Raw genomic sequence first — 72,089 nt, 5'->3', positions numbered from 1 at the left:
ATGAAGCTGGTTAACCATTCTGACATTTGACCTTGCTTATTTATCTCTTTATCTTTATTGTCTTTATTGTTTTTATTGTTACAATTGTTGTTGCTGTTGCTTGTGTAGTATATGTTGATTTTTAAGAATACAGAAGAAAGGGACTTTGTTTTCCTGCACATTTATACTTAGACCAGCATGCCTGAATGCTCCTATGATGTAAATAAATGATCAGTAGGGTATAAAAAATGAACAATGATATCTAGTACACATGATAGGTAAGGCAGAGGTGATAGATGATGACTGCTAAAGTCAGCTGTTTTGGTTTATGTTGTCTTCCTGTTATCTGTTCTAAAAAATACCTTTTCTGAATTTGGAGTAGAAACAAATAGGCCTTTGAATTTATCAAAATAATCAGTGATGCATTTTAAAATGCAAGGATCAGACTTTTGTAAGAGTATTATGAATAAATTTTAAAAGTTTTATGTAGCAGCACTATCTACTTCCAAAATGATTAACACAACTGACAGTTCTAATTTTGAAGTTTTAAATGTCAAAACACTGAGACCTAGAGTGCTTGATAAAAATAAGCTTATATAGCTTCTGATAATTATATTTCACATTATTGCTTTAGCCAGTACATCGGTACTCTATCATAATGACAGAGAGAATTCTATTAAAAGTTTGAAAAAGTTATATTATTGATGTAGTTGAAGGATTGCTTTGATATAACCTCCTCTTACCCCCACCTCAAATGCAAGTTCAATAAATAGCTCTTTATAAATAATCGGTGTTTAGGTCAGTCCAGAGATAAATATGATTTATAAGATCACCATCTGAAGAATAATTGATTCTGACTTAAGCATGAGAGCTTCAGAACATTTAAAGGAAGAATTGTTTAAGCCATAACCGCATTTTATCCATACAAGTGACGTCAGATGCCCCTTTTATTTCAAAGCTTAAGAGTTCAATTAAGCATTTTAAAACTGTTTATGGATTATGCTGCATAGTGAGGAAGGAATAACAGTACATAAGTAGCTGGTTACTTAGGTTGCTGTCTCCAGCCCTTATGTGTTCTGCTTTGTTAGAACAGCATGTAAGGAAGCAGGCAGGAATAGGGAGAATTCTATCAACTCTATTACGTTAGTAGGTGGAAGGAGTTCTGTTTGTATATGGGTGTTGAGTGCAACTTTGAGACCTAAGAAGGCAAAATGAATTTCAAGATGGTCTTTCACCAGATTTTGCATGGGATGGTGCTATCTTTTCAGAGAAAATGTGCTTGACTGGCTGAAGAACGAACTGCTTTGGGCTAAGAAATGGTAAACCAGCTTATGTAGGCACTTTTCAATGATTGTAAAAGATGAGGACAATACAAATGACTTGATTCCTCCTTAACCATATGTCAGACTTTATTACCAATTAGTTATAGGGACATATGTTCATTATGTTTATTTTTATAAATCCATGTAGGATCTTGCAGTACTCAAAATATATGTGCATAATCTTATGAAAAAATAATATTTTTAAATCACTTCTGCTTTTAAAAAGTAAAAATTTCCCACTGTTTTCAATCTAGTTAACTCCCATGCTTTAGAGCCATTCTCAGATAGTGCTATATGGGACACTATCCTTTTGTATGAGAGTCTCATGGTCTCTAAATGTCCTCTGCTGCTGAAAATTCACAGCATACTACTTCTGAATTTGTGGATTTATCACCAGATTTATCTTTACTTTTACAATCAAAACAAAATGTCTAAATGAAAAGGGCTGATTAAAAAAAATTATAAATAATAATAATGCCCAAGCTGCAGTTCATATATTATGAGACATTTAACCCAATGACACTATTTTTGTAAAATATCCTACCATTCGATAGAACTACTTAAAACAGAAGATGAAACCCATTTTTCAGGAGGCAGCAGGTAGCAAAGAACCTTGCAAAACAAAAGCATGCAATTAAAATAACCACTCTACACTAGAGCACACATTTGGTGTAAAACATCTTTCTCTTTCAGACTGAAATAAGCATTTATTATCTTGGGTAATAAATAGCAGTGAAAATAAAACAGCATTCATCCATACCACAAAAATAACATATCTCACTGATTGTTAATGTGATCATTACTGTGGAAAAGGTATCAGTGGAAGCAAATACCTTTTAGTCATACCATATCAGAGGAGAAGGTTGTCTGGGCTTTGCCCTACAACAGACTGTTTCATCAGTTTGTAGCTAGGAGGTAGGACTAAAACATTATAAGGAAGTTACAGAAGATCTTAGAATTAAGAGGAAGGCTTTCAAAGTCAAATTTTTGTATTCCTTTTCTCACAGTAGAGGAATAGCGTGAAAAGAAATTGTAAAGAAAGTGAGTTGCTTGGAAACTGCAGTCCATCCACAAACTATCTCTTCTAATTGCATTTTAGGAAATCAGCTTTAGTTTTCACTCATCATTGTGTATGAATCCTAATGATATTAGCAGAAATATATTAGTCATTGTCTCTTGATACAGCCCATTAAGTTTCTTTGATGAAATGCAAGCTGTTTTTGTCCAGTGGTCACATGAATTTACCTATGAACAATGTTACCCTTCTGTGTCCCCATGCCTTTGTATGACTGGTGGCTAATCATTCACAGTGGTGCTAACAAAAAGTACAGTGACTGCAAATATTTTCACCATTACCATGACCTATATGCAAATCTCCTCAGCTGAAACAAGTAGAACTAACCAGGAACCTTGAGTGAAAGTTGGCAATCAACAATGAATTAACAATTCCATGATTTCACATTATTTTTGTCTGTGGATGATATATATATATATGAATATATTTTTTTAAGCCAGGACATATGTGACGCCATAACAAAGGGGTGGAAAAATCTTCTAATAAATAAGGTTGGGTAACTTCAAGCTTTTTTTTTCTTTTTTTTACAAAGATTTTTAAATTGGAAAACTCAACTTGCTTATTTAAATCAGCCTGACAGAAATATTGTTATGTTCAGACAGCATATTTAGTCAGAATAAACCAGTAGGCCATTAATTAGGCCATACACATTTTTATATATGAACTGCAAATTAAAGTCCTTCTGAATAATTTAAAAATTTAAATGTGGACTTTCCATAGCTAAGCCTATCACACAAAAGAGCACAGTAGGGACAAACCCAAAGCTGAAAAGTGTACTTTCAAAGCTAATATGTAGGCTGCTCAAAGCTTCAGATAAACTGAAACAAATTTATTTATTTGAAACAAACAAATATAACACCAGAAAATCCAGCCTATTCTGAGTAGACAGCAGCAGAATCTTTTTTAGAACTTCTGCTGAAACTAAAAGAAATGTTACTAACTAGTTGATCTATACTCATAAAACCAGGTAAAATAGTTCTCCAATATTTTACAGCAAGTCAGCAGGCAGAATGACTTCTGCAGATACCTGTGGATTCCAAATGTGGACTCTTCCACAGTTTAGTATTTAAGTATGATGATTAAAAACAGTATCACAGCACATACTAGGTCTTCCTTGGCAAGAAAATATACTGAAAGGAACAGGAAACCACATCTGATTGACACATGGCTCAGAGGCCAGTGCCATCGGTGGAATTTTGGGGTTTTTGATCATGGGAAGGTTTACACAGCACTGGGCCTGCTGGCAACAGATGGTGTCCAGCTGTCTCAAAGGGTTGAAAGGATTCTCATTCATCAGTTGGCGGGGCTCATAGAGGTTTGAAGGGAGAAGGGGATAAAACTAGGCTTACCAGAGATGAGCCTGGGAGCAGCATGCCAGTGTTGGGGGTGGAATTGATAGCCCAGCTCAGGTGCATCTGTGCCAACGCAGGCAACATGGGCACTAAAGAGTAGGAGCTGGAAGCCGTCGTGCAGCAGGATAGATATGAGTTAGTCACCATCACAGGAACATGGTATGATGATTCTCATGACTGGAGTGCTGCAATGGATGGCTATAAGCTCTCCAGAAGGGATAGGCAAGGAAGGAGAGGTGGTGGGGTGGGTCTCTATGTTAGGGAGTGTTTTGACTGTACAGAGCTCCACGATTGTGATGACAAGGTTGAGTGCTTATGGGTAAGGGTGAGAGGGAAAGCCAACAAGGCAGATATAGTGCTGGGAGTCTGTTACAGGCCACCCAACCAGGTCGAGGAGACAGATGAAACATTCTACAAGCAGCTAGCAGTAGCCTCACAATCGTGTGCCCTTGTTCTTGTGGGGGACTTCAACTTTCCACACGTCTGCTGGAAATACAACACAGCAGAGAGCAAGCAGTCTAGGAGGTTCCTGGAGTGTGTGGAAGATAACTTCCTCACACAGCTGGTAGGTGAGCCTACCAGGGGAGGAGCCTTGCTAGACCTACTCTTTACAAACAGGGAAGGACGGGTGGGAGATATGGTGGTCGGAGGCCGTCTCGGGCTTAGCAACCATGAAATGACAGAATTCTTGATTCTTGGTGAGGTAAGGAAGGGGGTCAGCAAAACCACCACTATGGAATTCTGGAGGGCAAACTTTGGCCTGTTCAGGACACTGGTTGAGAGAGTCCCTTAGGAGACCTTCCTGAAGAGCAAAGGGTCCAGAAAGGCTGGACATTCTTCAAGAAGGAAGTGTTAAAGGCTCGGGAGCAGGCTACTCCCATGCACTGCAAGACGAACCACTGGGGAAGATGACCGACCTGGCTGAACAGGGAGCTTTTGCTGGGACTCAGGAGAAAAAGAAGAGTTTGCCATCTTTGGAAGAAAGGGCAGGCAACTCAGGAAGAGTACAGGGATCTTGTTAGGCCATGCAGAGAGAAAATTAGAAAGGCAAAAGCTCAGCCAGAACTCAATCTGGCCACTGTTGTAAGAGACAACAAAAAATGTTTTTACAAATATGTTAACAACAAAAAGAGAACCAAGGAGAATATCTATCCTTTATTGGATGCAGAGGGGAACATTGCCACCAAAGATGAGGAAAAGGCTGAGGTACTTAATGCCTTCTTTGCCTCAGTCTTTAGTAGTGATTCCAGTTATCCTCAGGATACTCAGCTCCCTGAGCTGGAAGGCAGGGATGGAGAGCAGAATATACCCCCCATAATCCAGGAGGAAGCAGTTAATGACATGCTATGCCACCTGGACACTCACAAGTCTATGGGACCACATGGGATCCATCCAAGAGTACTAAGGGAGCTAGCGGAGGAGCTTGCGGAGCCACTCTCCATCATTTATCAGCAATCCTGGTCAACAGGGGAGGTCCCAGATGGCTGGAGGTTTGCCAGTGTGACACCCATTTACAAGAAGGGTCAGAGGGAGGATCCAGGGAACTACAGGCCTGTCAGCCTGACCTCGGTACTGGCGAAGATTATGGAGCGGTTCATCTTGAGTGCGCACACACGGCACGTGCAGGACAAGCAGGGGATCAGGCCCAAACAGCGTGGGTTCATGAAAGGCAGGTCCTGCTTGACCAGCCTGACCTCCTTCTGTGACCAGGTGACCTGCCTAGTGGATGAGGGAAAGGCTGTGAATGTTGTCTACCTGGACTTCAATAAGGCCTTTGACACTGCCTCTCATGGCGTACTCCTTGAGAAGCTGGTGGCTCATGGCTTAGACAAGTGTACTTTTCACTGGGTGAAAAACTGGCTGGATGGACGAGCCCAGAGGGTTGTGGTGAATGGAGTTAAATCCAGTTGGCAGCGGATCACAGGTGGTGTTCCCCCGGGCTCAGTATTGGGGACAGTTCTCTTTAATATCTCTATGATCTGGATGAGGGGATCGAGTTTGCAGATGACACCAAGTTGGGAGGGAAGTTTGATCTGCTCGAGGGTAGAAAGATTCTACAGAGGGATCTGGACAGGCTGGATCAATGGGCTGAGGCCAAGTGTATGAGGTTCAACAAGACCAAGTGCTGGGTCCTGCACGTGGGTCACAGCAACCCCATGCAGTGCTACAGGCTTGGGGGAGAGTGGCTGGAAAGCTGCCCGGACGAAAAAGACCTGGGAGTGCTGGTCGACAGCCAGCTGAATATGAGCCAGCAGTGTGCCCAGGTGGCCAAGAAGGCCAACAGCATCTGGGCTTGTATCAGAAATAGTGTGGCCAGCAGGAACAGGGAGGTGATCGTCCCCCCGTAATCGGCACTGGTGAGGCCGCACCTCGAGTGCTGTGTTCAGTTTTGGACCCCCCACTACAAGAAAGACATTGAGGTGCTGGAGCGTGTCCAGAGAAGGACAACCAAGTTGGTGAGGGGCCTGGAGCACAAGTCTTATGAGGAGCGGCTGAGGGAGCTGGGGCTGTTTAGCCTGGAGAAAAGGAGGCTGAGGGGAGACCTTATCGCTCTCTACAACTACCTGAAAGGAGGTTGTAGCGAGGTGGGTGCTGGTCTCTTCTGTCAGGTAACTATTGATAGGATGAGAGGAAATGGCCTCAAGTTGCAGCAAGGGAAGTTTAGGTTGGATATTAGGAAAAATTTCTTTACTGAGAGGTTTGTCAGACATTTGAACAGGCTTCCCAGGGCAGTGGTGGAGTCACCATCCCTAGAGGTGTTCAAAAAACATGTAGACAAGGGACTTCAGGACATGGTTTAATCTACATGATGTTGTTGGGTTGATGGTTAGACTTGGTGATATTAAATGTCTTTTCCAACCTAAACTATGATTGATTCTATAATTCTATGATTCCCTGATCATTAGACAGAATTCTGCAGACTATCATTTGAGAGACAATGACACCTTGAAAAACCACACTTAGACATTCAGTTCTACTAAATGAAGACGTTAAATAACCAAGAATGTAACTGTACAGTAAATTTCTAATCATAAACTACTGCACTTTTCAGAAATATGTGATTTCTCCGCCAACGTTTGAATTTTAAGAAATTTCTGAAGGGCAAAATGGTAGCTTTTGAAGGAAAATAGTTACAGTATTCATACATACTACAGGATATAACTGTACTTCACTTAGAGAAAGAAAATGAATTTGCCCATTTAAAAGGTCTAGAGAATAAAATATGTAATACAAGACTATATGTATTTTATTCAAAATAGACTTAGGTGTGTAGGTCTTTTTCAGGTCCCCAGGGGTGGGAAATGTAATTTTGTATTCAACTAAAATATTCATAACATCTTTTGTGTATGAATATTTATTGAAAGAATGGTTTTGAATGTTACGAATAAAGTTCTGTGATATAAATAGAAGGTGTATCTATACTCGTGTGACCTAATTTTCTAGTACTTTCATATGTCTAAGGACCACTTAAAGGCATTTAACAAAACTATGTAATAGTAGTTATTCCCATTTTGCAAACTGACATGTTACAGAATAGGAAAATGAAATAAATAGCCAGCAAGCCCTAGGATAAAGCAAACAAACCCACCAACATAAAGCCTCCAGCAAGGGATTCCCCCTTCTGTGTACACATTCTGGAGAGTTTTGAGCTCTCCCAATTTCCATGAAATATTTATATCGTTGTATTGTTTTGAAAAGATCTCAGACATTTAGGCTTCCTCTACCATGCCCTATTCACCATGTCAGTACTGTCCCAGATGTCAAAATTGAGTAATATAAGGCAATTACATAAAATACAACTTCTCCAATGATCTCATACCTAGAAAGGCATAAGTCAACTGCATTCATAAATTTACTCAGTGAGCAATATCTTGCTTTGAGAACCTGTTTGCAAAAAGCTTTGCTGCTTGTTTTTTTTTTCTTTTCATTGTTCAAGGCACAATTTTAGTGCTGTGCCTAATCTGATTCCTGCTATATATGTAAATGTGTCTTGTTCATATTAAATCATGTTTTAAATTCAATTCTTCTTGTGTCTCAAGTGACACAGACTAAAATTCAGTTACTATTAATTTGTTGCCTAGTAATTAGGCTAGATTAGGGTATTTGCATAGAGTGTTTAGTGTCAACCAGAAGTAACCATTCAGTTCAACTTGACATTGTGAATATTATTAAAATAAAGCCTTTAGAATTTTGGTTTATGAATGTTTTGCAACAGCATTTTCAAAAGGAGCTGGTGGATGTTTAAATTAAAAATGATGTTTTGATATCATGGTAATTATAACTAAAATAGTTTAAAAATTAACTTTTTTTTTTTGGTAGAGTGAATATATTTTAATTCAGAACTTTTTTCCAAGACAATCCATATGTCAAAAAAGGAATTTCATAAAGTATTTATTACTGATATTGTAGGAACTCAGCTATGCTGTGCAGCTAATATAATAACTCTGCTCTTCCAAAATCTGTACTACTTACATGTTTTGAAGCTTGGCTGCTTTCCCTCAAGCTTAGCTAACCTCAGAGACAAATCCAAGGGAACCTAGTTTAGAAGCCTTTAGTGAAGACAGACCTTCAGAGACTGTTATCCTGCAAATTCCTTGGAGATTTTGTTGTTCTTTTTTAATGGACAATAGATTTGATCATATATCTGTTCTCAGATTCAATATTTGCATATATGTGAAAGATGTACACATTTGCTTGTAGTCTGCAGTCTTCTGAACAGTAGAATACATAAAATACTATGGTGTTACATAAGGCCATGCTCCTCTGGCTGAGAGTTATAACCAGGGGAAGGTGATATACCTTCCCTGAGCAATTTGAGCATCTGTTACTCCCAGGAAACTTAAACCTAGAGCAGCTAGAAAAATATCTTTATGGCTTCTATTTATACTTGACAAGGAAAAATCAACTGTGATTATATGGAGTTTTCACTCTAAAAGTTCCAATAAGTAATTATTTTGCAGGGAAGTATTTTGATTTTAATAAAGGATTTGTGGGTAATAAATGATTACACTTAATCATTTTCTGCTAATGTATTATAATAAGAAAAGGAGCTCTATGCTAAAAATAAGAAAACAATAGCAATTTGGGGGAATCATGAGAGTATTAAAAGTAGCAATTTTCTACAAGATAGAGTAGCTAAGGATGAACTTGAACAGGTAACTTGAGATCTCACTGCCTGCAGGCCACTGAATGCAATTTAATCACCAGTTTTATTTTGTCTAGCATGTAAATATCACCTCAACATTATTTGTGCGGTAATCACCTTTTACATTTTGCTTTACTTAGTCTTTGTATAGAGCCTTTGGGGATTGCTTTTTACTTATGATCAAAATTTAGCATTCCACTAGCAAATCAGTATAAAAGCAGAATGTTCTTGTTTTACTGGTCTTTATCTTTGGATGAAAACTGAAAACTAGCTGGTAATCACTGCAAACAATACTGAATGTTCATGGTGAAGAAAATCTAAAACCTTTGTGGTACCTTTGTGAAGAATACACAATTCTATGTCCTGTAGGATCTGTGGTTTGATGAATCATACCTCTACACTGAACTAGGCCATTTTCCCTGGACTGTATTTAGTATGTGGTTTTGTTATGGTTTATCACAATGTTAGCCTGCCTCGAAAAGCATCTTTGGAAAGGTAGGTTAATTCATAGTGAAGAACAGGTATCTGATCCACAAGTCCCCTCAAAATGCTATGACAGCTCAAGAAGAAAAGATTTGCATTAACAGAGCCAAAATAATAATAAAAAGCAAACCTTGAGATGCGCATCTGTCATCATCAGTTGGAATTAGATTGATGCAGAAGAAATATTCCTAGTAATTCTTTGAGAAGACTTAATTTTCGATCTACTTTATAAGACACTGGAGAAGTCACGTGTTTCAAAATATTTCTAGATAAAGGGATGGCTTGCTGTCTAAAATAGACAGGGGACAAAAGAGAAATTATAAATGTTTACATTTCAAGGAGTTTTAACTAGGCAAGTTATCTTTAGTTTAACTAAGCCAGTTTATGCAGCTATAATTACAGACATTCAAAGATATTTTTCAATTAGAATTGGGCTGCGACAAGACTAAGACCTAGGAAAACTAATTTGGTACACAGTCAGATTTTCATTATTCCCTTAAGGCATATGTTCTGAAGCAAAAAGGTGTTTCAGGTCTGATTTTTGGGGTCCTGTCTTAATGTAATGCTTGAAATATAAACATGAGAGTTATAATGCAAGTAAAAGACTTAAAACCTAAAATTTCCATTGTGATTTTTTTCAGCCAGGAAAATGCAAACAACCAATCCTCATTTTAAAATTATCTGTACTTTGTTTATATTGCTTTTGCAGATACTTTTGCAGAAAGCTATTGTTATAGCAAAAGGAAACCTGTGATTTTATACAGAAAATGTGCAGAAAACTGACCAAGAAGATACTGTAATGAGTAAACCAAAAATGAAACACTTACCCAATTTCAATGATACTGACAGAAACTAAAAAAATCGTCTTCCTCACCTGGCATTGTTAGATCATATTTAGCAATCTGAAGTCGCAGATTGCTTTATTTTCTGTTGTTAAGATGGATAGCGTTTCAGAAGTGAAAGCCGTGTTACACTGAATGATTAAAAGGACTGTGTGGAGGAAGGCTAACAGAAAATGAAAGGTCTAGAGAACATCCCATTACAGAAAAATAATTTAAGATTAGTCCAAGAGAGCATGTATCAATGACCACACTGCAGTGTCTCTCTGCTGTTTAAAGTGTCACCATTAGTAAAGCTGAATGAATGTACAAATGAAAGAGATGTAAGATACCAAGGAACTTAATCATTGAGATATTAAAATATTGGTTAAAATACTCAATTCATATTTTATGTATAGAAAATACTACTTTTTTACTATAAAAGTGTATCTTGTCGACATATGGCACCTAAGTGACTCAAAAAAATTTAGTTTCTTTTACAGTGTTAATAGAGGTATACCTAATTTTTTACTTGTTTATTCACGCAATAACAGAATAAAAAGGTGATGTGTGGACTACTCCTTTTAGGTGAAATTAAAGAGCTATGTATTTGTCATAAAATGAGGATTAGAATTTAAGCTGGGTTGAAAAAATTATTCAATGCAAATCAGGTGAATTTCAAGGATGATGAAGTAAATAAGAATAAGATGGTTTGTCCAGATTGAACAGAATTCAGGAAGCCTAGGGAAATTATGCCAAGATCAGGTGAGATGACATGATAAGAAACAGACTTGCAGTGAAAAAGTACCTATGTTGTTCCTCTGTTCAAGTTTCACCTTTTTTCTGCTATTTTTTCTATAGCATGTTGCATCCAAATTACAACCCAGCCTCAAGGGCAGTATATCTAGGCCAAACACAGGCCTTAGGTGTTTGTTGTCTTTGAATGGTAACAAGTATGTGAGGATACCCGTGATCAATTCAGTATACTTGATTCTGAAGCTGTTGCACTCATGCAACTAGTAGTTTTTGTTGCAGTCTTGACATTCTGAAGACAGTTCCACTTATGTTACCTGCTATGGACAGCTTCTATAGGTTTTATACCACTCTACATCCATAACTGATCATTGGTATTTACAGTCTTGAGTCCTCTGTATTTGTACTCAAAGGGGTATATGCCATAGTACAGTGTTTGTTTACTCCATGTATCCTTATTCTAGTATCATCGATAGTTCATGCTAGATAACAACAGTTTCTTAACAGTGTGTATATATGCAAAAGTCCTGAATTACTTATTGTTAATATCTAATGACAGCAATATTAATGGTAGTTTTCAAACTTGCTTACGTAAATTTGTTCTGTTCTGCGCAGGATACAACAAACAAGAGGTGAAACAGTCAATATTTAGAAAGGCAAACCAACCTGTTACACATAAACGTATGTTTAAATTCCAGCTTAGTCAGAATTTTGTACAGAACTCCCAAATTTCACCATCAGTTTTTCTTCAGACAAAAATGAGAGCTTGAATTCATACAGGAGATTTTAAAAAATATTTTTATTAGGCTATATTAAAAAAAACCCACAGGGACTGCATGTTCAACTTTTGATGATGAGTGGAATCTTCAGCTGCATCTAGCACCTAAGTTTCTATACAGTCTGCAGAGAGCTTAAGAATAGCATATAAAATTCCCACTTAAGGAAAGAAATAAATAAGCCAGCCAGTAGGTATGCAGTGTGCTTATATTCAGTAAAGAAGGAATTTTCTAGCTGTAGTCTTATGTCACTGCCTTCCAGTTGACTTCAAGTGTAAGAAGAGAAACATCATTGCAGAAAGCCTTTAAAAATACCATCCTGCTTATTTATGAGTTTGCATGAATCCTACCAAACTGTCACTATCCACTTGTGTATCTGCTGTGTATCTGCTTAACTGCACACTAGAAGGAGAAATAGAGAAAAACTTATTTTTTCTGTATTTGTCTATCATATAGAAATACAAAACCATATTTCAAGGGACAACAGCTTACACTTACTGTTAATGATGGAAGGAATAAGGAGATACTGAAGTTTAAGATACTGAAACTTAAGCTTTAAGTGGCTTTTGGGGCACATGTCTGCTTTTCTTCTATATCTGTAAAGGAGTTTTGTAGAAAATTAACTCCCACTTTGGTTAGATATCTAACCTTTGGATTGCCCAGATATGTTTTAAACTAGAAATGACAGTAAACCCAGGCAGATGAGTGCCCTTACCATTAGTGTATTCATAAATATTTAATTATATAATGCAAAATCAAACAGCTTAAACATCTTGTAGTCATTGATAAGACTCAGTCTTGAGAGGCAGGAATTTGTTCAAGAGTCTGTGGGCAAGGCAATATTTTTAACCTATCTTCTACAATCCACATAATCCTATTTAGCAGAAAGGATGTTGAGCCCAGTACTTACTCCCATTGTGGCTTTCCAAAGCTCAGTGCAGCAGGCATTCAGAGAGAGAGCTCAGTACCCTGTAAGCTTGAGACAGCCATGGGAAATACCTATTTTGTGACTCTCAAAGAACCTTGCACAAGACAAAAAAAACCTTAGCCGGTGATTTGCACTTTTGAGGATGTAGACTGGGGTCATGGCATCTAACTGCTCCTTTAGGACCATAAAGCCTACAAGCATTCTATTTCACTCTAATGTGTTTTTAAATGTGTAATACTTTTAAACAGTTAGAACTACCATAATACATACTGTAGATTTCCATTTGAATAATAGAGGTTTGTTCATAAATTTAGTAACGATTCTTCCCATTTCCTCAGCTGAAAAATCAAGACAAGTGTGTAATCCCACTCACTGAGTCTCATAAGTGTATCTTGTTTAGTACTAAAATAGTACCTTGCATGCCTGAGGAACTGGAATAAACTCTGGTATTGTACATACAATGAACTGTGAGAGAAAACAAGTGCTACATAACTTATCCATAAGTTAACAAATTTGGGAAATATCAGATGTAGAAAGAGATGTTAAAATCTGCTATTAACTTTTTTTTTTTTAAGGTTTTGTGATTGATTTTCCTGAATGTGGAAAAATTGTTTGCAAAATACTTAGCATGCCTGGCAACCTTTGAGACCTGAAGAGCTACCAAAGTTGCTAAAAGCATTTTTAGTCTCATGGATGTACTGACAATTGTCTTGATAGGCTAGTTTTTATTCAAGAATGCTTTACATCTGAACAAAGTGACACTTCTCATGGTGGCACCATACTTCAAATTTTATCCTCTGCCATCAGTCATAAGCAGTCAGTGATCTATCTAATACTGTTTGCAATGCTAGAAGTAATTTGAGGGGCCAGGACATAAAATTCCTGTATGTCTGGGTTCACCACATAATCACCTTCTGAATCAAAAATGCCATACAAATAATTCTGAAAGGTAACTGTAAAGCACAGATATCAGTTACACACAAAACAGAGTCCGGAAGTTCTCTGTTTAATAATAACAGGTTAAGAGCAAAGGAGATAATTGTTATTATTAGAGGATAATGGAAGTTAATAGCCTTTTTTGCAAGAATCAGTTGGAGACTGAAAGTCCTAAATTAGGTCCTATTGATTCCTTGTCTTCATCAGGACTTTGCAGTAGCAGGTAGGTTCAGTAGCAATTATGTCTAGGCTCAGTTCCTTCATCAGTTCTTTCCCTGCAGTCTTAATTAATGAAAGAAAGATGAATGGCTGTAAGATTATCAGTGTTCTTTTAAGCATTTCATTTAGCTGCTTGTGGTGTGAAGAAATTTGATACTTCAGGTTTTATGGGTACATTTCTTAGAGACCACATAACAACTAATCCTGCTGTTACTCAGGATAACACACTATTAATTTCAATTTTTTTGAGTTCTGCTGAGTGCTCTGGCCTGCAATAGGCAACTGTTTGGTTCTTCAAAATGGCAAAGGTTGTTCTCTGCTTGAATTTTTTTAAGGTATGTTTATGTTCTCATTCTAAAGGTCTTGCTGAAGTTTCTGTCCTGGTCAAGCCTCTGAAGCTAATACAGCTGCTGAGGTCACATGCTTTCCAGGTCTGTTTCTAACATGCCACATTCTGTGCAAGTCACCTTTCCTCTAGCTGCTATGAATGGGCAGGCTTAAATACTGGATGGACACCTTCTGTTGTCAGTCAAATACAGCTTAAATGCAGTCAAAACAGCTTAATATTACACTATTCATCTGACAATATTTCTACCATTTTCTCACTTCTACGAATCTGAAGTACAGAGTCTGGAAGATAACTACCCAAGCAAAGGGGTACCATACCCAATGATTAAAACTGCTGAAAGGTGCAATAAAATAAATACATTAAAATTACAGGGTTTTTCTCATGTGCCAGTAGAGCTGCAACCTACAATCTACATGTCATATTATGTTAGATTTTATGTCAGTAATGGCTATAGAAGGGCTTTTTTTCTGCGTTATACTCAAAGGCAGAAACATACCTACTTTTCACGCAACAACTGTTAAATACCCTTCTATAAGTTCAGAATTCCAACACATCACTTGTTAGAAAAATCAGTCAGGAAATTTCTGATCATTTTGCAAATGAAACTTATGACAAATTAATCAAGTCTTTTTCTTCCATGGAGTTCATCTTCTACATAATTTTTCCTGTTGACCTTCTTCCTAAGGAAAGAACTAAAGAAGGAACAGAAGCCAACAGAAGTGCAGAATTTTCAAATGAAAGTAAAACAAGGGAAAAATAAGGTATTTTTCTATGAGGAAAGCCTATATTTCTTCTAGCACAACATAGAAAATATTTATGATGCTGGAATATATTTACTGTATAGGTGTTACTCACTGCATAGGTGTGAAAATCAGTATAGCAACACACTTTGTAGACTTACTCAGATTCTGATTAAGTCAATGAGAACCTGGTCATTAATTTCTGGGATATATACACATTAAACATGCTTAGTGTTTCACTGAAATTTGTATAACTACTCAAGTCTTGCGCTCCTTGCCTAGGTATTTAGTCACACACATTGCTGAATTAATTCTTTACTGAAAAAATTTGTTCTTATACATGCTTTTCCCTCCCACATGAATATCAGACTTTCAGTGGTCTCCTAAGTCACACAAAATTAATTAGAGAAAATACAGTAGCTGGCTGGAGTAGTAGTGTTTACTAGCTGTTACAATGAATGTAGATAATAAATCCTTTGTGCCCAGCTACTCAAAATACTTAGCTTTCAAAACTACTGTTTAGTTTGAGAGGAACTAGAACACTAAATATAATTAAGACAATGTTTTTTAGTCTTTGTAGGTCAAAGGAAAACTTAATTTGCAATAACTGATATTTTCAGCAGCTCTAAAATGCCTGTATATAAGGTCCAGTTTTACAAGACAATCCAGTTTTAATCACAATAAAACACAAGTCCTTATTGATTATTTCAATTTTTGCATTGTTAAGTTTCCTAGAGATGAAATTCGTCAATGATGTTTTAAGAAAAAATCTGTGCAATAAACAAACAACCAGAATAGACTAATAGCTGAGTCGCAGCTCTGATAGTGACAGGATTCAGATCTTCTGCTTCTCCATGTTATTGGAAGTGACTTAACAATCAGTAATCATTAGAAATAGTTCATAAAAAAATTGCAATGTATGCTTTACAATGACTTTGATAGAAGTTTTTCTCAAACAAATTAACTCTCGTTTAAGGGTGACACATTAAGAATGAGATCCAAAGACTTACAATATGGATGTAGATGTCTACGTTTCCTCTGCCTGATATTCACTGCTCACTGACATTTTAACTTAGTAGGTAACTCCTTTTTGGACATGGAAGTGCTTGTCAATATTCAGCTCTTATTGTACTAGAGCTGCTCCCCAGGGTCCTTAAACTTGGTGACACAGCATCTGACATGGTCTCAGTTTGATAGGCCAACCTGCAATTAATTTAGTTCATCCCAGCAGAATGAGTGCCTCATAAATACTTACAGATTTCTGTGGATTAAATATTAGCAGCTTACAAAAGTAGTGGTAGTTATGCCCTTTTATATCATACCACAGTGGATATGTAAGGAGCAAACCTGTTTCTCTAGCAATGGCTTCTGCTTATTGTATCTGGACAAAATATTTGCAGAACACCCGTGCAACTCGGTGAACTAGAGGTTGAGATGTAATTAGTTGCAACACCAATCCAACTACAGTAGATATCACTGTAAGCGTGACCAGGCTGTTTTCCTTTGTTTGTAAGGCCTTGGAGGCTTCAATACCTGAGTAGATAAGACAGTCCAGGTATTTAACAGTGTTGTCAGGAGGCAAATTATGTATCATGTGGAATTAACACATGACAAGGCATAACTGGCATTGACATGAACTCTATGCTAAGGAACTTTTCAGTCATGGTCTAGTCTAGAAAGATATATTTCACCTTCCAGGTTGACCTACCAGGTTTTACCCTTTCATATCAAGTACAGAGCATTACAAGTGAGACATTGTTTTCAATTTAATGTAAAATTTGTAGGTACAAAATTGAGAAATGGACATGATGAAAAAACTTGTGTACTACATCGTACTTACAGTGTTACCATTTTAAATACATATATGTCCTCAGTAAGACCCTTATGAAGCCTTAATTATCATCAGTTCTGTCTGTTTACAAAAACAGAGAGTTTCCTATATTTGTGAATCACACTACATTTCATCATGTTCTACAATAACAAAAATGGAACTAATAACCATTTTAAAAGGTGCCTGGAATTAATTTTCTTAACTTAAAACAAATCAAAGTGACCCAGAATTGATTTTCAAAAAGCCTGCATTTTGTTACTAGCATGGTAAAATGCATCAAAAAATCAGCTTGATTTGAAGCTGTGATAAAGTTCCCTGCAGTGCTTCTACATTTATATTCATGAAGATGCCATTAGGAGCTAGAATTTATTCAAAGTGCCAGAAGTCTTTTAAGAAAGTCTCATGTCAAACATGCAATAATTAAGAAGGTCTCAGCTGTCCCACAAAGCTTCTTCATTTTCATTAATTCAGGAAAAGATTTACAGTTCATCTACAGAGATACAAAACACAATCAAATAATGAAAATAGCTCAATTTAGCTGAAAACAAATGATGCTGTTAGTTCTTGATAATGCCTCATTCTGCTTTTTCCTCATTAGAGTAGGTATGTTCCTACCATTTCTGGGTACAGCTACATTCTTCTTTTACTTTCCCATTTTCCTAGTTTCTGTTACTCCTTCAATTATTACTCTGTAATAGGTTTACTCTTTAAACCTCATGGTGTAGCATAGTCCACATAAATCTCTGTGGAACAGCCTGAAAAAAAGTCATTAGTTTAACATCTACATTTTAACATCTACAAAGTCATTAGTTTAACTGCCAGCAAACTGGCATAAATGACGACACGAAGCGGAATCTGTTACAAAATTGTCTAGCCTAAAGGAGTAGCCATTTCATACCCAAGCATTCAATTTGGAATTTTCTAGAAAAAAGAAGGGCATCTTGGAAGAATCAGCAACTTGCTTAAGCTGACCCTGCTTGAGCACAAGGGCTGGACCAGAAGATCTTGGGAGGTCCTTGCCAACTTCAGCCGTTCTGTGACTCTGTAATACAGGATTCTCATGGTGAAGTGGTGACTTAGCTTATTAATTCAGTTGCTAGGTCACAAAAAAATTTCAGTGTACTTTCAGACACATTAATAAGCATTTTCTAGTCAGTAAGGTTATAACAGAAATGCCAGGCTAATTCCCAAACATGCGGCACAAAGAATTTTAAGTAATATATTTGAAATATATAAATTTTTTTACTGGTTCTTCATAGCAGGAATGGAAATAAATATTCTGCTGTGAAATGAAGCATTTTGGGCTTTTTTGTTTGGGTGGTTTGGTTTGTTTTCATTGCACTGGAAGGAAGAAAAAGAAAACAATTTCTCTCATTCCCTCCACAGGACTCCTTCATATCTTACTGAATAAATGGAATGTGTTAAATTACTCGAAAATATTTTTGGACCCAGAAGCATCTCATTTCTAACTATTTTTTCCCAGCTCTGATGCATTTATGATGTGCACTCATGGATTCTCAACAGACAGCTTAACCACTGGGATTTTGATATATTTATTAAATATGACATTTCAGGTGCAATAATTTAAAATTACTTTTTTTTTTCTCCATTTTTGGGTGGTGGTGAGATTTTGAGCATATCCCAAATCTGTGCTCTGTAGAGAGACTGAACCAAAATCATGTATAAAATCAAGAGATGCAACATACCTGGGCATAATAAGACCTTCCTGTGATCAATTTCTTCTGTTGTTTACCACTGTTTACCACTGGAGTTAATGCAAAGAAGCCAGAGACACTGCAGTGGTACCTGAAGAGTTTCTAATGTGAAGGTCTTAACTGTGGAGAAATCATCAGATTTATTTCTGTAACAGAAACTGTTACTTCCAAGACACTGCTGTTGAGGCAAAACTGAATATATCATCTTTTCCCCAGATTTTACTTTTTTTTTTTTTTCCATGTCCTTGTACTCTTAAAATCTCCATGATTATTATTTTGTATAACCCTAGTTTAAATAATTCCGTTATTTACAACTCCTGTAAGGAAATACATAGATATTTTAGTAAAGTATAATCTTTTGCTTTAGATTCATAACTTTATTTGATGCATAAACTCTTCTTAATATAGAACTGCATTAGTTTTTAAACTGTTACTGCTAGATTTCCCAGCAAAGAGTGTTTGAATCAAATCAGAATTCTTACCAAAAAAAGCTTAAACAAACTTGTGAAATGTCTGTTCTCCACAGGGATCATTATGTCCAATTTAAATATCTAGACCCTCTATATTGTACTTATTGTTATGTATACTATAAGTTACAATGTTTGCACAAAAACCAATTATATATCTGCTTATTAATCTTTAGCATTCAACGAAGGGAAAAACATAAGTCTTAATTCATCAGACTTTTTAAAATGCTTTCCCAGATGAAGTCCTTACTTGTTAAGGACAGGCAGAAAAAAAACATGAACCTAAAGCACACTTTCCTGGTGCTTATAGAAGTCTTTTTGTAGGCTATGTACTGATTCAGATTAAGTAGGCTTATGGCAGAGTATGAAAAAATTCTTAGCCAGTGAAAGAGACAAGACTAATAAGAAAGTAACTGTATAGGAGATGATGGCTGGCCCACAAAAGAGTGTTTCATACATGTTTTTTTCTAGTGAGGATAAAGCAATGATTAGAGAATTTTCCTGGAAGTGCTTACACACTCTTAAAGTAAATAAAGGCCTGGATCTCATTCATCCTGTTGCCAGCAACTGCTGTAACTGCAAGACATTTATCACAACATTTATCTCTCTCTTCCTCTCCATCTTTGTCTGTGTATATCCTTGTCTCACAGGCACACCTGGAAGACATACATATCGGCATGTCTTTCACTTGCAGGAATGCTTGGTTCCCTGTTCTTCTTCCCTTCCTTACTTACTGAACATGGATTTCCAAACCATAATCACAAAATACCAGTAGAACAAAATCAATGGAAAGGCTACAAACAGATTTTCTTAGAAGCATAAATTGCAACACTCTTCACCTGCAATTCAGATGCAGAAAATCAGTTTGGGCTCCTGCACCCATTGCCATTCTGATGAGCTTGTCTTCTCAAATACTGATAGTCAGCTGTCCAGTGGGATGGGGGGGGAGTGAGTGAGCGGCTGCGTGGTGCTTAGTTGCGGGCTGGGGTTAAACCATGACATCAACAAAGTTCAAACTAGTGTTTCAGGCCAGTCATTTTATAGAAAAGCATCTGCTTTATGCAAAAAGTATTAGAATAGTAAGTATGTAAAAAATACTCAGCAAAACCCTCATTGGTTGTAGAGGACAGAGTTCTTGAAGTATGAAAATGATCAAAAGTGTTTATGTCTGGCTATAAACACTGGGTCTTTCCATTTTAAGCCAGATTCCAATATGGCCATAAAAAAGAACATTATAACATAAAATTACCATAAAGCCCTCTGATATATTGAACACCCCCTCACTACTGCATAGCTGTCTGGCATATTCTCAGCCTTGAATACATGCATATACAGTGTATTATATTACTTTCAAATGTACGACAGTAGCACTTTAAGACAAGTTTTCAAGAGAATTCAGCAGTAGTAGATACTATGAAAAAAAAATAATCTGAAGATATCTTCAATTAATTGGTCTCATAACCTGTGAGCCAGAAAGCTTGTTGATGTTGGAGTTTAATGGTCTGAATTTGTCTGTGAGAAATACATTTTAAAGCAAGTGTCATATCAAGGGGATCTTAAAGGACTGCTGCTAATAAAAACAAACCAAACCCTTCTCCCTTCAAAACAACAAACTAACCCGTGGCTATCCTTTTTTTCAGTACGTCTTGAAAATTAATGGTAGGTCCTACACTTAATGAGAATACTTTGATAATTTAAAAATAAAAAAAGAAAGAAAAGAAGACTACAACAACAGAAAGAAAATTTCTCAGCATGTCTTTTCTCAGCCTTTAACTAGTTCATGGACTGTTAAATTATATCAGTTACTTCACATCTGAAAAGACCAGTCTTTTCATTATATCCATAGTATTCCTTGGGAGAAAACTCATCTTCATATATATTGAAAACAGTAACAATTATTTTAGCACACATAATTTTTCTGCCAACAGCAGGATCCATTCATACACTTCTAATCTTTTGCTTTATTCTAAGCTCCACTCAACTTTTCAAAGCTGGCCTTATTCAAGGATGCTGATTAGGATTTCTGAATCCTCTAACACACATATAGTGAATGCAATATTCCTGTGCAAGTGCAAGACTACTTGGGATACCTGGAGAAATCATATTCAAAATCTAAATAAACTTTGGAAGCAGATATTTTATTAACTCAGCACTATTATTATATTGAGGAAAAAAACCCAAACAAATTGTTGCATTAAATTTACAAATCAATACTTGGAATCTCTCATAACTTTGAAGCGGTTGTTGCAAACCTTTAACCAGAATATCTGTTTCATGCAAATTTTTACTGGAGTGAGTTAATAACCATTATCCCCACCCTAATTCCAGGCTGTTTTAAGAGAACTTCATTTACAATCCACCAGAAGAAAATTTCCTGCTCTGTAGAAACATTATCCTTTCAAGGTTTTAAGGTTTTAAGACAAAACAAGAATTACTGAAACAGTCAACTGGTCCTTGGGAAAGGTTCTACAGACTGGAAGAAAATAAAAACACCCAGAACGAAAGCAAGAAAGTAATGCTGTGCCATGGCTGAAGAAAGAAATAAAGAAAAGGAATTATTTTTCTGCCTGGAGAGAATTATAAACCGAGATAAAGAGATATGACAATAGAGGGTGATCTCCACATGTAAGGGAGGAAAAGTATACATGCAAGTAGGAAAGAATGTGAATGAGTGAAAATAGAAAACCAGGAAGAATGCATAAGATAAGTATTATTTTTTCTAGCAGTAAGCATAGTATGACAATGTTCTCTTAATGTCTTGACCAGACTTTAAACTCCCAGTGAAAAGCCTGCCTTCTTAAACAGATTTAACAGTGTATTCTGTTTTCAGACCTCAAACCATCCTGTGCTTATTTATACTTCATTTTTTCTCCATGTAAGAGAAATGGTACATAGTCTTAGATGTTGGAATTCAAGAACAGGTTGAGAGAACAGATGCTTAGTGCTGATTTTAATCATTCTAATTAGCAGCTGTCAGGTTTGGAACCTTTTTCAGGATTTTCCCTTTGCAGATATTACTGTGTCACCAAAGCAAAGCCCTCTTCAGCCAATTCTGTCACATTTGTGTCTCCCATACCCTTGAGATGAGGAAGTGTGTTTTGAGCTTGAAGTTTTGTATGGACATAAACTGAGATTTATATAGTTTGGTTATATGAGTCACACTGAGTATATAAATTTCTTGTTATGTGAGTGTGAAGTTGTACACAAAATGTATTAAAATGTAGTGAGATGGGGCCAATGGTGTTAGGTTGCTGTACCAGAAATAACAGTACAAGATCACTTATCTTGGTTGGCTGTTACAACAAACCCCATGTATTTAGGGGGCTTGTGAATATTTGGAATGAAAAAAAATAATCATCTACCTTCATTTGAAAAAGCAAGACTGAAATGGACAGGAGAAAAAACATAAATAAGGGGTATTGAAAAAACACTTGTTCTTTTAACATACAGAATACAATTTGCATGGATAATTTTTGGTAAGAAACTACATGTCTAATTAATAAATAAGAATGCAGTGGTTTTCTATGTATTTCATTGGCAATTTCATTCATTAAGAGTCAGAAGATCTAGGCTTTTTGTATGTACACATCCTTTCTGCACAAAAAAATCTAGGCCACAAATACCAACACTTGGACATGTGAATATGGTAATGTAAGCAATCAGATGTGCAAACATTTGTATAATGCCTTTCAATATGTTCTCAACTTTGTAAGCTATACAAATAACATTAATTAAAACAAGTGAATCAACGGGGTTTTTTTCATCTCACTCATAGGTGTATATAATATCAATAATGACAGAACTAAAAAGAGGAAACGAAATACAGAAGTTGTTCAGAGACTTCCTGCCTTTGATGTTTAATATTTTGGTTAGGTGATAGTATTTTTTTAAGTTTGTCAGCCCCCTAGGAGGGTATTTGATGTAATACTCCATAACAGTACCAAGAAAGCTTCCCTTGCTGACATTTCGCTGTACCATTGAAGGTCTTTCATGAAGTGCTAAAGATTTCATGATCTATTGATGAAGGTCTTTGAAGAGTTAACATAATACCTGTAGCTAAAATAAAGTGTTGTCAAACTGCACTGTCAGAAAGTGCTGTTGCTCACAGATTTGTCAAATGAAGAGTGCCTCAAGCATGTTTTTCTGTGTGCCTTTTTACAATGATAAATTGTTCTTTATTGCCTAATCAATCTTTTTTATAGACTTGAGAAAATTAACACTATTTACTTTTTGTTCTTTGCTTTCCAGATTCAACAAAACAAGCTGAGGTGTAGATTATCATGCAGAATATACATAAATCTAACTGATATCACAGCATAAGTGGGTATTTGAGCATTGGGTTTGGTAAATACTGGATACCAATAAGTCACAGGTCTTTCATAACTCAGAATTGCAGCATTTTCCTCCATGCACCAGAATAGTTAGCTGTCATCACTCAAGGACACAGCACATGAACACTACTGCTGCTGAAACAGAAACACTGTGCTGCCTCCTGAATGTGTGTTTTCTTACCACCTTAAGCTACCTGGTCATTACAATGCAAGGCATTTCCGTCTGGCATTCTCCCTCTCTTCCCCCAACCCCCCCTTTTTTTTTCTCTGCAAAGATACAAGTCTAAAAAGGAAAAAAACCCATGCTCTTGATCCTTTTAATTGTGCAATGACTCTGGCCTGAACATTTCAATAGGGAAGAAAAAAAAGTTTGAAAAAAACTGTATAGATCATAGCCAACTAAGTCATACATGGAGCAGCTGTGTTGAGGTTGTCTTGGGACACTATAGAATTATTTTGGGCTGGTGAGAGAAATAATAACCTTTCACAATGGTAAATCCAGAATAGGAGGTAGAATGCTTTTACAGAGTAAAGTCATTCTGAGAAGGATAATTAAAAAAAAATAAAAATTGTAATATCAAGAACTGGGACAAGTTCATACATTCCTTGATTTGTAACACAGTGTAATGAATAAGACTACTTAAAGAACAGGCTGTTTAAAGAGTTAAAACAATTAAAAAAGAAGCACTGGAAGTTCAGGAAGAGGAACTCTGATACTTTTAATGGTCAAAATAAGTGTGAACCTAACAGTGAAGGAACAGCCAAAAAGTCAGTCATTGGAAAGAATGAAATGACTCAGCCATCTAAGAAAATCCAATGAAGGAGAAAGAGGCTTAGGTCAAAGTGGGAAAACACCTCTTTCTTTAATATCTAGCTCATCTCAATGACATTTCATATGTTCTGACAGCCGTTTTTGAAACATGGTTATGGCACACTAGTTTATTTATCAGTTGCCTAGAAACTAAGATACCAAGAACTTAAGAACTATAGCAATGATTTTTCTCTTTGATTGCATTGTTAGTTTCACAAACTCCAAATGTTACCCTTTCAAGACAGGCTTTCCCTAACACACTGAAAGACAGAGAAGGTTCCTGATGTTTTCTGACACTGTGTTTAATGGTAATAGCACAACTTTTTCCTATTGCTCAAAATAATTCATAAAGCAAAAGAGTAATTAAAAAGAGAAAGCATTGTGGCCGAGGATGGTACAAATTACTATTATAAGGGCATATTTTATATCAGCTAGTAAAGTTAATAATGAAGCCTTTCAGATTTCAGAGCAGAAATATCTTTTCATAACCTAGCAGACTTACCACAGTGGGTCCCTGATCCTCATAAACATGTTACTGTATTTATGATAAGCAACAAAAAGAACTTATTAATTCTTGATCCCAGAGGTTCAGCACTACAAGAAAATGCATTTTCATAAGACAGTGACATTACAACTTAGGATTCTACAATTCAAATGAGGAAGACTTTAATACCTTATACACAATTAAAACGTCTCAAGTGCATTAGGAGCACCAGATTTTGTGTATCCTTTAGATGAATCACTGTGACAATCACACCTAAGGAAAGTTACACACAAGATTTTCAACCAGCTTTTTGACACACGTATCAATGATATTTGCTTGCAACACACACAGAGACACTGAACATGTACAAAAACTTGCAACATAATCTTGCCATATTGGGTACTGTATATTCATAATAGCAGGATGGACCTGAGGGAAGATGCAGGAGATAAAACGAGGAAAATGCACAACTGTACTGAACAGTTTTGAAAGGAGGCACAAGAGGGTAGGCCATGACAGCGAGAAAGGAACTGCCTAACTCAGGTGGCTTTGGATGGGGACACTCTAGAGAGGAGCTGTTTCAATGCTATTGCTGCCACATGTCAGTCATATAGCACTTCTGTTATAGTATAGTTATGCTGGTTTATTCTAGCTAAGGATATTCTTTGGTGTCCTCTACACAAATAGAGATTCTATACTTGGCAAAGCATAGCAGCCTATAATGGGATGAGCATATGTGATTCCATTTATTCAAAATTAATGGATTCATAAATGAAAGACTTGACAGCACACACACCAGATTTGAAGTCCTTAATCTCTAAAAAAAATATCTGCTTATCAGAATACAAGCTGATTGCTAAATGGGTAACTCTATGTCATGTACAAGTCATTCCTTAATACATCAAAAATCCATGCTACTGTCCTACGTTTTATTCTGACAGCTGACTTAATAAATCTTGTAGTAACTGGGAAAAAAACTGTGAGGGGAATAGCAAATTTGATTACTCTAACTTTTTTCATTACACATGGAAATAATATCTGTGAAATATATAAATCGCTATGCAGATGAAAATACTTAATAATTTTTCAGCATTTTAACAATATTTTCAGACCTACCTTTATATTCTTCGGCTTACAAAACTATATTGTTCAAGTGTACATTAAAATTCAAATTGACTGTTTCAAAGACAACTTCAGTAACTGCATTCTAAATTAAAATTCTTACAGTTACTTAAAATAATTTATTAAATAAATATATGTGACTATGCCAATCAAGTCAGCTCCAGAGCTGGAGCAGTGTAGCAGCATCAGCCTTGTAGGTCTAATTGCTCTGGTCATTACTAATCAGTAAGGGCAAAATGATCAGCTGACAGAATTGTACTTTTTGAGGACTCCAACTAGTATTTATGATCTTTGCCACTTAGAAGTACTAGCTTGCTCAAACTAGTCTGACACAAGGTGAACCAAAGTGAACTTACACAGTACACATTGTGAACCAAGTCTGTTTTGCCTGTGAGTGCCCTGGATTAAAGCAGTGCTATTTATAGCCTTTGCTAGTCAAATTTTCAGTTGGCAATCATTGTATATTCAGTTTATCACATTAAAGTTAGTGGACCGACTGAACTTGAGCCACTTTATGCAAAAAGGCATGCTTTTCCCCAGATCACCACATCCTAAGTAGGTGCAACAAAGGCTATGGAAAAAAAAAAAAAAAAAAAAAAAAAAAGATTAGAAGCACAGTGACACTCAGGAAATACTTCATAAGCCTGATAGGTTTTGTAAGCTAAGTCTTATTCACCTAAGAAAGGAATTACTGTACCAAATCATTTGCCAAACCAGGACCCCAGATCAGGAACCTAAACTGAAAAGGAGTGACAGGAAACCATAGCAGGAAGTAGACCATCATTCTCTAAAAATTACTACTGTTCTTTCCTAAGTAACAAGTTTCTGGAATTGGATGCTCAGTGAGAAATCATGTATTATTAGAAATATTTAATCATATTGATGCATGGGAGGTTCATCATGTTAGTGTCAAAGGATTAAAACCCCACATTCATCAACATGTGTTAATTAACCAGGTGGTAAATTCTACCTTCAGATGCTGAACTGCCAATAGTTCACTTTTCCAGAGGCAGGGTGAATTACGGTTTCAGCTAAAGAGGCCTTAGTCTGCAAATCTTTTTTTTTTTTTTTTTTTTTTTTGTACACAGATACTGTCTGCTAAAATCTTTTAAATTTTACCATGCCTGTATTCAAAGAAGAAACATATTTTAACAAACTGGCTAAAAACTGAATTACTGTTAAACTTCTGAACTACCATTTTTGATACACAGACACTACTGTCTATTATTCAATTTTGCTCATAATGATGATCCTATCACTTCTTTTAGTTGAGCTGCAGTGTGCTTGCAAAAAAAAGTGTCATATTTTATGAAACAGATATAGGTGAAACTCATACACAAAAAGGTAAACAGATACTATAAAGCAAGAATTGAACAACAAGAAGAATCATGGATTAATATTGCCCAATTTATGAACAGTATATTAAATAACTGAGACATAGCATTTACCATTAAAAAAATGGTTCTGTCTCTGTGTGCGGGTAAGAACAGTCAGGAGACTTCACTAGGACTGCTTACATTTGTGTCTCTAAGCCAGAATGCAGCAGCTGTTCAAGTTCATATACAAAGTTCACAAAGAAGCACAAAGGTTCTTTGAAATATCTCAGTGCTACTCAACCTTGCTAGAGTCAAGGTCAATACCTCCCTAATGTTTAAAGTATCAAGCAGTTATCTTGCCAGTTTCTCACTTCTTTGCAAATATTTTTCTGTGGCCAGTTATGGTGCTCTTTAAAACATACCTCTATTTTAAATAAATATGAATACTGTTATACACCAGTAAGCTTATTACAATCCAATATGCAACTTTCCATGTTTTATTGCATGTCTAAGATCAAATACTTTACAAGAAGATCATGCTTTAACTGTAAAATTACTTTTTTAAAAAATAAAAACTTTTAAGTTAACTAAAATGATCTTTCAGTCTTTACCCACTGTGCTTTTGAATTTAGAATAATTTTGCCAATACTTACACTGACAAGGGAATACATAAACCATGTCAAGTGTATGTATGGCTACTGTCTAGGATTAGTTTCAGTGAAACATGGCATTTATGCAAGATTTCCTGTTCAGTGACCAATGCTGTATGTGTTATTCAGGTCTTTACAATGTATTAGCATAACAGCAATAAAAATAAAAAAAATAAAATAACTGTCCTTGACAACATGTGTATCTCATAAAATATTTACTTTAGAAGTACTGAAAATTAAGAGTCAAGTGCCCTCAGCAGTGCTGTCAGGGTACAGTAATTTAACTCCTCTGTCTATACAGACATGATGTGTTCCAAGTTTTTAAAACTCTATAGATCTCCACTCAGCAGAGGAATTGATTTCATTTTGCTGTACTAACAAATAATATGACAGAAACAGAAGCAACAGTGTGCAGAATAGATGGTTGGAGCACATTAAAAATGCATTTGATCACACTTGTGACACTTGGATAGTAGAAGAATCTTCTTGTGACAGTACACAGTAAATGTCTATACAGGGAGGTATATACTGTAAATTTACACTGCACATTGATTATAGTTCAAAACTGAGAATTAATGAAAATTTGAGGGAAGAACATGACAGTATGGAAAACCTTTGTAATACATGCAGAAAAATATAGAATTGAATTTTTTTCAGTAAAAAAACCAGTAAGGGAATGACCCCACAAGCTTTAAATGACATGGGTAGCTGAAGGCCTACCCATTGAATAAACAAACAAACAAAAATATTAGAACTATTTTGGGAAAGATTAGAAAACTCTTTTTTTTTTTTTTTTTTTTTTTTTTTTTTAACCAGTTATCTTGATTTCATTCTACCTAGTAGAATACATAGAATAGTACCTCTGCAGTGTGGTCATATACTTTATTTTCTTTCCTAAGATACAATCTTGGTCATACATGAGAATGAAGTAAACCTAAGAAAAACAGGACTTATTCCTCCCTCCTCCCCCCCCACCCCCAGTGCATTTGTTCAAATCAATGGGCTTGCATACATTTCTCAAGACAAAATAAAAAAGTTCATACGAGTCTTGGGACCATTTTAAGGGAAGATGTAATATATAGCTAGTACTATATAATGTAATACATCACTCCCATTTTAACAATGCCAAAAATATATGAAAGACATAATATCATGATATTGCATCACACTAGACCCTGGTCTGTGGATGTCTGTTTATCATTGTATATTAAAGACAAAGGCTCTGGGTTTTACCCTGCAGATTCAGATGCATTACTTCACAACATAATGATATTCTCTGGCTTGTAAAAGTGCTGATACTCTCTTGCCATGAAAGGATACAATCATGTGTTTTTAATGCTAGTAGTATTATTTCTCATAAACAAAGCTTAAGGAAACACCATAGCAACACAGGAAAAACAAAGTTAGAGGAATTTGACATCTTGTACTGCTTTGAACTTGGTATCAGGAGCTCTGCAAACAGGGAGAGATGCCTGAGAGGGGCGATGTGGCAGCTTGCATGGCATCCCAGAGTTGGGATCCACCTGCCTAGAAGAGACTGTAGAATCTTTACTAGCATGTTTAGTGACTTAGTGAATCATGCTTTAAAGTAACAAACTTGAGGGTAGGGTCCAAGCTGTGACACCTGTTTATTCATAATCAACAGGATGCATGAGTGCACCTACCAGAGCCATAAAGAATGCTCCTCAACTGTCTCCAAAGGCAAGAATTCTAAGTCCAGCCACCTCAAGTGCATGTATACCAATGCACATAATCTGGGAAACAAAGAGGAGGAACTGGAACTCCATCTGAGAGTTATGATGTTATAGGAAACATAGAAACTTCTTCTGAAAACTCATATGACTGGAAATGGCTACAAATTCTTTTGGAAAGACAGGAAGGGAAGAAAAGAAGGTAGTGTTTATGTAAAAGAGAAATTTGAGTGTATGGAGGTGAGCTATGAAGATCAGGTAAGTTTTACCAAGTGCCTTTAGATCAAGATTAGAAGGAACATCACCACAGGGGATCTTACGTTAGGTATTTTTTACCAGTCTCCCAGTCAGGATGACGACGCTGATGAAACCTTACTTTGGGTGCTTGAAGAAGTCTGGGGCCAACAGAACCTGGTCTGATGACCAGTCATAGATGACTTCCGTTACCTGGACATTTGTTGCAAAAACAACACAGTGGTGCACAAGTTATCCATCAGGTTCCTGGAATGCACTGAGGACTGCTTCCTGCTACAGACACTGGACATGCTGACTAGGAAGAGCTCATTGCTATACTTACTGCTCACATACAGAGAAAACTTGACATTATAAATACCAATAGTAGCCTTGGATACAGTACCACAACACTGTGGAGTTTACGATCCTGCTGAGCACGCTGAAGACCCGTAGCAGGACAAAGCCCCTGGATTTTAGAAGAGCCAACATCAATATGGTCACATCCCAGCTGTGAGGGATTCCTTGGTTCATGTCCATGGAGGACAAAGAAGGTCATGAGTACTGGGAGTTATTCAAGAATAGTCTCCTGAAAGCACAAGAACAGACCATGCCCTGACCCTGGATTTACAGTGGGGTTTTGGGTGTGCTTAAAAGCAAAAAAAAAGAAGCATACTAGCTATGGAACGGTGACAGAATAGATATTAAGAACTACAAGAACCTTGTTAGGGCATGCAACATGCAATTAGGGAGGCTAAGGCTCAACCAGAACCAAAATTGGCCAAAGATGTCAAGAACAATAAAGGGTTCTTCAGATACATGAGCAGTAAGCAGAAGCACAGGGAACACATTTGCCCAATACAAAAAATGGCAGGGAAACTAGTCACTAATAATGCTGACAAGGCACATGTTCTCAATACTTTCTTTGTCCATGTCTTTACTGGCATAGCTGGGCCCCAGATGGCAGGATCAAGTAGTTACAACAACTCATGTGTTGACCCACCAGTAGTGGAGCAATGGCTGGTCTGAGGCCTCTTGCAACTGCTCAACCCACATAAATCTATGGGTCTGGATGGAGTCCACCCCAGGGTGTTAAGAGAAGTGATTGACTTTATTGCAAGGCCACTGTCTATAATATTTGAAAAGTTGTGGAGATAAGGGGATATCTCTAATGACTGGAAGAGGACAAATATTGGCCCCTATAAGGGCCCAAAAGAGGACACAGAAAGCTAGACATCCATTAGTCTTACTTTAATCCTTGGGAAAGTAATGGAACAAGTCCTCTTCGAAACTATTGCAAGCCAAATGAAGCTGATGATTGGGAAAAGTGAACATGGATTTACCAAAGATAGATAATGCCAGACAAAAATGATCACCTTCTACAACAAGGTACTGCTTTCTGTTGACATGAGGAGAGCAGTCGATATTGTTTAACCGGCCTTCGGCAAAGTGTTCAACATTTGTTTCCCACGGTTTCCTTCTGGACAAATTAGCAAAATACAAATTGGATGGGTAGTCTGTGAGATGGGTGGGAAATTGACTAACAGACCATGCTGAGAGGACGATGATCAATGCTTTATATTCACGCTGACAGTACATCACAAGTGGGTCCCCCAGGGTTTGCTACTGGGGCTCACGCTGTTCAACATCTTCATAAATGATCTGCATGATGGGATTGAAAGCACCCTTACCAAGTGTGCTGATGACACGTGTAGAATGTTTGCTGGAGGTGACTTACTGATATGACACCACCTTCCTCTTAAGGGAAGGTGAACCTCCAGGGTGGAATGCAGTGGATATGCAAGAAATCTGTTCCATAATAATTCCCTAAGCAACATAACCTGCAACCTTTAGATGTTAGCAACACCTGGGAGCTTCATATGCTGACTCTGAGAAGCAACATGGAGGGTGGAGTGGAGTGGAGACACCTCGGCCAGGCTCTGTGATATCATTGCAGGGATGGGGAACTGGAATGATAGGAACAAGAATGGTAGGTCTCTGCATTGACTACAGTGAAGCAAGGAGGTGAAATAAGGGGGTTCTGTCAACCTACTGCCCTACTTCAGTTTTATATCATAAGTGCCCCATTCTGGAGTACTGACATGGAACTTAGATCATTATAATCTCATTATAATACCAAAACACACCTCCATCCCAAAAGCTACCTGCCTTCAAGGTGCGACCACACCTCACTGAACATGTGCTCTGAATTTTCTCCAGCATATACCTTTAAAAGTAAAGTGAGGAGATTTTACACAGTTCATAATAAAGGTATGTATGACGAGAGTCACTCAAGCTCCACCTAAAAATAAGAGAATATAAAAGGACTTAAGAAAGGAGGAATGTTGGGAAGATATCATCATAGACAAGTAGGGACGATATCGCTGACTTCTGGGATCAGTCGATGGGCTGAACCTCTCTTCCCTGCAATAGGGATGCCTACTGGCTAAGACTTGAACCCTCAGTTATACCGAGTGCTTCCCAGGAAACTTAAAAATCTCTATAGATTTTTTCCATAATTTAGTGTGCTTGTGCTCAACTGTATTGTTATTTGCACATGCTTTGCAGACAGTGTAATTATCACTGGAAATCCAAAAGACCCGGTACTCCTGTTGCTTTAATAAACTGCACTGCTCATTAATCTATCAGTGATAGTTGAACACCACCAAACTCCTTAAGTCTGGCAATTCTAGTGCATTGAACATGGCTAAATTGAAAGTGCAGTGCACTATTAGTGCATCCGTAATTGTGATAGTTCAATACATTGAACACGACTGGACTTACAGTGCTGAATTGGACATCACCCAGAATCTAAGACTAGCTGCCCCCAGCCCCTCTAATATCTGAGGACAAGCTGGAATGCAAGGGGGTTTATTTTCTGCCAAACTTTGTTGCACTTTAACGCAATACCACCAAAGTGGGTGCTAAGGTCAACATGTCAGAAGGGAGAGCCATTTTACAGAGAGACCTGGACAGGCTGGAAGAGTGGCCTAGGAAGAACTGTATGAAGTTGAACAAAGACAAGTGCAAGGTCCTGCACGTGGGATAACATAACCAAAGAACCCAGGACAGACCAGGATCTGTGTGGCTGGAGAGCAGCCTTGCTGAAATAGACCAAGGGATGCTGGTGGTGTAGACATTCGTCTGATCACCCCGTGGGACTCGGCACAGGGTCCACCATACCCTGGGCCACAGAGCACTGACACCAATATGAGGATGCTGCAAATGGCGTTTATTCAACTGCGTCACGCCCTTATATACTGTCTGTCGGTCATCCCGCCTCCTTTAACCCTTCTCTTTCCGTACATCGCGAGATCTTCCGAGCGCCAATCCCTACAAGTCCCCCCTCACTATGGCGGATGACCGACGGTACAAACTGGCGTTACAGCTATAAGCGATCCCACCACCTCATGGTAATTCGTGTACTGGTGGGTACCCGCACTCTGTATAAAGAGTTTCCGCACGCAAACAGTCAGTGCTGGTATCCCACAACAAACCATAATAACCACCACCAAAAGGATTCCAAATAGGGTCAACGTTTTTCAGTCAATCAAAGACAGGAGCCATTGCCAGGTCGACGAGAGGAGATTGTCAAGCCACTGTCACCTGCCTCCTGTAATTGATTGGCTTTGTCTAAAAGCATATCATAGTCCCCTGCTTATGGGGTACACACAGCGGTTGCTGTAAAGTGGATCTGCGGTGTTCAAAACATCGGTCACACCATTTTGATGTTCGGCTGGTGCGTCTCCAGAGTTGTTGTCCACAGCGGTCATACTTGACAAGCACCCAAGGGTCACAACGACCACAGTGCAGGTACTTAGACGATCTTCTGAACGGCATCCTGCAAAATAACTCACAACAAATCGTTATTGACTGAGGTCTGGTTTCAACCACCGTGACGGCACCCAGCGCACACGTGAGTCTGGGTGCTCTGATGATTGTACTGCAGCATACCCTCTTCCCTGTGTCACCAAGCGCCTCCCACCTTCCCACTTTCCTGTTTCTGGGTCTTTCTTGTTGGGTCTCAACTAGTGCTGCTTGTAATCTGTTTGTCCAAGCTTCTTTCTAAATCAAGAAAAAGGTGTGAGTCAAAATCATACTGCAAAACTGTCGCGAATCCCAGGGAGTCAGTGAACCTGAAAAAACCACATCTAAAAGAGAGCCTGTCATGGGATGTCCTAAGCCGTAATCATCCACGGTCTTCTTCACTTGTTGCAAAAGCTTGCTATCTAACGGAGACCACTCCACCCCTACACCACCTGGACCAGCTCGGACTGGGCAAACTAAAGGGGGTCCTTCAAAGCGTATGCCGTCCATAACACATTCCTTTGCTACAATTTTCCAGTCTGGCAACGTGACCTTCGGTGAATCGGGAACTCCTTTCTGTTCCCCAGCTGCTTGTAGCAGCTGCCGCTGTTGCTTCACCTGCTCCTGTATCTCCTCTACTACTCGCTGCAACATCTGCAGCGGATCTGTAGCTGGGTCGGGCGCAGGTATTAAAGGCATAGGCGTTGCCTTTTCACTGGCTGCTGCCGACTGCGCCTTACAGCCAGAGATAGCCTTTTGTTTTACCGCTGCGTGCGGCGGACAACAGCGGTTTCCGCCCACCAGTTGCCACGCCTCCTCTAACCGTTGAGCCGACCCCTCGATTGAGTCCGGCCCACTCTCTTCCTCTTCCGCTACGCGCGTAAGAGGGGGTGTCCTGACTTTCCTTCCTCCTTCCTTTGGCCGTGCTCCGCCTCTCCCGACCTCCGGAGAGACATCCGGGGAGAAAGCGGATGTCGGCGCCATCTTAGGGTGAGCTTGTGGCGCGGTTCGCAAAACACGTCCCGGCACCCAATCCTCCGGATCATACAGGGGAACCGCTCCCTCCTCTACCTGCTCCTTTTCTGATCCCTTCATCACAGCCCTCTCCGCCTCCTCTAGTCTCTGCCTCTCCTTCTCCCGTCTCCTTTGCTCAGCCATGGGTTCCTCTGCCTCCTGAATTAACTGTCGCTCTTTCTCCCGCTCCTCCTCTCTCGCCTGTTCACGCTCCCGTTCAAACTCCTCCCAAGGGTATCCCGGTGGTTCGGCCGGTGCCGACGGCTGCACTGGGAGCACCAGAGGCGTCTGCTCCGCTACCTCAGTCAGCCCTTCTGTCCGCGCCTCCCCATCCGCCTGCACGCCCCGCTCCGCCTGCGCGTGCATCAATCTCTTTGCTTCCTTCCATGTTAAGCCCTCCTCCCGCACTTTCCTGAAAATCGCCCTAATCCGCCCCCACGTCTTTAACTCCGGACCATGCTGCGTCGCCATAGCCCGTTCCGCTAAAGCCGCGGTGCATTTCGGCCAGCACTCAGGAGACAATATGTCCCCCGGGCGCTCTATCGCTTCCTCTTTCAGGAGCCTCTCTAGGCAAGCTTTCGCTTCTTTTTGTCCCATAGGGATTTTTACCTCTCTAGAGCATGAGTCCAACACCTTCAGGACTCCTTCCATGCCTGGCCAGGCCTTCGATTACGCCCCGCGTAATCCGCCGATGTCCAATCACGTCGGGGTCACCACTTGTAGACATTCGTCTGATCACCCCGTGGGACTCGGCACAGGGTCCACCATACCCTGGGCCACAGAGCACTGACACCAATATGAGGATGCTGCAAATGGCGTTTATTCAACTGCGTCACGCCCTTACATACTGTCTGTCGGTCATCCCGCCTCCTTTAACCCTTCTCTTTCCGTACATCGCGAGATCTTCCGAGCGCCAATCCCTACATGGTGGACAGCAAGGTGAACATGAGTCAGCTGTGCGCTGCAGCAACAAAACCAAATTGGATCCTGGGCTGCACCTGCAGAAGCGTTACTAGCAGAGATAGAGATGTGATCATCCCACTCTACTCAGTGCTTGTCAGGCCACACCTGGAGTACTGTGTCCAGTGCTGGTCCCCACAGTTCAAAAAAGATGCAGACAGACTGGAGACGGTCCAAAGGAGGGCCACAAAGACGACCGAAGGGCTGGAGAACCTGCCCTATGAGGAAATTCTGAAGCAGTTACATCTTCTGGGGTCCCCCTGGAGAAGAGAAGGCTCAGGAGGTCCTTATCACAGTATTCCAGTACTTAAAGGGCATCTACAAAGCAGATGGGGGCACTCTCTTCAGAAGGAGTCACATGGAGAGGACAAGGGACAATGGGTACAAATTATGTCAGAAGAGGTTTCATCTTGATATTAAAACCCCCTTTTTTTACAATGAGAACAATCAATCACTGAAAGAACCTCTCTGGGGATGTGGTAGAGTCCTTATCACTGGAGGTTTTCAAGATGCAATTGGACAGGATGCTTGATAATCTGATCTAGGCTCACTTTCCCACAAAATGTTGGGCCAGAAGGTCTTTTGAGGTCCCTTCCAGTCTGGCCTATTTTATGATTTTGTTATATCATATCCCTGTGTCAGGACATGGGGACTGAATATGCTTTTGGCTCATGAATTAGAAAGCAACATAGTACCCGAATATTTTTAATTCTATCCTAAAGGATAGAATTATCTCTCTATCCTGTAAAACAAACTATTTATTTAAAGGAATGTAAATACAGGTTCCTTGCTTTTTCCAGGCTATATTAGATAGAAGAAAAGGAAACAGTACCAACTGGTTTAAATACTGTGAATACTGTGCTTTATTTCTTTCTCTCACATATGTGCTGAAGAATGAAATAAAGAACTGTATTCACAGTATTTAAATGGGGGAAGAAAATAAGTAGACATCACTTTGTTCTTCCTTAAACTGAATCCACTGAATCCAACTTTGGATTGGCATTGTACAACAATATATAGAGAAGTGTTTCAGAACTAAATTTCTCAAGTGCTTTCAACCATCTGAAATAACAACAAGAATTATTGCCAAAATTTTAGCTGTACTATGTCACAATGTAAAAATGTAATAGCACTCATGTAATTCCAAAGATATCTAAAGACACCTGACAGCCTTTAATCTTCATCTTTTCTTTGCTAAGAATCCAGTAAATGCTATTCTAATGCAAAGAAAGGAAAAAAAAAAAAAAAAAAAAAAAAAAAAAGCAGAAAGGTATTTAGAGATTCTCAATGTCACAACAGCCAATTTATGCTTGTTTTATGCTGGTTTCTATGACTACATGTTAATCTCCTCAGCACAGGAATGCCCAAACAAAAAACTAGGCTAGTGACATATCTGAAAGACTACCTCAAGCTGGAGAGGATGTGAAGAGACATAGACTATAGTGGCCAGAGGAATGAAGTGATCTGTAACTGACGATTCATTGGTCTAATACTGCTTCAAGGAGTCCTGGCAACTTTAACAGCAACATTGTTTAAGGTTTGCAAATAAAAATTGTCACATTGGGCCAATCTTTTCCATGCAGCTATACATAATATATTTTCCCCTCTTTTTCAGGTACAATGAATGTAAACTGAATTACCAGCAGTACTACTGTAGATAGTATTTTCTAATAGTAGTTTCTATTCTTATATGTCCTTTTGAATGCAAACTTTGAAGACTACCATGTGTGTTGTTAGGTATGCACTGTAAAATACAAACATTGTTGCTTCTTTCAAGTGCATTCTTTTAAAATCTTATTTATCTAAGCCTTTTTTCTTAGCTTTTAGCATTTTTAGCATCCAAAAAATGCAACTTTCAAAATATGTCTGCAAAGAAACTTTTGTATTTAATATAAGCATTAAGCTGTTGCTTATTCACAAATTATTTCCAGTTGGAGTGCTGAGTTGTGCACTCCAGTTCCCAGTTTTTGCTTCAGCCACTAGTAGAAATATTTCTAGATAAAGTCTGGAAGTGAACATTTTCCAGTAATAACTACAATTGCAAAATGCATTAGAGCTAATGACAGGGGCTCTAAAAATGTCAGGGCCATAGCACTAGAAGTTCAGTTTCCCTTAAGAATTTCTGCTCCATGTTGGTAATATCAATAAATGCCATACTTACTTAAAATTCTACATAACAGGCATTGACAGTTTCTGTGTATTTTTTTTCCTTATCTTGTCAACAATCATTTATACTTCTGTGATCTTGGTCAAACTTCTCTGCTGCCTTAATTCTGACAGCATACTAAAAATCTTTGTGATATAGTCACTCCTGTAAAGAGGAATTCTGTCACCAAAAAACATAAAAACTTTGTAATATAACAAGGAGTCAAGAAATATATAAAAAGGACTCTGTTTCACCCTTCTCCTCTCTAATTGCTTGGGCTTTATGATTTTTCCTTTCTACAGTCTGGGTCACCAGAAGCTGTAGGTTACACCATATATAAGTAAGACAGAAGTTCCAAGGAAGCCACCATAGTTGTTTCAGCTCAGAGTTAAAGGTCAAAATACACAAGATATGGGTAGAAATGAGAGAGAAAGAAAGAACAAAGTTGCTTTACAAGCAGAGGGGAGCTTCAGCTTCCCCTGTGAGTTCCTGTTTCCCTTCTACAGACCTGATAAATCACATATTTCATGTCATGCAGCATTTTGAATTCACTTTCACTTTTTACATCTATGCCAGAGATATGCCAAAGCACTGTAGCCCTATACAGAGACAGAGTATTCACTCCTCCCTCAATCCTGTGTCACAGGTTTACCTGATCAGTGCAATACAGGTGTCTGGCATCACCTGTTGTCTCATTCTCCCTGCACTAACGTTGGGGAAGTAGGCAGCTTCAATGACTGGAAAGTCTATTGTGTTTTAAAGCAGGAGGCCATAGATGATATGGCAGTTCTGCAGAAATCATACCATAATCAGAGGGGTTATCTGAGCTGATTTTTTGAGTTACCTTTAAATTTTAAGGCACATACTGGTAACAAGTTGCTTTAAAAGCAAATATGAACTCCACAGACACATACCATTCAGCATGGGCACACAGAATTTGAGGTGCACAATTCCCTCCTGTTTCATACCTTGTTTGTTCACAAAGGTCATGGACATTAATTATTCTCCATACAAAAATCCAAAAACTTGTTTAGATCTTAAAAGTATCTCTAACGTTAAGATGTTACCACATTTTATTGGGATATAATGAAGAAAAAGAATTACTAAAACAACTAATTCAAATAATTGCACACACTGCTCACTGAAAAAGAACTCTGACATCACCTCTGTGTATTAATATGCCCACATACAAACCCTCACATGTAATTTAAGAGATTAACAAAAGAGTAATTGTATTCACAGGCATACTCAGTGTAGAATTTTTCCAAAACTGAGTTAATTTTTTTTCTGGACCAAAGTCATTCATCACCTGATGATGTTTTACATGTCTAGAACAACTAGTCTTCAGAAAGAAAAAAAACATTACATGTTTTCCCATCTAGCTTTTCTGCTATTGTTACTGCTATTCTGTCATTAGTCAATAAGCACTGTAGAGTATGTACAACAGAGTAAATAAATTATATTAGTTAGATATGCACCATCTTTCAATTGACTTGCATAATACAATGTACATACATCGTGATATAATACATGTGCATTATTATAGCTACACATGGAGCATCAACTTCAGATTGCTTTATGCTTTTCCTTTGGGGTCACTGTTTCCAAGGAAATGTCTGAAGCGCTGCAAGCATCTACTGTCTGTAATTCTAAAGGTAACTGACTGTTTGCCACTTTGTAGAAGATAAACAGTTTTCAGACCAGAAGTGACCACCACACCTCTGGTCACTTCTTTTGCTCCTAGCTAGGTTTCTGAGAAAATAAGTTAAATCAAATCACCTTTAAAAAAATGACAGATCCATCTTCTGAATGACAGATGCCCCTTACAAAAACCAATCACTTAATTTCTTCATGCCAGATGGTTACTAAAAGTTAAAACTGAAGAATATATGTCAAGGCTCTTACAGAACTTTTGCACATACATGCACTCCCTCACAAGATCTTCATGTTTCACAAGAACACCTAGGCACCTACTATTCCTCAGTCAGAGCATATGCAGGAATTAACGCTTCTTGAGGGGAAATCTGCAAATTAAATCCTGCGAATTGCACATGGAAAGGGAGAGCATTGTAAGGACTGGAACCAAGGATAGTAAAATTTTAATCAATAACTGTTGTCTGAAGAATAAATACCCACTGGACAAATGACTGGAACATTCAATTATTTATCCTATTCATACAAAATTTAGACATAAGAAGAAGGTAGCACATCTACAAATAACCTTTAAAAATGGTTAGGTGAGCATTCTGAAAATATAAGAGGTTGAGTACTATTGCATAGAGCAGAGAGAAGAATCCGGATCTTTTCCAACACCTGAACAAAAAGGTATTGGAAAAATAGATGCCAGCAGAAGGAATAGCTGCCATCATTCGTGAAACAATATAAGTGTAGTGTGGCGTTGTTTAAGCAGAATGTACTGATGCCATGTGCTTCCCTTGACAGAGATAAAGTACAGGTAGATTTTGCACACATCTGCATCTTGGACAGTTTAGCTATAAAAATATGAGAGTTTTGCCATCTGGAAAAGTGGTATGAATTGAATGTAAGCAGATGAATTTGTCAAAAGGGTCATATTTTCATCTAATAAAAGAATGAAAACCAGTGAGTAACTCAGAAAAATTAAGCCTCTAAATTGGAATTGACCCACAAGAATTCTAACTTATAGGATCTGCATTTGTAAATGCTGAGCCACATTTCAAGGACAAAAAGCATCAGCCATGAAAGATCAAGGTGTTTACAACCTTGTATCATTGTCATTAAAACTGCATTAATAAAAGGCTCAAAAGTTTCCAACATTCTACCCTCTTAACAATAAAATAACAAATATTAGATACTACTAGTTAGGCATTGCTCAAAGGTTAACCAATTTTCAAATAGAAAACATACACATAAACATACATAAAAGAAGCTGTTTCATTTAGAAACTGTTTACAAAAGATGTTCTTTTTTTTGTGATAGCAAGGGTCATAAACTATTTTGGTCTCGTGAGGAAAAAGGAGTTGAACTCTACTTAGAAGGATATTCAAAGCCTCCGCTATTTAAACATTCTTCAGGCAAAAGTAAAAAAAGAGATATACTCAGAGGAACAGTTGTGAGTGAAACAGGTAGCCCTAATGTTAGAAACAAATCAGCAGGCTTCAAGCTGCCCTTTAAAAAGAAATGTTGGCAAAATTTATAGGAGAAACACTACCATCTCCCTACCTTCTAAAGCAAAGAACATAGATGCCAAATTTCACAGTAGCTGGGGAGAAAGAACAGGCCACAGAAGTGTGCCAAATCTTGATGTCCCTGATAATTATTGTAACTTTAGATACAGCCTTATTTACTTTAGATATCTGACTGCGTAGTGCATAACGCATGTTTTACTTCTAGCATACTATGGTAAGTCCATGTGGTGAAGGCAGGTGCTGGATAGAAATCTTTTAAAAATGTAATTAGCACATTGCAGGAATATGCAATAAAATCACTATGCACCAAGGCAGGAAATGAATACAGACATTCAACACAATGTTGACAAAATATCTGACTTTTTTGTAAGGATGAGTTAGAAGAGATTAAAAGCAAACTGAAAAATGATTTTGCTCCTCCAGTTTTGTGATGGGTTGACCTTGGCTGGATGCCAGGTGCCCACCAAAGCCGTTTTATCACTCCCCCTCCTCAGCTGGACAGGGGAGAGAAAATATAACAAAGGACTTGTGGGTCGAGATAGGGACAGAAGAGACCACTCATGAATTACCGTCATGAGCAAAACAGACTCAGCTTAGGGAAAATTAACTCAGTTTATTACAAATCAGTCAGAGCACGGTAATGAGAAATAAAACCAAATCTCAGAACACCTTCCCTCCACCCCTCCCTTCTTCCCAGGCACAACTTCACTCCCGGATTGCCTACCACACACACCCTCCCCAGTGACACAGGGGGACAGGGAATGGGGTTTACGGTCAGTTCATCACACGTTATTTTCTGCCACTTCTTCCTCCTCAGGGGCAGGACCCACCACACTCTTCCCCTGCTCCAGCATGGGGTCCCTCCCATGGGAGACAGTCCTCCATGAACATTTCCAACATGGGTCCTTCCCACGGGCTGCAGTCCTTCAGGAGCACACTGCTTCAGTGTGGGTCCCCTCCAGGGTCACAAGTCCTGCCAGAAAACCTGCTCCATGGGCTCCTCTCTCCACAGATCCGCAGGTCCTGCCAGGAGCCTGCTCCAGCGCGGGGTTCCCACGGGGTCACAGCCTCCTTCGGGAACCCACCTGCTCCGGCGTGGGGTCCTCCCTGGGCTGCAGGTGGAGATCTGCTCCACCGTGGAGCTCCCTGGGCTGCAGGGGGACAGCCTGCCTCACCAGGGTCTTCCCCACGGGCTGCAGGGGAATCTCTGCTCCGGCACCTGGAGCATCTCCTCCCCCTCCTTCTGCACTGACCTGGGGGTCTGCAGGGCTGTTTCTCTTATATGTTCTCACTCCTCTCTCCAGCTACAGTTGCTGTTCCGCAGCATTTTTTATTTTGCTTCTGAAATCTGTTATCCCAGAGGAACTACCACTGTTGCTGATGGACTTGGCCTCAACTGGGTTAGGCCTTGAACCAAGGCTAATTAAAAAAAACAAAAACCCACAAACAACTTCCAAATAGATATTTTTAATTGCTCTTTTCAATTCCTCAAAAATTTATAGTATGTCCAAAGGATGAGACATAAATGAAAGAATGTAGATTAAATGGAAGAACATACACAAAATAGCTAAATGAAATTTATCTTTCCTTACTTTTGGCTTTTTAATATCTGAATATATACAAACATGTTCTTCTGTATTTTAAATGTTCTTGTTGAAAAATGTTTGGTGGAAGGGAAAAATAAGATGCAATCCTACATTATCAAATACATGAATATAAACAAGTCTGTTTTCAGTTTCCACTAACATATAAGGAAGAGCTACTGTTAAAAAAGTAAAATCACCTTAAGTATTTTTCCTATCACTTTAATCAGAAAAATGAGTACTAAAGATCTTTGTAATAAGTATTTGGACAAATAATCTTAACAATTGGAAAATAGTCTTTCTGGTTTTAATGTGGAAAAAAAAAAAAAATTGCTCTGAGATTATTGGTAGATTCAAGTGATTCACTCAGAATGAGACAGAAAGGTCTTCCAGTCTCGTTTCCTGTAGGACCTATGCATCCACACCTGTTCTCTCCTGTGAAAACTGGGAAGAAATACCATTAAAATTCAAAGGAAAGAAGAAAAAAAAAATCAATCCAGAGTAATACCAGACTGGTCACAAATAAAGAAACAAGAAGCAAAATTGAAAATAAACCCAGATACAAGAGTGATACAAAAATAGAAAATTTGTTGAGTAACACACTGACCCCAGCTCAAAATTTGTGAGGATTTTTCTGGTTTGTTTCCACAGCACAAACCACCCCACTCCCCCGAAGCATATTTTCAAAAGCTAAGCAGTCTTCATGACTTTGACTTTTAAATCCAAATATAAAACCCCATCTTTTAAGTGTAGTTCAACTGCCTTGTCACCCTGGTAGCACAGCATTGTAAAATAGAACATAAAACTGCTGTTATTAATTATTTGGGCATAGCTGATCAAGACTTAATATATGTTGTATTTGCGAATACAAATTATTCAGCCAGGTGAAACTGTCTTCAAAGTAGAAAATCATCTGAGTAGAGATTATAGAAAGGACTCACTTGGGTCTCTATGTTAAATATTCATCTTCTATAAAAATTACTGTGAAAACAGGAGTAGAGTGGGTAACACCTGATTTAGTAAATAAGGGGAAACAGATCAAGATTAAATTGCTGTTTCTTTGAAACTACAGAAAAGTAGAATCTCTACTGCAAAAAGCAGGAATGTCCTCCCCCCACCCCCAGAATTTGGATAATGTTCTTTTCAGATTTAATTGTTTCTGGTTTTGAGGAAGAAACTTCTCTTTTCTTTTTTTTTTTTTTTTTTAAGAAAGGTGGAATTGTTTCCATGTTGTAGTGGCTTACAGTCAGGGACCCACACAGCCACTCGCTCGCTCCCCCACACCCCTTTCTTCTGCTCATTTGTGCATTCTATAAAAATAAAAATATTAACTTCCTAAAATCCAGCATTTCATTCATAACAAAGGGCTCAGATGTGTTCTGTGGTGTGTCCATTGCAGAGCCACTAGTGTCCAACTCAGGACATCCCCTGGCTGCCTCCCACAAAGGCCATCCCTACAGTGTCCCCCACCAAAACCTTGCCATTTACACCCAAAATACATCTTCCTTTCTATCTTTTAGTCTAATTAAAACATTTTTTTCCCTGTAAAATCAGTTGTAATATATCAAAGCAAAATATATATTTTTAAAAATTACTTTGACTTTTTCAAAAGAGGAAAAAAAGCAAATTTTAATCTTAAAAATAGTTTTCACAGGAAATTCTAAGGAAGTATTGACCTATCTGCTGTCTTCATTATTCTAATGATTTTTTTACTAAAGCAATAGCAAAAGGTGAGCTGTCCTCAAAAATGATGGGTTTCTATTTGCATGAACAGATTAAATTAACAATCAGTTGGAGAAAAGATAACTGAGTAATTTCTGTTATAGTGTATGGAGTTTCAAAACAAGAAGGCTTACTTATTTTACTCTTTTGAGATGTACATATGATTTTTTTCTGATTTATACTTAAATAAATAAGTATATCATCTTTATTTTATATATGGTGTAATACATACTAAATAATGCAAATATATAGAAAATAATGCAATTAACCAGCTTAAAACAGTAGAAGATTTCAGTGAATGTTTACTGTTGAAATTTTAATACTGTTTAATATTTACAATTAAATCAGTCTTTAAGCGATTTTCCCTGCACACAGATATATTTTACATAACTGGTGTTAAAGTAGCAAAAATAAAAATGCTAATGGTTGTTAATTTCACCTTTCAGTTTACAAGTTGCATTATATAAAGACCAGTGAGCAATCATAAGCAACATTGGCACACTAATCTGCCTTCAAGCTTGACTTTCAAACTAATCAAGTTTGAAAGTATTTGTGGTAACTTTACTCTAGAACATATATTTTTCTCAGTCTTCTTTATGTGAAAAGGAAAATAACCCCGATACAAAACGTGTGTTAAAGTGTGTAAAGTTTGTAGGGGTAAAAATAAACACTTTTTTTTTTTTTTTTTTTTTTTTTTTTGGTAAGAAATTGTATGTAAAAAAGTAAAGTATGTAGAAGGATGTTTTAAAAATGAGGTATTTGCACACAGTTTTCATAGAAAATAGCTGTGGATTGAGACATTTCATCTCCTTTCCCACTCCTCCAAATGTCAAAAATAGTATTATCAGCCTTTTAATAAGTCAACCTTATCTTCCATAATAGGCCAAAGGAAAAAGAAACAAACAGAACCTGAGAGCTGAAATTGAAAAAAAAAAGAAACAAAACCCAAATGCTGCTTATTGAAACATACTCTATGACATCACAACCAAAAGTAGTGAAAAAAACCAGAATGAATAATAAAATATTTCTTTCATCTTCTTAGAAACATGAATACCATTGTTCAAGAAAATGGTTTTCAGCATCAATGTTGGCAAAGCTACCTACTATGTTGCTGTGAAAAGAACACATTAACTTCATTTTTATTAGTGCATTACCAAAGGGACGATCATAGATCTTGCTTGCCTTTTGTGATTTATCTCAGTTTCACTAATAACACAAAATGAAGCAAAGGGACACAAATTGCAGATCATGAAACAAGAGACTAAAACAAGATGTCAGGCACCTGTCAACTCAAAATTCTTAAAGTTATTTAGAGGAAACTTCACAATTTTGAATTAACACTGACCAGGAAATTGCATGAACTAAGAAATGTGGGGGAAAAGTATGTATGTATATATTCATTTATTTGTTTATCTCACAAGAAACAGAGTTCCTAATCCTGAAATACAAATTTCCATCCCACAGGCACTTTATGAATAATATAAAACTTGAAAATAAATGTCATGTTAGAATAATAGCAAAACTTTTTTTTTTTTTTTTTTTTTTTTTTTTTTTTACCATAACTGTGCTTTTCTTGGAAGGAAGTTAACACAGGGTTGATAGCTTTTTTTATTACAGCTGTGAAGACACACACAGGATAGCTAAGGAAACCTTAATTTCTAGAAACGTATTTCTGAAGCTTAATCTTCAGCCTCTTCAGCTTAAGAGCTTTAGAAAAGGAATTTTTCAGGAAAACTTCAAATCGAAAACACAACCCTGTTTTGTTTTGGACACCATTCAATTTAGCTTATTCCCTGCCTAGTTATTCTGTACTGGTAGATGGTGACTTCTTGGAAGCCTATTAAAACCAGCAATTGCAAAAGTGCTGGAATGGAAGGAGTCTCCATGGAAACAGTAGTTAAAATTGGGTAGTAAAATATGCTAGTAAAAAACTGCATCTCTCCATGGCTCCTAGTAAAAATAAATAAATAAATAAATAGCCAAAACTATATAAAATAATACATAAGAGTATTTTGTGACCATATAATTCTCCTGCACAATCTTTATTACATTGAATGTCACACTAAGATGATAATTTTAGACAAAAGTGACACCCCTGAGGTCTTCTTCATACTAATTCCCCTTCTCTTAAGCAAATAATTGCTACTACTACACCATAGTTTGGGGACAGAAAGGGAAAGAAAAAGGAAAAATGAAATCTTCCTCAAAACCAAGCAAATAATATATTACAACTCATCAATCAAGTCTCTCTTCTGTACCATGTCGTGTGAATACTGATGTAGGGGTACAAGGAATAAGCAAAAAGATGACCAAAAGAATTAAAAGGAAAAAATCACATTCAAACAAGTTTTATTAAAACAAAGAAAAAATGGATTATCAATTCTAAAGCACCATGACACACAAGGAGAAATCCATTCTATCAGAGGTAACTTAATTGAAATATAGATACTGTGCATTACCACTGACACATCTCATTAAAATCAGAACGCTGAGGGCTTGACAAATTGAAAAAACCACAAACCTTAAAGCTTTCATTGCTGATCAAGCTGATCCAGGCAAATACTCCCATAAATTAATCCCACAGTTTTCTTTATATATGCAGTTTTATAGTTCACATACTCATTTTCTGACAATTTCACAAACAGTTGTTTTATCTTGTTAATAGAAAGTAATGAATTTCTAATATTCTGTCTAGATGGGAACTGAGACACAGTGGGATTAAGTGCCCAGGAATATATAAAGTTTTACAGTTAAATGCATGGCTTAGCCAGATCCTTTCAAGATACAGTCCAGTATCTAGATTCATGCTTTTCCAACACACCAACTGTAACCTTAGGAAGCTTGGCAATATATTGGTTTCTCTGATCATTGCCATAATAACTCAGTATTAGCAAATAACCCTATTTCTGCAGTCATTTACTGGCAGTCTTGAAAGCTACTTGGAATGACAGATTTCTCCTTGTAGCACCAAAGTATTATAATCAGCTAAATTCAACTCACTGACATTCCTAGAACAGTCCTATTCAAAATCATAATGCAAGGGAAGAGTGGTTTAGAAGCAGTTTCCTCTACCTTTGTTATTTCCAGAATTTCCTCCTTGGGAAGAATAGAGAAGCCTAAACCTTCCATATCTTTTTTTCTTAGGTTACAAAATGTGACATGCTAAATTCTCTAAGGCACACACACATTTTGAAAAGACAGCAGTTTCTAGTGAGAAGTAGCTCCCAGTTCTCAACAGTGTAAGAACAAGACAACTCAGAAACACTTCTCAGATGAAAACAAAAATCACAGCACTTATTGAAGAGGCAGATTTCCCTGAATATAAAAAGCCATATTTTCATTCTCAAAAGAAATGAATTTCTGACATGATGTATACTAGTTCAGTCAGACAGTGACACTTATTTCACTTACCTATCCATACAGTCTTCCTTTTGTTTGCTGGGGTTTTTTTATTCTATAAAAATGAAACTATAAACTTCCCAAAGTACAGCATTTCATTCACAGCAATGCTTGCTGTTCTGTCAGTGACTTACAAGCCAGACTGCATATTTACAAATAAATGCTACAAAGAGATTACATTTCCAATTTTGTAACTTTGAAACTCCTGCCTTTTCAGTCAATTCATAATTGCACGAGTACATCTGCACACATTAAAATGCACACACATACACACACACAAATAAAATAAATAGGGAAGATAATAGTAACATTATTGTGTATTACTTCCTCATGAGACAGCTAAATAAATACATTTTAGTCCTTACCAATGACACATGACATCAACAGAATGAGATCGTGCCTAACAATCTGGTATTTCAGGTTTATGTATGGACATTAGCTAAATCCAGTTCATCTTCTTACCTGTCTTTCAAATGATATCCCCAAATACACATACACTTCATGTGAAAGACAATGTAAATACAAAGGTAAGGGAATTTTTTTAACATAATCTGAGTAAGAAAACATCACCAAGAATGAGAGATTTGAATTATACACACATCATTCTAGGTATATGAGCTAGAACTAGCTTAGTAAGCCTTTTAAACATGTTCAAGACTTTTAAATGGATCTAACATTGACTGAAAATAATTTTCAAAATCTAGAACTGAAAGAAACTTTACATAGAAAGGTATTAAATTAGGGTCTATTATTTTCACATTCAAAGTCACCTGGTCAAAACAACATACTTAACTTTTATACAATTAAGTCTATTCTCTGGAAATCTTCCTTGACAGGCCTCATTTTAGAAGTTTCTGTTCCTTAGTGTTACTTTTTTCTTCTCTTATTTTGAATTTAGATTAATTAATACTTTCTGTACTTCCTAGTAAAGTTTTAACATCATGCTACATATAAGTTTCTCTAGTGATTAATCTATAGCAAACACTAGCGATCTACTACTGTAGGAATTAAAAATAATTAAAAACTAATTACAATTGTCAACTCATTGAAAAAGGCATCTTAACCTCTATTTTTCAGATGTTTTAAGCCAGTGACTATGAATTTTTGTACATAGTGTTATATAGATGTTTAATATGAATGGCAAAAAGTATGAAATAAGTGGTGACACAAAAACAATGGTTACATATAAAATGTAAGGCAGTATATTTTAAAATTTATAGATTTAATTTACTGGGTTAGAATATATACCATCTTATGTTTAAGTACTTACTTCTACAACATGCAGCTGTATTAGTATTCATCTAAAACTTATTATTTAAATCCACTGAATCTCATTTGTGTATTAAATACTCATGGGAGTGAAAAAAAAAAAAAAGCTAATATTTTTATTGATATTTTTCCCCATACTCCCACTGAACTTCATTTGCAGGATCTGCTAACAAAAATATGATTAATCTGAAGCAGAGGTCTGCACTTTTTGCCGTGGGTTTCCCTTACTGTCATCATATATAGTAGCTTAAGATTCATTTACAAATTAATTTACATAAAGATGCTGGAAATCACCAGATACTGTCTGAAGGACTCAAAAGTAGAACAAAAAAGAATCACTAAGTCTTTAGAAAATTGTCTTCATCTAAAAGTTAGCTTTAAAAACATTCTCTCTTGTTCTTTATTCTGATAATATAATGTTTCCTCTCTTTATTTTTCAATAATGTATTACTTCTAATTTTGTATTACAGTGCAAAGATACTCTGCCACTCAAAAAGCTGAAAGCAGAACAGATTGCAAAGGACGTACAGCTACTTAGATGCAAAAAGGGGTAGGAGTCCACACAATACTGCATTGAAACAAGCCTGTTTCCTAACCTGAGACAGGACAGGATAGTGTTCCAAACTACTCACTTTCTCACACTCGCTACTTCTAATAGTGCAGTACTGTGGTCTCTGGCCTACTGCCCCTAATGAGGGGCAGTCATCATCACCTTCAAAGCTGAACAGGAGCCATCTCTTCCCAATTTGTAGTCTACTTAACATCAATACTACTGTCTTGGCTACCAGTCTGGCAGTGATGCTTACCTAGCACCACTAGGTAGTGATGCTTATTACACCTCTCTGCTCCGCTGTCACCCATGTGACCTCTTTTCTTTTCTATAAGACAATCAGTCAATTGATGACAGTTATTCTTATGGGCAGCACACGTTGCTTGCTTGGCTGAGCCACATTTCCATAAGACGTATCCATCCACTTAATCTTCAAGAGATGGGTGAAAGGAAGGGCAGGTTGTCTTGATCAGTGTATTGGGTTTACTTAGCAAACTTTTGGTATTGGGAGAGTGGGGCAGGAAGGTTGCAGGAATGGCATCTGTGAGTAGGGACTGCCCTGTATTGGACAAACCCAGTTCCAGCCAGCTCCAAATGGACCCCATGCTAGCCAAACAAGAGACCATCAGTGATGCTGGTGGTACCTCTGTAATAACATTTGTAAAAAAGGGTAAAAAATGTTGTGCAGAAGCTGTGAGAGAGAAGCAAGAAAAAAACATGAAAGAAACAGCCCTGCAGACACCAAGGTCATGATGAAGGAGGGAGAGGAGGTGCTCCAGGTGCAGAGCAGAGATTGTCCTGCACCTGCTGGAGAAGACCATGGTGAAGCAGGTTGTCCCCCAGCAGCCCATGAAAGACCACACTGAAGCAGATATCCACACTGCAGCCCAGGGAGGAAACTCAGATCGCAATGTATTCTGTCAGACTATAATCTCATAAAGCTACATTTCTGAAATGAATTCTACAGCAATAAAAATTTCCAGGCACCATCAGATTAATTGAGATGGCTTGCAGATTCTGTACTGTCATTTCCATCTATTGTATCTTGCTGAAAGAAAGCATTACTGTACATTTCTACAAAACTTAACACAAGTTTTAAAGGATTTCAAATACAGATCTAAATTCAAACTTCTAGTCTCACAAGGTAGAGTGATCTGCTTGCTGTGACGATTTCTAAAAGATTAGATACAAGGAGGAAAGAACCTTTCTCCAGTAAGATGGCAGTGTACAAGAAGTGAGTAAAGTGAAACCTGCAACTGATGAGACAGTGTATTTTGACAGGCCACCATAGAAATAAAGGTTAAGGAAAGCCTTCTATGACTGTATTCTTCACAGTTCATTCTCATGTAACACAAAGCAACATTTCATAATGCTTTTGAATTATACAGGTTAAAAATTCTCAACAAAACTTATGTTTGCTAAACTCTTGAATGTGCTGAAGATATGTACTTCAGTGGCCTTCTAGTGAAATATAAGCGGCTTTACCAAACCTCTGTCTTGTTATCTGCTGGCTTATATTGCAGGCTCATTGTGCAAGTTTTTTCAGTGCATGGATCTGCTATAATTACTGTCTTGGTAACTTGTGTGTTTAGTATCACCATGCAAATGTTCACAGAAAGTCTACATTTATGCCTGTGTATAAAGTTTTACTCATGAAACATAAGTCTTTTGCATTCCCTATTCCACTTTCCTTGGATAATTAGTAACTTAGAATCACCGGGAGGCATATCTCACTGATGTCTAAATTACAGCTTCAACATTGTAAGTCGTTATGTTTTGTTTTGTCCTTTTAAACATAATTTGACTATTTAAAGAAAATTAAAATATGTTATAGAAGAAAGATAAGGAAAACTTAGATTCTTTTCTGAGATATAATAAATTCCCCCCTCCTTTTTTTTATTTCTTATAAAACAGAAGTTTTAACTTTTTGTTATCTGTATTTTCCACCCTTGTATTAGTAAACAACATAAACTGGAACTTGGTAATTTGCTATTTAGAAATAATATTACTGATCAGTAGAAATTTTCAGTGAATGCTTATAATTACAAGTACTCTCTGTGACACATACAGCCCTCACTGATTCATAATTTTTTTAGTGGAAAAATACCACTTGAACTACTGTAGTTAGAATGAATGTAAACATATTTTTCCTGCATTTTCCATCCTTTACTGGTCTTTTGGATTACTGGTCAGTAGTATTACTTACAGCATGTTATATATTCACTTTCCAAGCATTTTCAGGGGCCACAAGCAATTTCAGAGCACCAGACGGCATACTGCCAGCAAGCCATGTGTCAGTAACAACGAGCTTAAACATTTGATGGCAGTCCACATTTTGCTAAAGTCTCTCAAGAACCACTGCTGACAACCTATACCAAAAGAACTAACATCTACTTTAAAACCTGAGCAAAAGAGAATGGTTTGTTACCTTATAATATCTTGTATATGCTGAATACTAAGCTAATAATTTCTCATGTTCCTTGTTTCTCTTGTACATTTTGAGACCGAAAACCAATAAAAGCACCATATGGCCTACATACCAAGTTTATAAAAATATTTTAGCAATTCCTTCTGAAGAAAAAGAATTGTGGATGGAATTTGTTTTAGTTCTGAAGTTATTAAGTTCTAAAACAAAGAAATTTGAATCTGAAAACATGAAGTCACCAGCCCTGTTTCCTACACTTAGAAAATTTGTTTTATATTGATCAGTCTCTAATACTTTCCAAAACCTGTTTTGGCTCTTTCCTGTAGCGGCTTTTGTAAGGTTTAACAGAGAGCCCATGCTGTAATTTCTCTCCCTGTGAGGAATGCTTACACTCCTGTTTCCCTTTCTTTAAGGAGGTTGCCTTAGCCTGCCCAGTGGATGCTGACAGCCTGACATCTCAGAAGACAGGTAGAGGCTGAGCCTGTGCTGTGCCCTCACTCTATCATTACCAAAACCTCAGCATATGTCTCTTCACAGCATTTGTGTTGCAGTGGTATTTCCTGATTTCAGCAGCTATCTGGGACAGTAACTACTTAGTTTTTTTAAGAAACTTTCAGAAGTATAACAGAAAAACTTGCCACAGGTTCATAAAGGACTCTTTAATTTGGCTACTCAGAAATATTCCAGTGAATTGTACAGTATTTCTTTCAGTGCTATTACTGGTATCACCATTCCTATATTTTAAGTGTTTTGTAATTTAGCTTAATCATTCAGGAAATACTGTAACTACTAATTTCTTGCTGGCTCCTGTTGCTCATCCTACTTGCAAAGCGCAGTGTGCTGTTCTGGTAAAAGTACAGGATTAATTTTCCTAGGTTATGCAACCATTTCCTTACAGTCTGTTAAATACAGCTATTACTCTAGATCAATAACAAAGACAAAACAGGTACAGCCTCATGTATAAAACCAAATTATGAATGTGAAAGTATTTTTTTGTTTACTTTCAGCACTAGCAAGATGTTTTTGCCTGAGATCCAGTGCACAGAGATTACTGACACAGAACTATTGACATGGGCACATAATTCAACAAGAAGCAATACAGTAGATCTAAAGTAAGACTTTTATTACTACATTACACACAGAAGTGTTACAGTCAGAAAAGTACTTTCATAAACTTGTTGTATGACCAGCTGTCTAATTTCCTTTTCCTTATTGAGGAAATACTAGCAATCCCTTCAATTTACACTCTATTAGGAAAACATACATATATGTCCCTAAAAAGATGCCAATAACATACTGAGATCTTAACAACTGTCTTCAGTTGTTTGTTGCAATGTCAATGGCTTATGACAGCACTGTAAAAAACCTCTAATAACTGAAAGGGAAATCCTAATTGTAACGGCTCAGCAGTGGTAAGTTGTGACTGAAGAATGCTCTGGAATAGAGGGCAAGAAGGCCCAACTGCAAGAAGTGGTTAAACTGGCTGGAAGCAGGGATGCCAGAGACAGAATGACTCCTTGCAAAGGAGTAAAGTTTCCCTTGATAATAAAGAAACAGCCTCAGCATTGTCTTGTAGACATCCTGGAGTGGGAACGCTCAGAGACCACCTTTGGGCAGCAGAGGTGGTCTGGGGGATGAACCCAGGGCTGGGCTGAGGTGTCCCATGCAACCGCTCTTGGGATGGGTGCTGATGCAAGTCTATAGAAGGAATCTGGTTGCAATGCATCTTTGCAGATTCCATGTAGGACACTGTATTGCAGTAGGACTCTGCCCAATGCATTGGTCATTAATTTTTTCTTTCATATTTAAGCACAAACATGTGTTTAATTTGCCTCTAGGGGTACCATAGAAATTCCCTAACATAACACAAAATACAGTTCATCTAAACAGCAGAAATCTACTTTTTAGCTGAATAAAAGACTAACTCAATCTAGGTAAGGAGTTGCAGATTCTGGAGACAGAAATATGTTGATTTCCAAATTCTGAAGAAAACAGAAAAAACTGAAGTGAAAACATATTGTTTGCAGAGATTTTCTTCAACTTTTTGTGACACTTTAATATATATCAAAGAATGAAAATATTTAAGAACATAGAAAAAAGGAGTAAGGGAGAACTTTCCCTAGCTTTTCTCTGCAATGTAACTTTGCTGAAGCTGACACCATTCATGAAGTGTTTTGATTAAAGACACATCTCCTGATGGAAATCCATCCACTGAAATTTATGCACCAGGGTAAGCTGAAAAGTTATGAAAATGTCAATCCTGCTAGCTATGTGTAATGGTTAATCAGCAAACTCAATACTTGTATGAAAATCAGACTGTCTTAGAGACTCCTATATGTCATGATTTTGGCAATTAATTTTAGGATTTGCTATTGGCAATGTTTATTTGTATAACTGCCTCAAAAAATCTTAATCAGAATTGATGTGTTCTGTGTTTTCAAAAGAAACCACTGTTTTAAGAAATCAGACACTACATTATCAACATGATACTGGGGTTTTGCCATTTCAGTTCAATTCTGTTTGAATCAAAGTCTACAATCTTTGAATTACCAGGATAGTGAAAGAAAGGTTTTAGTAAGTGCTGTGTTTGTTTAGTGACATAACATTTGAGATGGAAGGCACTGTAGCACTAGAGTAGGTTTTCCAAGAAGGCTGTAGAACTTCTATGTTTGGAGATTTTTCTAGAATCAGCTAGAAAAAGCCATAAATTACCTACTCAAACATTGGCAATAATCTTGTTTCAAGTTGGAGGTGGGACAAGGTGACCTCCAGAAGTCCTTTCCAAGCAGCGCTTTTATGGTTCTATGGAATAAGCATTGGGGGTTTACTGAAAAATATTTATTGGTTGCAAGCCTTAATAGAACAAAATGTATTGGGAAAGCGTAGAAATGACATAAAAAATATGCTAATATTGAAATACACTGCAAATAGAACATATTAGTCTGATTTATTTTAACACTCAGTAATTGCAGGCCGTTTGTCATGTAAGCGAGCAAGTGGAGAATAAGCCTAATGCATTTCAAATGTAGCAGAATTTCTAAAGCTCATCACAGTACATTCATAAAGATTGCTTCCAGTTAAACATAGTAGAGGCTCAAGGATTATTACAATATAGTCTCATATACGAATAATTAGTTGCATTCACTCATGTCCTCCAACAAACTCAAATACTTTTCAGTATGCAAAAATAGTATTTGTGCTCTATATATACAGATACACTATGCAAATATATGTTCATATTAAAAAAAATTAATTAATGTTCAACAAGATACTGCTGAAAGTCCTCTGAAAAGAAATAATTTCAATGATTTTGTCAGTCAAATTAAAAAAAATACAAAACTGGCATCCTGGAAGTCAATGGCAAAATTTTCCAACAGGAATTCAGCAGGGCCAGGATGCCCTTCAATAATAATCCCTTATTATAGAGAACAAATAACATATTGGGGCTCCTATAGACTTCTAGGAAATAAATTTCTAGCAGAAACATCTCAAAGAACATCCTCAAGTCATTTTGCTTAACACTTAAAGTCTTGTAGTGGTTTTGGCTGGGATAGAGTTACATTTATTCATGGTAGCTCATATGGTTTCACATTTTGGATTTCTGCTGAAAATAGTGTTGCTAAACCAGGGATGTTTTCATTACTGCTGAGCAGTGCTTATACAGAGTCCAGGCCTTTTCTGTTTCTCAGCCCACCCCACCAGCGAGTAGGCTCGGGGCGGGGGCACAATAAGTTGGGAGGGGACACGGCCGGGACAACTGACCCCAAATGACCACAGGGATATTCCAGACCACAGGACATCATGCTCAGCATATAAAGCTGGGGGAAGGAGAAGAAAGAGGGGGACATTCGGAGTGATGGCGTTTGTCTTTCTAAGTAACCGTTACACATGATGGAGCCCTGCTTTCCTGGAGATGGGTTAACACCTGCCTGCCAATGGGAAGCAGTGCATGAATTCGTTATTTTGCTTTGCTTGCATGCACAGCTTTTGCTTTACCCATTAAAGTGTCTTTACCTCAACCCATGCGTTTTCTCACCTTTACCCCTCAGATTATCTCCCACACCCGGCTTGAGGAGCTAGTGAGCAGATGTGTAGGGCTCAGCTGCCAGCTGGGTTTAAACCACAAGAAGTCTGATCTGGAAAGACCTTTTGGAAAAACAGGCATCATGACCTGAACATCCTTTAAAGATCAGAAGAAGTAGATGGGGAAAAGCAACCCATTCTGCTCCTCTGAACATGTCATCTCTGCCTGAATTTATGCTAAGGTAGCAATGGGTGAGGTTCAGAGGATATAATTTCTGATCTGCTGAAATAGTTTAAACATGTTTACTTCTACTTTAAGGACAGCTTTCAAGGTTTTGCCTCTATTGAGCATAGCAAATTGTAGTAAGTTTAAAATTAGGACAACTGAAAATTTTCAGAGTGTATATGTTCACCTTTGGGTTGTCTTTTTTCTCTTTTTTACTCATCTTTTAAACTCTGAAGCAGACCTGGATGAAAGAATGACAAACAGTTATAACTAAATGACTCTGAACAGTGAGGACTACCATGACCCCTTTGAAGAGAGTGGATGTGGGATGAAGACACAGAACTACTAAAAAGTCACTTTAATTCTCAGCTCCTGTCTCTCATGCAAACATACCTGATTGTCAAATTCTGAACCTTCATATTGATAATATAAAAGTGTAAGAATCTACATAAGCTTATATAAAATCTACTGCACTAGGAAACCTGTCAAAAGTTCAAAAAGGAGAATACTTTGGGAAAGAAAAACTCAGTACGCTAGCCAGAACATACAAAATGTATCTTAAGCCTTTGTCTAATTTCATGCAAGTCAGACACACATTCAGCCAAATAATCACTTCTTGTAAGTAAACCCTAATCTGTTATTTTTACTCCTGCTTTATCATGTTATTAGATGTTAACACTTGAAACAAAAAATTCCATTAACATAGAAGAATGTTATTACAACAGAAAAACTGTTTCGAGTATTACTATGCCTTTGAATATAATATTTAATGTTTCAATTTTAAGTTAGTCATCCTGGAAAACACCATTATCAGTTTTGTTGACAAACAGAATAACAGATGGTAAGGACAAAAATAAATTTTGAGTGTCCCTGCCAGCTTGTGTGTGTGTGCTATGTTAGTCTTTCATTATACACTGTTTCTGCTGAAGGATCTCTGCCTTACTTTAGGAAACTTTTGAATAACTGCCTTAAACTGGCAGATTTAAAAAAGTACACCATTGCTTCAGACCTTCAAATTCTTTGGTACTTCACAAACCTGAATTCCTTGGTCATTCACAGAATTCTGTAAAATTCATCCACTGATAAATTGTAAATAAATTTGGAATAACAATCCCCTTTAGACTATGATAGTAAATAGTAATACAGACAATAGCTCTGTGGGTACTGATGACTATAGCAACTTCAGGTCTGCACTAGTTTCTGAAGTGTTCTCTCTCCAGTATAATAGGAGGTTCAGCTGCTTATCAATAATCAATCCCTTGCCCTCATACTACAATTCCTTTCACATTATTTTCCTAAGGTGGTAGTGCTCTGAAATATAGGGTAATGATGCCTTCTTTAAAGTTACCAAACTGAACCTAAACAGCAAACCTAGAAGTTCCTTGCTAAGAACTCTGCTAAGCAGGATGAACTTGACATCCACAATTATTCTGATAACACCATTTTTTCTCCCTCTAAATTTTAAGATATAATATCTGCTTCACTAAAGAAAAATAATCTGCTATCTTCAGCTCCTCGGTCAAAATGTCTCTGAGGGTAATTGCACAAGGCTTGCAAAAGTCATCAGAATATTGCCAATTTATTAAAAAAAAAGGTCTTTCTTTTCTTTCTTTCCCTTTTTTTTTTTTTTTTTTTTAATGAGCTGCGTTAGTCCAAATTCAGTGGTAGCAAGCCATAGTAGTATGTAGTTTGTCAGATTAAATGAATAGTATTTTTATTATAATAGATACTTTCTTTTTTATTTCAATTAATTTAGATTTTATTTCAATGAAAAAACCAGTTATTCTTTGTATCAGCTATTCTTTGTACCGTATGAGTGAAAAAACATGATTTAAGTTTATATGGTGGCCTTTCACGCTTAGAGCAGTATGATGCTATTATTAAGCAAAAAAAAAGAAATCATATTTAAATTTTTATGAAATTCTTAAGTTAGCAGGAGTTGCTTTAGAAATTATTGTCAAGTGAAAAAAAGAAAGTCAGAAAGTTCCATAGGATACATACAGATTTGTACTAGAATATCTGTATAGTTCTCACATTAGCAAAGGACTAGAGTAAACCTTTACTGAAGCAGGTCACTTTACTTTGTGTATGGTTTTCTGTCTGAAGGTGATGGGGGAATAACATAAATTTCATGAGATAATGTGAAATACATTAAAATCAAACAATGCAGCACATTTTACTTGGTTTAGATGCATTAGTGGATGTCATTAGTAATACTGGGGTCATCCACTCTTCCTATATGTGCCCAAAGCTGAACCTAAGGGTTAAATTCTTAATTTTTGAAACTGAAGCTTTGAGGAGAACGTTCTATGCTTTATGTTAAATTTTAATAATCATGTTATTGTTCTAGTCTTAATTTACCTACCATTTTGCAATGAAGGAGGGTCTTTTGTGACAAAGGAATGAGATAAGATTGAAGAAAAGTGAGGTTTGGGAAAACCTTTGGTTTTGTCATTGCTTCACTACATCTGGGAAATGTGAACAAAGATTCTGCTGCAATTTCATTTTCTGCAGCTAGTAGTTTTATTTATACACTTGCAAATAATTATTAAGTTTATGAAAATGGACAGATTATTTTTGTTCAAAAATGTTTCAAATGAAGCAATTCTCAGAATTCTTTTTGTTAATTTGGGAGAGCAGCTTGCCATGAAACAGATCTTTGAGGTCCCCAGTTGAGACTGTATTGATAAAATGCTATGACACATGAATGAATCCTTTAAACAAATTGGACTTAACACAGTCTTAACCCATCTTTTGAGTTTTCCTCACAAATCAATTGCATGGACAAGTGTCTGTCATGTAGAAAAACATTTATAAACTTATGCAGATAACTCAGTTCCACCTTTTAAGCCTACATTACATTGTGGGTGCAACACCAGAGGATACAGTTGAAGATGGAATTTCAAAACATTGAGCACCTTTAAACTGAATTAAAGATTTAGTTCCTAAAAAAAAAAAAAAAAAACCTGAAAGGGAAAAATTGCCTAGACATGCACACAAAATAACTTAAGAGATATTTGTCGCTGATCATTTGTGAGAACAGAGGAATCTTTACAGCTGAAATAACTACAGTAAAGTTGCCAAACTGCCAAGTGGGATCTAATATAAATTGCATCCAACCCAAAAAACCCAAGTCCATCAGTGTCTGGGCATGTAACAACATAAAATCTCCCTTTGAATGTATCATAAAGCACTCAACAATGAACAGGTATTTGATAAATCATGGAAAAAAAACTCTGAGTAAATTGCCACAAAACTAGAATGTAATCACAAGTAAATCTATAGACTGACAATTTTTATCAAAAAAGGAAAAGAAAAGCCAGTCTTTAAACTTTATGTGTTTTCCACAAACACTCTATCTTAATCTCCTTCAAAATACTTCAGAGCTGTAGAAGAGAGCATAAGCCATTGAGGAAAATGGTAGATCAGCTGGTCTTATGCAAATGCAACCATGCAAAAATGCTAGAAATCAGAATAATGCCAGTTCCCAGCTGGTGGGCTTAAATAGAGTTGCTACCCAGGAAGAGTAGGGAGTGTAAGAAGTGTGAAACCCAAGAGGACATTTCTAAAAAGTATTGGCTCAAGATGCATCATCACTAGAAAAGTTAAAATTTTGGTCTTCATTAAGCTAAATTAGCCAGTTGGTTTTGTTTGTATTTGAAAAAAAGTTCAGTCAAGAAATTGCAAGTGATATGGCTGTGGTAGCTGTCCTGAAATAACAGAAAGAGCCAGAGGTGACAAGGGGTTGTTCCTTTTATTGAGCTGTGAAATTGCTTGAAATCTAGTCCATGAGTCATCAGGGAGAAGTTAGGCTTATTGGTCTTTCACCTTGGCTGAAATTTGCAAGCATAAATTAAAAAGATAGATTAGGAATATTAGACTGCTTGCAGGTTTACAAGCTGCTGCATGTTAAAACATGAAATAAAAGTACAAGCATGTCTGATTCCCAGCCTCTTTCCTCCTTCAGTTGTGTCATGCCTATTTCTGAGATAAAAAGTATCTCAGACTATTGGTTTATTAAGGTTGTCTTCTACCCACAGCAATAGCAGTGACACCTTCACTTTGAACACCTATCTGAGCATCTGATCCTGAATGTGAAAGCTGTACCAAGTGAAGGCTTGGAAGAGGTGTGGAAGGAAAACATTCAGGATTTCACATCTGGGGTCTTTCACCACAATAATCAGCAAAAATATCAGTGAATTCATGTATCCTTTACTCTTTTATAAGTCTGTGGATAACAGAAACCAAATGAGATTTCTCAAACTAATATGCTTTTTATCAATGTGCATCACACAAAGGTAGTAACTACTGTATACAGATTTGTGTCTTCTACTTTCTAAACCAAACCAATGAAATCCTATTCTGCATAATTTTGAAAGTCAGTGAAACATAGTTTGCTAAGTCATACTGATGCTTCTAGCCCTTGAGCTATTAAATGCTTATTTGCATGTATATAGCAATTAATTATACCTATAACTGTATACACATGTATTTCTGTGCAATACCAACATTTTGATTAGCTGGTCCATGGTTTGCAGTAATAGATTTTTTAATTTTTCTTTTAAATATCGAGTGCACTGACTTTTTTTGTCTCTTGGGGTTCATATAGAAAAAAACTTTCAACATTTTGTTCATCCAGCAGAATGTTAACAATAGCAGCATGCAAAATGGATGCATGAACTCTCCACACAATTCATTTCAAAAGACATTTTTTCTGCTGTAGTGCCACAGCATGAAATAAAAATTCAGTTTGTTTTCTTAGCTGTCACTTCCCTACAAGATGAAGAATCCTTGTAATGATTCTTTTTTACATAAGAACAGACATAAATTCAGGAAAATCGTATTTAACTGAAAATTCATTATATAATTCATGTTACCTACACCATCCTTATCCTACAAATTCCTTCTGAAAACTCAATTCTACTAACATACTTGCAAGAAAACACTAGTAGTAGTGAAAGAGTAAGAGATGAAAATTTAAATTATAAAATTAATTTACCCTCCCCAGCATCTAGATTTTATTTTTTTAAATATATATAATTCACACTATCCTGAGGGGATTTTTGGTTGTTCAGTTGTTTGTTTAACCCTTACAGCTGCAGTTAGAAAAGAGCATATTCCTGATGAGAAACTCCTGCCAACCTCATAGAAGCTAGCTTGTTAGGACATGGTAGAACAGCTGCTTATCGTATGCATATATTCTCTATTACTTTTAAATTAATCTGTCTCCCCTATCCTTTCCTTTTTTTTTATACTCATGTCACATTTGATTTCAGTTTTTACTTCTAGGCTGGGGACTACACCTTGCCTCATCTCACATTGTTCCCAAGCCTACCCACTCTCTTATGAAGACTTTGAAAAATGAACAAGAACAGAAAGTGAAACATTTGACACAGATAATAACCTTCATAACTAAAACTCATATTACTCCACAAGCAGAGAAGCAAGGTCTGCCCACATACAGAATTGTGACTCCCAGATTTTCCCAACACATTAATTGCTCCTCCCTTTCCTCAGAACAACTCTTCACCAGCCTTTTACATACTTCCTTATGCCTTCACTCCCTTCTGTCTCCTTTTTGGATGACTAAGTGGCAGTGTGTCCTCTGACTGGTTTGAATTAATGAATTTGTTGGCCAACTAGTGCACGTGGCTGCTACCTCTTTCAGGTGATGACAGCAGATGCAATCTTGAGGTGAGTATTACTTTGAATTTTTCTTGAACCCCACTGCCGATTTCCATGAAATAAGAAAAACTTAACTTACCTTCAGTTTGAATTGTTTATTTAGTTATCAAGAAGTTGAGAGTATAATTGCATAAACCTTACTTCTTTAGGAGGACAGGCTAAGAAGAATCCTCCTCTGAGGAGGAATTTTGTGTTTTGTCGGTCAAGAGTTAATTAGTAAAAACAGCTTTAGATTTTTTTTGTTTTCATTTTAAATCACTTTAACATGAAATGAGTTGCAGAAAGAAGGAGCTGAAGAGGGAACTGGAGGCCCTCAAGGTACCCAACCAAGTATTAAACTAAATGATTTTCTCAACTGTGCAAATTAGCCTGCCAAAACTTTGTCTTGCAGTTGCTAGATTCATTACAGTAAATTATTAGTATTGATGATAATTTTGGCTGGCAGCAGTGACTATGAGCTATAGCAATGCTTTTAATACTTATGCCATCCAATAACAGCATTGCTTTTGCAGGAGTAATCTATTAAAGAATGCCTTTAAAGCTGGGTCAAGTATTTTGCATAATTTAGTCACAGCAGTGTTGTCATTTGGCTCTACACAATGCATTTTACCTTTTTAATCTGAAACTCCTTTAACTCTCACTTTAGACTAACTGAAAGTAAAAGCATAAATAATTAGTCAAGGTTATATTCTTCAACATATCAGTATGACTACTAAAATCTATATGGCTTAGTATCCACATTAAAACTGAAGTAATCATGAAAACAAACAGCAATGTTTAGTTGTTATAAATGCAATATGATGGTACATAAGAGATTTCACAAGTTAGCCTAGCATTCATGCTGGACCACCTGATTTAACAAGTACATATAGACTTTCTCTTTTTAAAATCTGCCTATATGAAATTTAAAACTAACATTAAAATTATGCTTCCAGCCATGAAAACTGTGAAGCAACAACATTCAAGTGTTCAAAAAGACACTCTTCAACATGACAAATTCTTTTCAGTATTTTCCAAATGCTGAAAATCTACTTTATGATTTCTAATAATCCTGTGTTCTCCTACACTTTTTGCTTCAATTCTTACCAGTTAAGCACATGACTATTCAGCAAGAGACTAATTTTTTCCCCATTATATGTTTGAATTGCAAACAACTTTAGAAGTACATGACAACCCAAAGTTATTGTATTTTAAGTCTTTACTCTTACTTTACCCAAACGTAAATACTTACAGAATTTTTCACTAGTTATAGACACAATTATGCTAAGATATAGGACAAGTACCAAAGTCATAAAAAACAGGTATTGATCATATTCTATATTTTAAATAGACAGATACCATAAAGCCTCATTAAACTGAGGTGTCTTTCTATGAAATCAGAAATGAGCTCCATATTCCAAGTAAAAGTATAAAAATTTGGTCATGAGGGCAAAACTTGTCAAATGTAGCTCATTCCAACCGGAGATCTGAGGTACTGTAATGGACCTTTTATTTTGTGTTGTACACTCTTTGAATTATGTAAAGTGACTCTTGTTGCAAAATAATCTTTATTATTAAGAAGAAAAACTTTGACTTTAAAATTATTTCAGTTTTGTTTTTTTTTTTTAAATAATTTCTCTTCAACCACTAAATCAGCAAGATCTACATATTTAGTATTCCAGATTTTTTTTTTAAGTAATTTTTTTAACTAACTATGGCACTCAACAATTTATAGATCAGCGCATCATCATCTGTTCCAGATTTTAGATTAACTGTTCTGTTTATCCCTGTTAACAGTGCTTCCAAAGACAATAAAAACTCCCATGGCCTATCCAGATAATTACACCTTTAATCATTCTGCTGCCAAAATAATTTGAGTGCACTTTAATAATTATTTGTTAGTCTGAAGGCATAAGCGAGGAAATATTAATTTCCATAACCAAAAATAAGGATATTCGGTTTTCATTCTCTCTCTCTCTCGTTATCCTACACGTAATCACAAAGCAAAACCAGACAGCTGATTAACTGTTATATTTATTCTCTTTTGTAAAGTATTTAGTGGCAATTTTGGCATTAGGTGACTGGCAGAACCTACTTCTTGTGCCTCAAATGTTATAAATTGTCAGAGGCAATCAGGTGTCTTATTCCCACTTTTCCACTGACAGCAATACTCAGCTCTTCTCAAATTACAACCTGACAGACCCTTAATTTATCCTACTCCTGCAGGCACTGGCCTGACTGCCTAAGCCAGCATCATTTTAGATCCTAAGGTTTCTCCCTCATCAGATTTTCATTTGCAGACTGTTTCCTTTCCTTGCAGCCTGTCAAGAGGGACATCAGCACCTCCACACAGTCATATGAAAAGGACTGCAGCTGCTGGGGCAGGAAGCACAGGAGGAGTGTGAAGAGACACAGGAGGAGACCTGCGGAGAAGTGACATTGTTGAGGCCAGGGCTGGAGATGCACTCTTGGAAGGAGGTGCTCCATGCAGGAGGGAGAAGTTACCTCTTGAAGGGCTGAAGCCCAGGGGGAGAAGTAGCTCTGGGCAGGTACACCGCCAGAAATGGACTGTGGCGTATGGAAGACCCATGCTGGAGCAAGGACACCCCACAGGTCACACTCAAGGTGGAACAGAAAAAAAAGTGAGAAGGAAGGAGTGGTTGAAGACAAGAGCAAGAAGCAAGGAGTGGCAGGAAGGAGCCACTACATGCTGACCCAGACCTCTTCCATCCCCTTACCACAGGGCTCAAGAGTAGCATGTGGTGAAAGCAAGGGGAGTGGAGACAAGGAAGGGGTGGAAATATGTTGCACTGGAATTAAGTCTGGGCAGAAAATGTGTTTTCCTAAGAGGTTTTGGGGGTTGTTTTTTGGTTTGGGGCTTGTTGGATTTTTTTAAACTGTTTGAAATGTTTGCCTTTTTTGGTTTGGTTTGGTTTTTTGTGGGGTTTTTTGGGGTTGTTTTTTTTTTTTTTCAGTATCTGAATCACTATCTAAAAGTTCAAGTTAATTGGGAGTAAATGAAATTCAGTTAAATTCTCCAAGTCAAGAATGTTTTGTCTGCAACAACCTTTTAAGTAACCTTAGGACATCTTCCAACCTCAGTGAATAGCCAGAAGTTCCCTTACTTACTAAGTGGAGACTGAAGACCATATTTAGCTGTTTAGCCTGCATTATCATGCTCATACCTCAGAATTTATTTCAAATTTCCTGTCTGTCCATGTTTGCTGGATGAAATTGACTTCAGAGAACTTCTGCATGTACACTTCATGTCATTTGCCTGTCTCCTTATGGCAGCCTCTTCTTCCCCCTTCCACCTTGAAATAGCATGTTCATCAGGAAGGAAAACAGCCAAGATTTAATTTTTGTATTTACACAAACTATCTTGTATAAAGCTTTTTAGACCCCTAGTTCAGCCCAGAAAACTCCCTTCATGTGAAAGGTGACCAGATGCCTTCATCTGAACTGAAAATTTAGTCAGTCCATGTTATAAAGGACTCGCTAACCACAAATAGTTTTCCTTAAATCCTTATTGGATTCCCACTGATACCAGTGACTACCAGGCACTCATTATAGTTAATCATGATTGTTCTGTACGTATAAGATAAAATATTAGTCTTACCAGAAATACAACATTTTATAATTAGGGTCAAAAGAGTTGGAAAACTCAGGGTAGCGATGAATGGCTTTTACTCAGGCTGACAAACTGTCAAATGTGGGGTCCCCCAGGGACTGATACTGGGCCTCACACTGTTCAACATCTTCATAAATTATCTGCTTGATGGGGTTGAAAGCACTGTCACCAAGTTTGCTGATGACAGCAAAGTGGGTGCTAAGGTCAACATGTCAGAAGGGAGAGCCATTTTACAGAGAGACCTGGACAGGCTGGAAGAGTGGCCTAGGAAGAACTGTATGAAGTTGAACAAAGACAAGTGCAAGGTCCTGCACGTGGGATAACATAACCAAAGAGCCCAGGACAGACCAGGATCTGTGTGGCTGGAGAGCAGCCTTGCTGAAATAGACCAAGGGATGCTGGTGGACAGCAAGGTGAACATGAGTCAGCTGTGCGCTGCAGCAACAAAACCAAATTGGATCCTGGGCTGCACCTGCAGGAGCGTTACTAGCAGAGATAGAGATGTGATCATCCCACTCTACTCAGTGCTTGTCAGGCCACACCTGGAGTACTGTGTCCAGTGCTGGTCCCCACAGTTCAAAAAAGATGCAGACAGACTGGAGACGGTCCAAAGGAGGGCCACAAAGACGACCGAAGGGCTGGAGAACCTGCCCTATGAGGAAATTCTGAAGCAGTTACATCTTCTGGGGTCCCCCTGGAGAAGAGAAGGCTCAGGAGGTCCTTATCACAGTATTCCAGTACTTAAAGGGCATCTACAAAGCAGATGGGGGCACTCTCTTCAGAAGGAGTCACATGGAGAGGACAAGGGACAATGGGTACAAATTATGTCAGAAGAGGTTTCATCTTGATATTAAAACCCCCTTTTTTTACAATGAGAACAATCAATCACTGAAAGAACCTCTCTGGGGATGTGGTAGAGTCCTTATCACTGGAGGTTTTCAAGATGCAATTGGACAGGATGCTTGATAATCTGATCTAGGCTCACTTTCCCACAAAATGTTGGGCCAGAAGGTCTTTTGAGGTCCCTTCCAGCCTGTGCTGCTCTATGATTGCATGAAAACTTCTACAATGGCTTCACAAACTGATGAGCCATATCAGCAAAACAGATACTTCTGCTCTTTCTGTAACAGATCTGTAGCTGTCAGTCTTCCTGAAAGATGAATCTGAGTGACTGCCAAAATAACTTTGATACAGCATGGCAAAGGGTAGTACAAAGTACCTGAAGACCCACATGGTCCTTGATCAGGGAGCCTTTTACATGTCACAGTAATGCTGACTTGAGAGAAGACACCCTCCATTTTACTATTTTAGATTTTACTGTTTATGACCCAGTGTAATCAGCTAGCTTGTGGATGCCTATTCATCTTTGTTAGCTGCTATCCCTTTTGCCAGTACACTGCAAATATATGAGTAACAGCGCAGCAAATAGCACTTCAATTCTGTGTCTCATGAAGATTCATATGACAATACAGTGACCGAGAATATGCAGATCTGCAAAGTTTTTGGCTGTCTTGCTCTACCAGAATGAACACAGAGTAGCTAAAGGATCAATATGGCCTCCAGTCTTTAATGTTTTGTATTCATAAACACTGAAAAGCTGTGTAAGAATATTTCAATTAATGCTATAAATAAAACCATGAACACTTAACTGAAGTAAAAACAAAGGTATGAAAATCAGGCAGCATTTTTTCTCTGAGTTTTAGAAATGAAAGCATTAAACACAGAAAACCTGTTGTTAAAATGTCTTTTCAAGATAATCAACATCGACTTAGGAATCCTTAGAGTTTCAGTGCTTGCTTTTCATCACAAATACTTCATAGTCTTTCCTTGAGCTTTATCAACTTGGTTTGAGTATTTTTGTTTGTTACATTCAGATGGTATTTTCAGTCTTTTCTAGACTATGTTATTTATTTCCATTAGTGATATTTTGCTAGGCACAAAGACTAGTACTTGCTGTTATTTGAAGCAAAACATAAAATTCAGTGCAACGACATCATAGCAAATATGAAATCAAGACCATTTCTGTAATGCATTTGAAAGCAACAATAATAAACTCCTAAGCTTTTTAAATAGGCACTACAGAGAATTTTTTTTGCTAAAAAACAATACCAAGCATTTGATAAAAATGAGGTGCCAGAAGGATAGGAACAAAAAGGTGAATTTATTTGAGAAAGGAAAGACTTTTAAAAAAAAAAGAAAAAAAAAGAAGAAAAAGTAAGGGAGAGAGAAACAGCTAGCACGGCACTAAATGAAGTAATGGCCAGCAGAGTCAGAAGCACGTTGTAAATAATAGATCTTTGAAACATTGATAGCTATTTAAAAATCACTCTGGAAGAAAGTGACACTGAATAAACGAAAGCTGTTCTAAGCAGGACAATGAAGGCTAACATTCACAATTGAACAAAATGTGGGATTTAGATGCATTTTCAGGTTATTCAGCAGTCTTAATAAACGAAACGTAACATAAAAGAATGAAGGGATTATGAATAAACATTATTTCTATCAGACACTCAGTAACAGCCAAAACAAAACTTTAAGTTGTAGGAGACTGAAAAGGAGTGGAGAAGAAAAAAATCAAAGATACTACAGAATTTCTCATGGCCACCTGAAACAAGTGTAAACAGAAAGGGCTGCCTGAGTTTTATCCAGAGGGCATCAGTTGAGGCAGCATCCCATGCTTGGGAAGAGGCAGAAAAACAGCTACTTAAGATTTTTTTAACAAAGCCAAGCATTTTAATGGAAAAAGAATAGCTTAAAAATAGACTACAATTTTCTTATGGGTAGATGCAAAGACTTTTGTTGGATATGAGAAACACAGATTCAGGTCTTTATTTATACAGAAAGTAGAAGCAGATGGGGAATCTCATTCAAGCTACCTGAAACCAAATTTGCAAGGACCCTTAAAATAAACACCATTGTCACCGTCAAGGAAATTATTGACCATCCTGTTTGATAGATTTCATTCCCCTTGGGAGCGTTGCCCTATTGTAAAAGATCTCAATAAATTATTTTCTTTCTTTTTTTAAAAAAGCGATCTTTTCCTGGACAAAAATGAGTATCTATGCACACAGGGACAAATGAAAAGAATAGGGAAGACTTGTTTTACATATCCCAGTTTAGATGAGTAGGCGTTGGGGTGGAGCAAAATCAGTTGCCAGGCGTGAGACAACTATAGAAAAGTGAAGCAGATGACTATTACTTTATGTGGAAGGTTAAGCTATGTAAGAGATATCTTAATGATGGAGAAATTAATGTCAGGATGACAGGACAGAAGGGAGCAGTCTCTAGTCTCATTCCTACAAAGGGAACTCATTACAAAAATACACTGAATCTTATGAACTGGGATGGTGGATACTGGTTTGTACAAGAGATGTTATTGCATGTTTCCTTAACATAAATGCAAGAAACCTACCATTTTTGAAAGACTGGTTTCAACCCTAACTTCAAATTACCCATACAAATTTTCCAGTGTAGGTATGTATTCCTGCACATTTAGTCTTCTAGAAGCTCTCTTTCCCAAATAATTTTCCTAAGCTGTCTATAAATGCAATAATAGTCTGTAATCAGATGTCTGCAGACCCATAGTCTGCGGGGTACTTTGAGTTGTAAATTTCCCTTGGTAAAGGCTGTATAAAAAAACAACTGCATAGTTCTTTTGCATACTAATTTTTGCTGGGGTGGGTGGTGGATGTTAGTCAAATGAAACATCATCTTTTTGCCCCCAGGTGGTTTTTGCCTTGGATTTCCATCCCTTCTGATTTTTCATTTCAAGTTTTCGCAGATGTAAAGTGTTACATGAATTAGTTTCTAAGCTGTGATTCTATACCTTTTGCCAGTACTATCAAAAAGAGATGCTCCCCAGAGTAGGTGTTCCTCTGAAATATTTTTTATGTCAGTTTGAATTACTGATAGATTTGATGGTAGAATTGGAATTTTTTTGGTATTGATTACAGTATAGTACATGATTTGAGAAGTTTATAGCTATGGAAGTTAGCTTAACCATAGTTAGCTTTGTGCCAGAATAATTACACTGGGAAAAGATAATGTAGAAATTAGTTGGAGAAAAAGCAAACTAACATGTTAATGTTTTAAGGTTTACTGTAAAAAATAAAGCATGCAGATTTCAAACATCAAGTTCGAAAATACTGGAGATGAAGGTATATGCTTCTGTAGGCATGTACCCTGTAGACTGCTTGGATAGGGATTGTTATAATGTTTAATAAATTTTGGTACTCTGTCATTCCTGAACTCTCATTTGGTATTGCCCATTCTTGCATGGTAAGGTGCTGGGAGTAAAAAGGATATGACTGCTATTTTACATGGCTAAATGTGGTTTCACCTCAGTTTATTGGGGTCAGTTGCCACATAGTGAATAATTTGAGTTCCTGTCATTGGAACATATTCAGGCCTGTGACTAGTTTTGTTACTGACCTCTTAACATACGAAGTCTCACAGTGTTTAGACTGTTGAAATATAAACTGGAAACTATGTAGGGGCAAAACCATCTTTTGCTAGTATGCTGTTTAGTAGACAAATCATGGCTATGACTGGGGCTCCAAGCATTACCACATACAATTAAAAGGATCCATGTATAATCCATGCAAAAAACTGCTAAACTGAGGAATAAATTGAAGTAGGGATTTATGAAGTTTGATGGATTGTGCCATTTTGCAGGTGATGCCTTCAAAAGAGATAGTGTTTCTAGTTGTATGATTCCTCATGTAAAGTGGTGGGTTTTGTAGGCAGAAAACATGAGAAAACACTAGAATAGGTAAAAGCAGTGATACCCAGAGATAATAATTTATTTCAACAAAATCTCACTGATCAGCTCAACAAAAATAGCTATGTACTATATTTCTTTCATTATTAAGTATGCTAGCAAATAGGAAATGTGGCTGCTGTAGAGTACCCAGGTCTCCCAATCCAATGTCAGGGAAGGTTTTGATATGATCCCAAGAGCGAGATTAAGACACAAACGAGGTCAAATGCCATATACTCAAGCAAGCTTTTATTATCAACAGTAAAAAAATAGTAGCGATAGGGTAGACTGGAAGAAAAGGCAGAAATCAAGCAAGCAGTTGGGATAGAGTTGCAAGAATAGTCACCACCATGGATCCAGCAGCATCCCATTGCTCCTCAGTCTTCAATTCTTTGGTGATAGGTGCACACCACAGCTTGTCTCCACAGTTTTTTTATAGGGCATAGTTCAATGATGCATGCACATACGTACTGTTCATGCACTGTTCATGCACTGCAGGTTTCGCCTATCACATGACCTTCACGTGATCAACACCAGAAACCACTATCTTATCTCAAAGACTACAGTTTCCGTGAGAATGGCAGTCTCCACATTCTTCACTGGCTCGGCCTGTCTCCTTGCCCCCACCCCCCCCCCCCCCCACTCCACCCCGATGCCTCAATGGCCTGGTAATCGTCCTTTTGAACAGAGGAGTGCCCCGCTTAAACAAGTCATCTCTGGAATAAGTGGCTCCTCACAGCAAACAATCCTTGAGATGAACAGCTTGAGGTGATAGTCCAGTCTCTCACAACAAACAATCTTTGAGACAAATAGCTCAAGATAACAATTCAGTCTCCCACACCACGTTGAACAAAAGAACAATTCTTCCTCCTTTAATGTTTCCAAGTCACCCTTTGATTACCAGAAATCAGAGATGACTCTCCATTCATGTGTAGTTTATTAAATCCTTAGGTCCTCAGATCTTTGGTAAAGCTGTAATTAAGTTTGAATGTTAAGAGTTAATGTCACAGTTGAAGAAACATTAAAAATGTTGAGCTATAAAGGGAAATTTTAAATCAAAGTAAGCATCATTAGAACAGTTGAGATATCATATTGTTGATGTTTATAGTCAACAACATCAAGTAGAAAAACCTAAACAAGAAAAATAAAACAAAATAACTTAAAAGGAAATTAGCTCATGACTATGCTTAGGCACTCTGTACAAGTACTGCTGGGTATTTTTAATGATAACTACATGACCAATCCAATAGTCTATCCAGTTGTCCTGAATAAATTCTTCATTTGTTACAGAAGGGGAAGTCTACCCTCTCAAGACTGATTACGCTTCTTGTGATTTGGTGTTGGATATGCGTATCTGTATTCCTGTGTTTTTCATATTTCTCCATTTTCCTTAGCCATTGAACAGTAACAGCACGTATATATTAATGAAAGCTACTAAGCAATATAGTAATAAAATACATGCTCTTTGTTAAGATTTATGTTGCAGTTGTTATAGGCTCTGTAACTTAATTACTCTAACGTTTTGTGACTGTCCCATAGGGATCAGCCTCCTGGTTTTTGCTGTTTTCCCTGTACAGAATCCAGCTGGCAGGTGTAAGCAGAACGCATCAACAATAAAAATTAAAAAGGGAAATTTCAGTATTTGTGCTAAGGATGGGTATAGTATATCCTTCATCTTCCTCCCAACTCAGATTTCAAATTCTCTCTTTCTTTTGCTCCATTCCACAAAACCTCCCTCTTGCTTGTAACCTTTGACTCCTGGCAAACTTATTATCCCCTCAACTCCCACCTGACAGAGCACAAAATTTGAGAAGGTAGCTTTTTCTCTCAAAGATAAGTCCTTCACCATGCGTGGTGTATACAACAAAAGGGAAGCAATCTCTGCGGTTCAAAAGCATAAATTTGTAACAAGCAGGGGGTAGATTAACCGTACACAATTGGACATGTCTTTCACTAATGCAGCATATTTTAACATCAAACATCAAAAGGCTCAAAATTAATCCACAAAACAGTAACCAATTGCAATGGAATATAGATTTTAGGAATGACATCAAATTGCTGTATTAAAAAATGTATTTCTGCACGGTTTACTGCCTTAGAAATAATTTATAATTTTTATTTTTAAAATCTGCCACTTTTCACAGACGTACCAACTTAATTGTATGTTATAGTAGAACGATGACGCTTTCTATTAATGCACTGCATTGAATGCTCAGACA

The sequence above is a fragment of the Accipiter gentilis genome, chromosome Z, assembly GCF_929443795.1.
Source record: "Accipiter gentilis chromosome Z, bAccGen1.1, whole genome shotgun sequence".
Taxonomy (NCBI): domain Eukaryota; kingdom Metazoa; phylum Chordata; class Aves; order Accipitriformes; family Accipitridae; genus Astur; species Astur gentilis.
This window is presented reverse-complemented; position numbering follows the sequence as displayed.